General features: G+C 48.8%; 3 protein-coding genes across 5 annotated transcripts in view; 1 reads left to right on the top strand and 2 right to left on the bottom strand.

Annotated features, from left to right (window-relative positions):
* dcun1d3 (defective in cullin neddylation 1 domain containing 3) overlaps window positions 1-6,363 on the bottom strand; it is an 11,415-nt gene extending 5,052 nt beyond the window's left edge. Inside the window, exons 1-4 of one of the 3 annotated variants that reach the window (XM_079757025.1) lie at window positions 6,233-6,363; window positions 5,843-6,122; window positions 4,048-4,123; window positions 3,122-3,679 (exon numbers count right to left, since the gene is read on the bottom strand). In XM_079757025.1, coding sequence (XP_079613151.1) covers window positions 3,122-3,567 — 446 coding nt within the window. In that variant the 5' untranslated portion in view covers window positions 3,568-3,679; window positions 4,048-4,123; window positions 5,843-6,122; window positions 6,233-6,363. Of the gene's footprint in view, window positions 1-3,121; window positions 3,680-4,047; window positions 4,124-5,842 lie in introns of all 3 variants that reach the window. The other 2 variants (XM_079757026.1, XM_079757027.1) reach the window with 2 other exon arrangements.
* A 2,247-nt stretch (window positions 6,364-8,610) lies between these two features.
* On the top strand, window positions 8,611-9,832 carry lyrm1 (LYR motif containing 1). The gene is made up of 5 exons (XM_079757505.1): window positions 8,611-8,773; window positions 8,891-9,078; window positions 9,177-9,237; window positions 9,325-9,356; window positions 9,442-9,832. Exons 2-5 carry the CDS (start codon window positions 8,920-8,922, stop codon window positions 9,553-9,555), a joined length of 366 nt encoding a protein of 121 aa, XP_079613631.1. The 5' UTR covers window positions 8,611-8,773; window positions 8,891-8,919; the 3' UTR covers window positions 9,556-9,832.
* A 1,020-nt stretch (window positions 9,833-10,852) lies between these two features.
* Window positions 10,853-65,551, bottom strand: dnah3 (dynein axonemal heavy chain 3; the record flags this gene model as incomplete). Its single annotated transcript, XM_079756754.1, has 62 exons — window positions 10,853-11,206; window positions 11,302-11,439; window positions 11,568-11,772; window positions 12,015-12,157; window positions 12,246-12,413; window positions 12,528-12,685; window positions 13,469-13,585; window positions 14,269-14,513; window positions 15,223-15,448; window positions 15,691-17,318; window positions 17,574-18,087; window positions 18,167-18,365; window positions 18,596-18,778; window positions 18,914-19,130; window positions 19,571-19,736; window positions 20,842-21,508; window positions 21,611-21,754; window positions 21,879-22,035; window positions 22,120-22,243; window positions 22,353-22,532; window positions 22,703-22,997; window positions 23,530-23,633; window positions 23,765-24,001; window positions 24,186-24,315; window positions 24,465-24,570; window positions 25,843-25,943; window positions 26,517-26,758; window positions 26,938-27,049; window positions 28,221-28,355; window positions 28,698-28,917; window positions 29,585-29,676; window positions 31,513-31,689; window positions 32,012-32,125; window positions 32,209-32,317; window positions 32,679-32,877; window positions 34,803-34,917; window positions 35,791-35,901; window positions 36,095-36,187; window positions 37,249-37,450; window positions 37,767-37,903; window positions 38,056-38,235; window positions 38,537-38,653; window positions 39,189-39,303; window positions 39,965-40,056; window positions 41,352-41,563; window positions 41,898-42,042; window positions 42,355-42,508; window positions 43,920-44,043; window positions 44,266-44,450; window positions 45,715-45,893; window positions 46,000-46,105; window positions 47,014-47,144; window positions 49,702-49,923; window positions 50,663-50,897; window positions 51,369-51,494; window positions 51,602-51,797; window positions 52,188-52,377; window positions 53,096-53,231; window positions 54,038-54,219; window positions 63,978-64,568; window positions 64,908-64,932; window positions 65,346-65,551. 62 exons carry the CDS (start codon window positions 65,549-65,551, stop codon window positions 10,853-10,855), a joined length of 12,813 nt encoding a protein of 4,270 aa, XP_079612880.1.
* Between the last annotated feature and the right edge of the window lie 5,421 nt (window positions 65,552-70,972).

The raw sequence follows: 70,972 nt of genomic DNA, 5'->3' as shown, positions 1-70,972 counted from the left end.
AGGTGTTGTTGGGGCTGTGTTTTTAGACCTTCGTAAAGCTTTCGACACAGTCAACCATCAGGTCCTTATTGCTAAACCGTCTGCCTTTAACCTCTCACCCTTAACACTCAAATGGATTGAGTCATATTTGACTGGTAGAAGTCAACATGTTTTGTGAACAATCAACATTAATCAGCTCTTAACTTATGCACTAGGGTACCACAGGGATCGACTTGGCTCACTTTTGATTAGTCTGTATATTAATGATCTGGTGTTGGTTTGCCTTGATATCAAAACATTGTATGCAGACGACAGTGTAGTATATGTGCATGCCAAGACAAAACATCTTGCTGCTGCCAAACTCACCAAAGCTATAGATCAGATCACCAATTGGCTAAACCGTTCATGCCTCCAACTCAATGTGAATAAAACTGTAGGAATGTTTTTCACCAAAAGAAAATTCAACATTGTGTGATAACAGGTCATAACACATTGTATTGTGCCACAATTTAAGCATCTGGGCATTATTAATGATTCTCATCTTTCTTTTAAAGCACACATTAAGAAAGTGTGCAACAGGGTCAAGTTTAGCCTAGCCAATTTTAATAAATATCGCTTTTAATATATTAGAAATGCACTAACTTTTAATGCTGCCAAACATACATGAATGCCATGATTATGTCACATCTAACAAGCTGTGGACAAATTAACAGTTTTTCATTGAAGCCATTAGCAACTCTTTACAAGAAAACTGAAGGTTATTTTAACAGAATTTTACATTTGGTCGCGCATGTGCGACCAGTAAATTTCCCCTTTGTTATTTTTTTATTTGTACCAAATGGAAGGGGCGCGTCAATGAATCCGGAATCTGTAGCTGGCCACTGAGTGTGAGAAGGATAAGGAATGGCCACTGTTAGTGGCTGATGTGTGGAGGGGAAGGGTCCTAGGGATTATCGAGCGCGCGTAAACATCTGTGAGAAGGAGAAAGATTTAACAACCTGCAACGTGCGTTTGAATAATGAGCAATGACGTTTGAATAATGAATGACTCCTTCTTCCGACCTGCGGCTAGTGTGCCAGTGCCAGTCAGAGTCCTGCCCGGGTCTTATTTTGCAAACCCATACCCGCAATACTTAAAACCGCATCCGACCCGTGTTTCGATAGTAGCGCGAATTACATTCCGCACCTGACCAGACCCGCTATAAATTGATATCGACGCCCGACCCCCACCCAAAGGAAAATTAGACACATTAGATGGAACGTCGGTGAATTAAACTATCTGGTGTTTGGTGTGGTGCTTTAGATCGCTGTGCAAAAAAGCACATAATCCACCGTTCCACTGTTTTAGTTGGCTCCACCGCTCCTGAATAACATATCCAGCACCGGAGAGGTCTCGCTCACATTCGCAAAACCCGCGACCGACCTGCGCTGTTCAGGTGTCCGACCCGACCCGCACCCTTGTCCGACATAGTACATCATTTTTCACCCGTTTCATCCAAATTGTGCGGGTAACTGAACCCGTGCAGGGCTCTGCTTCAGGTGCCATAAAGGGCTTTTCACACGGGAGCCGTTTGTCGCGCCTGCTGCGTTCTCAACGGAGAGGCCAGCGGGCAGAGAGGAGGCGCAGAGTCCTGTCGAGCGGCGCGACAAGCGGGCGCACTCCCGTGAAACTGTCGCTTCCGTGCTCGTCGAACGCATGTGCGCACACATGGAAACCGTTGGTATAGATGAGAATCACAATAAAATGTGACACTGAATTTGAAACAGCACATTGTTTCTGCATCTATTATCAATATATGTATTAGTAATACAGTGAAAATTTGTAGAAATGTGAATATTTGGATGGCATGTTGATTAACGGTGTGCGCCCCTAAAGTTTTCAGTCAGGTGCCAAAGTGCTCCTAGTGAATAAAGTGACTCTGGAGCCCTGGTCAGAGGTGACGTATCTGCTTGATTTGACAGTCATTGTTGCCGCCGCTCCATCTCTGCTACCTGCACGCGTGGCGTCTTGTATGTGCTTTCAATGTGACCTCTGTGGCCTCTTTTCCCTCGTCTCCGGTGTATTGTTTCTTTTGCTTGAACTGCCTTGATGTCTGTCCCATCATCTGTGTTTGTTTGTTCTTGCTCCAACTGTGTGCAATATGTTTGTTGGTCCTTTTCCCCTTTTGCTTTGGCCTGCTGTAATTAGAAATGTAATGTATTTTATTCTAATGTATTTTAGGTTGCCTATTGACAACTGGCCGGGGACTAAAGCTGGAAATTAGCCTTTTACTGGACAGTTAATCAAAGGGGACTGTCCATAAAACTATACACAAATAAACCATAGCAACATTACTGGGCCTTCTCCAGCTCTTCAAAGCCGTTGGTCAGGGTTCCCTCTGAGTGGATGTTGGGTGACCTTCCTACTCCCTCAACACCATGTGCTGAGTCAGTACTATGGAGTTGGTGACCTTGATCCCCACTCAACCCCATCGTGGGCCTTGAAATGGGCCTTGGTACGATTCAGAATTGGAGTACATCATCGTGTCCAAGTGGAGAAGTGAAACCTTAGTGACTGATCTGGGATTATTATGTCATAACCTCTCAAGTCAGATTGAAACTCTTCACAGATTTTTGGCATTTCCTATTCTCCTGGCAATTTTGTCAGCTGAACCACGACAACACTGCAGGCTTGTCAGGTGCAAACAGCTTGAGTAAGCAAGCATCAAACAACAATGAAACATTTTTCTGACTGGGGGGACGGCTGTTGTTTCCAATTGCTGGATGGAAAAGTGCTGAGTTAAAGATCCCAGCCGAGAGGGAGGGAGAGGGAGGAGGGGACACGGGAGCAAGCCAACAGACAGCTCTATTCAGCGAGGCTCACTGCTGTTTCAGAGCCTACAGATCCATGTCCTATGGGCCGCCTAGTTGGAAAGAGTGGCTGAATGTGGAGGACTTCCCTCCTTCGCCATGGAGGCCGTTGCATCATTTGGCCAGAGGTGATTCATCAACCAGTGCAGCATTTACCCTCCGAGATCAATATCAGTAACAGAAGCCCCGCCCCCTCTGGGCCATTCTGGCGACTCGGACCACAGCACAGCCAGCGCAGAGGAGTCACAGAGTGACTCCACCACAGTGTCTGACTCGCTTACACCAAACCTCACCTTGTAAACTTGCACATGGTGGCCGCCTGGAACTTCCAGGCGATGACGAGGACGCGGAACTCGGCGGGGTCCACGTGCAGGTCGTTGCAGAAGCGCTCCATACCCTCCTCTAGGATGGCGTCGTCCTGCTGGTCCTTGTAGCAGCAGAAGAGCTGCTCAATGCGCGCCAGCGAGAGGCCGTCTCTGTCCGCCGCCGGCTCCTCCCGATGAGGGTCCCGGGTCACCGACGGGACCACGGCCGTCTCCAGGGACACGTCCGGGGCCTTTGTGCCATTGGACAGCTCGCCGGAGCCTTTCCTGCACAAGGCGCTGGACTCCTCCTTGTGCCCACCGCTGCAGGTGCTGCTGCTCTTCTTGTGGTGAGCCTTGGAGCCGCTCTCCTTGTCTCCGCTCTTGCTGCCCAGGGAGGAGGTTGGGTTCTTGCACTTGGTGACACACTGGCCCATGTCTCCCACTCTGCGTCAGGCGCCGTCTGCAACCCCTGGACGCCTCTGCTCTGGCCAGGCGAGATGTCTCCACATAGCCCTGTGGCCCTCGGGCAGAGCGGGGGGGTGATCCCTGGAGGGCAGCAAGAGGGCAGCTTTAATACTGGTGATGGGAGAAGTGGGGCCAGCCTTCTTGATTCAGTCGAGGGTCAGCAAGCCTAGTGTAAATAAACTAATAAAGTCAAGATGTCTGTAGGACCTCTTAATACACAACTTTATATTGTTAACATAACCATTGTCGACCAAGAGAATACATCTAAAAAGGGTAGTGTGACTAGGTCCCCAGATAGGATTTACAACACATTTTTCCTCTGCTCTGGGCTACCTATGTAAGCAAATAGGATAATTAGCTAATAATACCATATTTTTATTAATATCCAATATATAATTTACATATGATTGAATATTTTAGGGAAGATGATCATGTGGCTTGTGACTCACAGTCCTCAGACAAGGCAGGCCACTCTGAAGGGATGGGTCATCTTATCCTGATCCATTGTGGTGACCTTGACATCTGCTGAAAGTTGCACATTATCTTACCATCATAGGCACAACATGATAGCAGCTCTCTCCCAAATCTGCACACCGATTTCTTTCAACTAACTGCAATTTGAGATCCACAAGTGGTTTAGGCTTTTCAAATCACAGTTTACGCACACCTTAGAAAGTGTTTACAGGGGTTATCATGGAGGTGTATTCTGTACTAAGAACGTAAACATTATGAACCGTATAATCCATGTATAACAACAAAGTAAACCAACCAAACCGGTTGCCTTTCTCCCTTCAAAATGCATCAAAAACCGTCGGTTTTGAGTTATTTTTATCCAATATCAATTTTAATAACTATAAAGAGACAAGTACTTTAATAACTGTGAACCCTCCCCGTCATAAAATGTTCAGACACATTACCCTTGACTGCTGGATCAAAACTGTTTGGACACCTCTGTGTAACATACAAAAGTTAAATTATGCATCCATCTCCCACTAGAGATACAATACTGTTAACGAAAACAAACATTGCATAGAAATTTAAAAATACAAACATCTCCAAGGAGTATCAAATATACAACAATCCCAGAGGATAGCACTTAAAGGCATTACTTAAACCACTTATTTCCAAAGTGGTCCTCGATGGAATGAAGCTGATGTCGAACATGTAAGGCCCGTAGAAATAGGACTTTAACAGTCAGGGATCAACAACAAGGATGGAGTCAGCTAGCTTTGCAAGGAATAAACACAAAAAAACTCGAATTGATGAACACAAATGTCCTAAGAAGGTCCCTGGATCATCCATGATTTTAAATGACGTTTCAACAGATGTGATTCAATATAGCTCTCTATAGAGCTACCTATATAGACAGCTCTCTATAGAGCTACCTATATAGAGAGCTGTCTATAGAGCTACCTATATAGACAGCTCTCTATAGAGCTACCTATATAGACAGCTCTCTATAGAGCTACCTATATAGAGAGCTGTCTATAGAGCTACCTATATAGACAGCTCTCTATAGAGCTACCTATATAGACAGCTCTCTATAGAGCTACCTATATAGACAGCTCTCTAGAGCTACCTATATAGACAGCTCTCTAGAGCTACCTATATAGACAGCTCTCTAGAGCTACCTATATAGACAGCTCTCTATAGAGCTACCTATATAGAGCTGTCTATAGAGCTACCTATATAGACAGCTCTCTATAGCTACCTATATAGACAGCTCTCTATAGAGCTACCTATATAGACAGCTCTCTATAGAGCTAGCTATATAGAGAGCTCTCTATAGAGCTACCTATACAGAGAGCTCTATAGAGCTACCTATATAGACAGCTCTCTAGAGCTACCTATATAGACAGCTGTCTATATAGTTAGCTTTATAGACAGCTCTCTATATAGCTAGTTATATAACTATATAGTTATATAGATAAATAACCATCTAAATAGGTACCGAGCTATATATATATATATATATATATATATATATATATATATATATATATATATATATATATAGCTATATAGATAGCTTTACAGATATATTGATAGCTAATATAAGCTATACAGAGAGCTATATATAATATATAAAGACGCCATATATCATATATAAAGAAGCTATATAGAATCTATAAAGAAGCTACACAGAAGCTATAGAAAGGGACTGGCCCTGTGGCGTCGCCATAGCTAGCTCGGCTAGTTAGCTTCTTTGAGTAAGTAAAGAAACACCACGGAGACACCACTCACCTGGACGACGAGATGCTGGTTTACAGTCGCATCACAGAACCGCGATCCAACCCAGTGGTTTACAGGCCGACCGACCAGTGGAACCAGTCCGCTGGAACCAGCTCGTACTGGTCAGCTAGCTTGCAGCTAGCGCCCGGCTACCGACTTCATCACAATAAACACTTTGCTCCACTTTGGGGAACGCCTTCGTTCTTTGGTGACGGTTGATCAATCGTTCTTTGGTGACTGTTGATCCTTTTGGGTTCAGATCTTTTTCTGGACAAAGTTCGAAACGGGAGATCTAGTTCAGAGCAGAAGAGCTTCAGTTTCCTCTCAGTGAACATTAATGTGCATCACTTCCTCCTCCTCATCACATGGACGACCAGGGTCTGTTTATTCACACTAACTTACCCCAACTAACTAACCCTGACACACACTGACCAAATGTTGGGGATAATCGACAGGGCGCGATGTTAGGGGTTGGTTGTTCCCAAATATTAATTATTACAATTTAACTATAGCCTTTTTTTTTTTTACTGCGGTCAAGCCAGCCGACACTTCGAGAACGACAGTAAAGCCAGCCGACCCCGTTTTTTGCTGTACGTGTATATACTAGCCATTACGGTAATAGCGTCTCAGAACTGGTTTAAAAAAAACATTCGTCGGTAGATACCAAAAGACAGTCAAACAGTCAAAAGACAGTCAAAGCAAATACTATCAAAGGAAATGTACAGACTTTGTGACGTGTACTTCCAAATAAAAGCCTAATTGACAAATGTAATCTTAGGCAATATTTTTTGGGGGAATTTTGAACAATGCCCGGTTTTCCACACACTAATTTCACTGCAGGGTTTACACGACCCCATAGTGTGACCCAGTAAGTTTCACGACATTCTAATGTGTAGTTTCATATTAAAAGTGCTCCAAAAACTCAAATATGAGACATATCACTTTTGATTTTGGATTCAATTTTAAATTAAACGCCCTGTTATCAGAGACTAATTCCACCTCAGGGGACACAACCCCAGAGTGTGACCGAGTAAGTTTTAAGACATTAAGTTTCAAAAAAAAAAAAAAAAAATCCAATGTAAAGATTTCTGATGAACAACATTTCTATGTTTTACTAAAAATTCTAGTTGTGAAATCAAATTATAACTACTTCTGTTATGCATGACTTTTAAAGCAATTTCAGTTTTGTGGGCTTCATTGGAGTACTATAACTCTGATGTGGAATTAGTCTCAGATAACAGGGTGCTTCCTTTTAAATGTAATCCCAAATCATGTTTCATAAGTCTCATAATTAAATTTTTGTTCTGCTTTTTAGTTGAAACTACACATCATAATGTCTTGAAATGGACGGCGTCACACGAAGCGGTCGTGTACTATGACCCTGATGTGGAAGTAGTCTCTGATAACAGGTAGCAATGCATAAAATGGTGACCGGAATAAAGTAGCAATGTAATCAAGTGTGTAAGAGCATTTAAAATCGACATTAAAATGACCAACGTAGTACAAATACAAAGAAAATAAATCTCTTTAAGGGCGCAGCCATTTTTGTTGAGAGCGTCATCACTGAACTCGGTATACTCGCAAAATTCCGAGGAGGCCCGACCAAAAGGGGGCGTGTCTCCATGACATGTCGCAAGAAAGCTGGGAGATTTTCCCATTTGCAACTCGGAAGGCTGGTGTCCGACGCATCTGGATCACACCATAAGTATCAGGAAACGCCCCTCAGAAGTTCGTAGGCTATGACGTAAAAACCAGAAATACAGATTGTTCGTGAGACTAGACTACATAACAGCAAGTATCGATGCCCGCAGGGACCTCTTTGCTGAATCAGTTATTAGAACTGCTTAAAATGGTTGAACATGAGCGAGAATTTATCAGTTTATGTTTATAATTGTAAGCTATAATGTATCGTAATGCAAATGTTAGAATGGGTGTTAAGTTCGCCTCTTAGTGCTTGCTGCAGGTTCAGTTTAGTCTATCAATGAAATGGGCAGCCATTGTTGTGACGGGTTCTTGGAGGACTTGGATTGCTTTACTTCCGCACGAAACTCAGAGTGAAAACTCCGACCCAACAGAGTGTTTAAAGCACTTCCCTCTGAGCTTAGGGTCCGAACCTCCCGGTACTCGGAGAGGATTGAAGGCATGGACCTATAGATTGAAGGCGGCACACAATCTGGCCCAAGTTGCCGAAATGAAGTAGAATCATCAGAGCATCATGAGGTGTAGTTCACGAGAACTTTCCGACGTCGCCAAAATGTTTTCCCCATAATTCCCAGCGATATGAACACGCCATATTACCCTGAAGTGAAATTGGTGTGCGGAAAACAGGGCATTGTTCAAAATTCCAATAAAAAACATTTGCCAAAGCTTACATTTGTCTATAAGTTTGGCTTTTTTTTTGGAAGTACACATCACAAAGCCGGTATGCTTTCATTGACTTTCTTTTGGTATGTACCCGACGAATGTTTTTTTTTTAAACCAGTTCTGAGACGATATTACCGTAATGGCTAGTATATACACGTACAGCAAAAAACTGGGTCGGCTGGCTTCACCGTTGTTCTCGAGGTGTCGGCTGGCTTGACCGCAGTTCTTTTTCTATCATCCATTTTTTAACATTTCCTGCTGCAATAGCGTCCCATTGCCTGCATGGAAAATGACATTACGTTTTATTGATCTCCATCGAACTATGTCTTGAAGACGTTCACATGTAAAACAAAAAGTTATATCATACTGTGATGCGCTCAGCAGGGACACGTCATTATCAGGCGACAAACCCGTCCTGTAAAGTTGTTGTTCCAACACATTCATGGTCCTTCAAACTTAACAGGTAGATGAAGAGCTGGAACCCGAACTCTTTCCAAACTGGTGTTCAAATTATAAACACGAGCAGGATCTAAATAAATATTCTGATATGCTATCCGTAATATGACCTCAAGCTTAAAGGTGGGTAATGTAAAACCGTCGATGTAAGCTTTGTACCGGCTTGAACGAGACTAATGCTAGTTAGTTTGATGTTTGGTCAACAATTCAGGACTGTAATTCCTGTTATGTCAATTGCAGGTTGTATTCAAGGATCTATACTTGTTCCAATGACTGCTGCTACTAGGAACAAGGTGCTGTCTCTTTATTCAAGGTTATTTCGAATTGCCCGAAACTGGCATGCCCAGTCAGATGTTAAACAAGACACAGAGGCTGAGAGAAATTACATTGTCCTGGAAGCCCGCAGCTTATTCAGACAAAACCAAAAGGTATTCAAATTAGTGTTTTTGTGATGGTGAAAATGCCTTGCCACTTGTTATCCCCTTATGGGAAATCTTGGTGACATTATCCTTTTTTTTTTCTTAAGTTAACAGATCAAGAATCCGTCCAGAGGTGCATAGACGAGTGTGAAGCAAGGATAGAAATAGGTACGAAATCTAAGGTTTTGGTTACTAGTCCAAGTACTTTTATGTTTCAATATGTCATGTTACATAAAAATGTCCTTCTTTTGACAGGTCTACACTACAGGAATCCATTTCCAAGAGCAGTAAGTACAAACATGTTCTGTATTCACAAAGATCACATTTCTGTCAGCTGACAATGTACCCTTTTTAAATCCATTCTAATTGCAGTCATACCTCCCGCCGATGGGCCTGGCCACACAGAAAGGCAGGAGGCTGCTCGGACAGCAACGCCTGCGGAGACAGGCCAAGCCCGTCTACCTGCAGTCACAGGACGACACCTGACGCTCACCGTAGCCCGCCCGAGGTCGTGTTAGAGGTCACATGACATGGGTCAGGGGAATGACCACTTTTCCAGCCATTTAAAAATAAAATATAAGCTCTGCTGCAGAGAGCAAAGGTTACTTAAGTGTTACGGTTAAAGCACTGGCTACATTCAATTGAACTGCAAAATGTTTTCATTTGTGTTCTGTGATATTGTTTATCGTGTGTGTATATATATCTTATCACCTTATTTATAGTAAAGCTGTCTATATTGTAATGTGAAAAGCATCACATTGTATTTGGCCATTTATTTATTTGTTCATAATAAAGAGATAAGAAAATGCTAAATGTGCAATACTTAACTAAAAACCTAGCAGAGCTCCTAAAATAGTTTGGTGCATTTGACCAGTTTCCAATCTTTGGCCCACGAGACCCTAGAAGCTGTCCATTAAACATTCCATTCATTAAAATAGTCTAAAAGATGACAGCGATTCATCACCCTGACCTCCCAGTACGGTTAGGTTAGCCTCACTAATCACCCTGACCTCCCAGTAGGGTTAGGTTAGCCTCACTAATCACCCTGACCTCCCAGTACGGTTAGGTTAGCCTCACTAATCACCCTGACCTCCCAGTAGGGTTAGGTTAGCCTCACTAACCACCCTGACCTCCCAGTAGGGTTAGGTTATTCTCACTAATCACCCTGACCTCCCTGTAGGGTTAGGGTTAGGTTAGCCTCACTAATCACCCTGACCTCCCAGTAGGGTTAGGTTAGCCTCACTAATCACCCTGACCTCCCAGTAGGGTTAGGTTAGCCTCACTAATCACCCTGACCTCCCAGTAGGGTTAGGTTATTCTCACTAATCACCCTGACCTCCCAGTAGGGTTAGGTTAGCCTCACTAATCACCTTGACCTCCCAGTAGGGTTAGGTTAGCCTCACTAACCACCCTGACCTCCCAGTAGGGTTAGGTTAGCCTCACTAATCACCCTGACCTCCCAGTAGCATGGTCCAGTGGTGTTTGGCCCAATGACCCTGAGCCTCTTATCAGCCACACTAAACTATAAAGAATAACTTTTATATCCTAACTTTAATTTGTACAGAGAAAATACATGTTTGCTTTGGAATGTAGTGTAGTAAAATAAAGAATTACAAATGAAGTACAAGGAGCTAAGACTTGTACTTAAGGTCATTTTCGTTAAAAACATTTTCTTTTCCCGTATATGTAGAAATCGACTACTTCATCGATATTGTAAACATGGATACATTTCCTCTGTCCAATGGCTTTGAGAACTCTTCCGTCCAATCAGCGATGGTTTTGCTCAGTCGTCCAGCTGGCAGAGGCAGGCCACCCCCCGGTTCACCCAATGGTTCTGGGCCCGGTCCGACGGCAGCTCGATGGGCAGCACGTAGTTGGTGGAGTGGCCGGTGGTGGACAGGGTCCCGCGCCGTGCGCTGGTCTTGTACACGGGACACACATAGACGTTCTCATGCTTGAACCCGGACATCTCCCCGGGCCGGAGCCAGATGACGGGCAGAGGGTCGAACAGGTACTTCGGGAGGGACTCTCCAATCACCATCAGGTGCCGGTCCCAGCGAGCCCCCTCCATGTAGAGCCCGCGTACGTAGGCCCCGTCGTCCGGCTTCTGGTCTATGTGGGTCTCGTCTCGGGTCACCTGGAAACATTAAGCTTGTTGAACATCCCTTCTTTGAGAATGATTGCTGGGTTTACGTGTGAAAGGGTCGAGGGTTGTGGTTTTTCGCCACTTGCCTCAAATTCAAAGCCGACAAAGTCTATGGGGATGGCGTTCTTCCTGGCGTAGTTCTGCGCCACTCCGGTGAGGAAGGATTGGGTGAAGTAGAAGCCAGAGAGCCAGAAGACTGAAGGGGGGCCACTGGCTATCCAACCCTGCCAAACCCAAACGTACAGACTAAGATTAAGACCTCCGCCGTCACATGCCAAAAGGCGTAAGATGAACTCTTCCTATACAGACGAGGATCAGGCCCGTAGGCCTGCCTCTCTTTGAAACCCCTGACCTGTAGGAAGGCCAGCCTGGCCAGCAGGTCAGCCACATAGCTGCCCAGGGGCTTGAGGGACGGGTAGGACTTGGTGGCCCACGAGGCGGGTACCTTGCCCACCAGCATGCTGTTGAAGACCCCCTCCAGCTCCGCAGACATCACCACCTGCCCCTTCAGAGCCTTGCAGGTGTTGATCAGACTCAGACGCACCACCTGAGTCAGCCTGGAACCATCAGATGAGTCACAACGGTCTTTAAACGATGAGCGTATGGAATAGAAACCTAAGTTATGGACCACAGATGCAAATGAGCTATTCAGCTAACTCTGGTATAGAACCTGTTCTGTACATGGTCCCTGCCATCCCAAAAAGGTTCTGGGTTTGATCCCCAATCAGCACATTTGTACGTGGAGGCATCTCTGACCAAGGCGCCAAAAGAGCAAATGTGTTAATCCTGGTGAACGGACCTGTTGAAGCGGATGAGCTCCTGCCTCAGCACCGTGTTCATCGACTCCTCGTACCGCACCGGGTACTTCTCCACTACCATCTGCATGTCGAAGTCCGCCGGCAGTTTGGACAGGATGTCCTCCGCCAGATCGTCCACCAGCTCCTGGAGAATCAGAGACATCAGAGGTGAGGTGGCAGTGCGAGTCGAAAGGCTTAGTGAAGTCTGTGGTCCTCTACGTGAGCCTGCTCACCTGGGGGGACTTGGCCCCGCCCCCAGACTGTCTGGGCAGAGTCAGCAGCACTCCATCCAGCAGCTGATTGGTCTCTTGGTTGTCCTTTGTGATGTCAGCGTTGCTATGAAGTCCGAACACACACGGGTCTGCGCTAATCGGCAGATTGCGAATGTAGTCGACATAAGTCTGGAAGAAAAAACAATGTGTGTAAAATAAAGAATATCTCGATCGTGTATCTCAGCCGTGTCTGTCCATGCCGGGAATGATGTCAGAGCAGCCTATGGCGTCACCAGACAGTACCTGGTGCGGGCCGTGGGGCGGGACATAGTACAGCTCCCCCTCACACAGCCGGTGGTCTGGCTGTCTGACCACATCCCAGCTGTAGAAGATGGAGAGCAGGGACAGCAGCAGGCCCCGGTCCTTGTCATCCGTCACTCTGCCTCCGTAGTTACACTCCCCTGAGACGGGAAGAGGCAGGGCGCAGGGACGAGTGTTACGCTGACGGTTTGTACAATATACGGTTACACTAACGGTTTGTACTGTATAGCGCTAGGCTAACGGTTTGTACTGTATAGCGGGAGGCTAACGGTTTGTACTGTATAGCGCTAGGCTAACGGTTTGTACTGTATAGCGGGAGGCTAACGGTTTGTACTGTATAGCGCTAGGCTAACGGTTTGTACTGTATAGCGGGAGGCTAACGGTTTGTACTGTATAGCGCTAGGCTAACGGTTTGTACTGTATAGCGCTAGGCTAACGGTTTGTACTGTATAGCGGGAGGCTAACGGTTTGTACTGTATAGCGGTAGGCTAACGGTTTGTACTGTATAGCGGTAGGCTAACGGTTTGTACTGTATAGCGGTAGGCTAACGGTTTGTACTGTATAGCGGGAGGGGATATAGTGGAAGATACTAAAGTGATAAGAGTCAGGCATGGTTGTTGTATTTTGCAGGTCTAATGATGTGCTGACAAGATTAGTTTGTTCATTGACTTGATTGGTTGAGCGAGAGCAGATTTACTGATTGCAACTTTGATGGGTCATAATATTTTAGGTTTTATTGGTTGCTTTTCCGATAAAGCTAACAAATATAATATCACATTTCGATTTATTAACTTGTGCAGGACACTCATTCGCTTTCATCTATATCTCATAGGTAATTGATCCATTAATCACAGGATAAGGATCCAGGGTTGGATTGGTTAGATGGGTTGGTTAGTTGAGGAGCAGCGTCTACAGACTCTCACCCGTCATGTAGGTGAGGGCCTCCAGAGGCACCTCCTCGTACTCCTCCAGGAACACCTTGAGCTGCCTCATGCTGATCCTCAGGTCCGACTCGTTGAACTCGTAGGGGATGTTCCATCCTGAGGCCAAAACACGTCAACCATCAGTGCACACGGTAAGAGACAAACCTTACATTGGTTCATTTGGTCTTGGCTGGCTCAGCTGGCAGAGCAAGGCATTAACAACGCCAGGTTGAGGGTTTGACTTCCACTGGTGCTCATTAGACTAAGAACGCCTTTGATCAAGGTACTGCCAGACGCCTTTGATGAAAGCGTCTACGCCAGGGGTCAGCAACCTTTTCAACATGCTGTGCCAGTTTGACATTTTCTCGTTAATGAGTGTGCCTTAAGCAACAATATAATCAAAATTAAGCTAAATTATGACACAGCGACCAAAAACATTTCCAGAAGACCTGGAATTGTATTATTTCCATATAGTCCAGAATCATGCATCAACATTTTAAAGGTTTTTTTGGTTGTCATATTTGCAACATGGGCTTACAAATTATAATTACATCTGTCCCATCTTAAAACACCATTTTCAGAAACTCATTTAAAAACATATTTGCACTGTGAGAAATGTAAAAAAAAAAGAAAATATGAGAATGTTGGAACCATCCACATCAATATCTTTACGACATGTACAGCTTTTTTTAAGTGTGCCAATGATTATTTTGCCCCGTGCCAGTGGTGGCACGCGTGCCTAGGGTTGCCGACCCCTGGTCTACGCTATGGCTTTCATTTAACCCTAACCCTAACCTCACCCAGCGGTCCAAAGTTCCTCCTCTCCTGGACCAGAGCGTGGAAGAAGCTCAGACTGAAGAGCATCTTCTGCCAGACCTCCTGCTTCTGGGAGCCGCAGAAGAAGTCAGGGTCGCTGATGGGGTGGCTGGTATAGGACCGCAGCAGGTTGGCTCTGAGGCCCTTGGGGGGTTCGTTGGTCATCTTCACGCTGTTCTGCAGGATGCTGACCGGGAACTTGTCCGATGGATAACTGGTGAGCCACAACCTGAGAGGAGAGATCATCTTATTAATTTTGGATTCATAACCCCTCCTTTCTCTCCTCACGGCTGGGTCTTCCTTTAGACAGGGTTAGGGTTAGGGTTAGCTAACCCTAACCCTAACCCTAACCCAACCTGAGAGGAGAGATCATCTGATTCATTCCTTTCTCTCCTCACGGCTGGGTCTTCCTTCAGACATCATTAACACCTGGATACGAACCGCTGGGTTTGGATAAAAGTATAAAAAGACTAAACAACAAATAGTAGGACTATTACATGTTGCACAATAGACTCCGCTTCTGTGTGCTGCTGTGTGTTACTGTGTGTTGTGTTGCTGTGTGTTGTGTTGTTGTGTGTTGTGTTGCTGTGTGTTGTGTTACTGTGTTGTGTTGCTGTGTGTTGAGTTGCTTTGTGTTGCTGTGTGTTGAGTTGCTGTGTGTTGTGTTACTGTGTTGTGTTGCTGTGTGTTGTGTTGCTCAGACCTGAAGTCGGGGTGCGTATTCTCAGGGTTAGGGTTAGGGGCCCCTACCTGAAGTCGGGGTGTGTATTCTCAGGGTTAGGGTTAGGGGCCCCTACCTGAAGTCGGGGTGCGTATTCTCAGGGTTAGGGTTAGGGGCCCCTACCTGAAGTCGGGGTGCGTATTCTGAGGGTTAGGGTTAGGGGCCCCTACCTGAAGTCGGGGTGCGTATTCTCAGGGTTAGGGTTAGGGGCCCCTACCTGAAGTCGGGGTGCGTATTCTCGGGGGTGATGTTCTCCACACAGATCCTCTCCAGCGCATGCATCCAGCTGGTGGCCAGGTGACAGTTCTGCAACACCACCCAGACGCCCTCGGTGAGGGCCCGCTCTATCATCCGGGCGGCGATCGGCCCCTGGCCCTGGCCCAGGGAGATGGTCTGTGTCTTTCTACCCCCCATCCCAAGATCCTCCGCAAACTGCAGCAGACCTGAAGATATGAATGCAGAGTAAATTAAGTCTGAAGGCATCGTATAAAGCGGTGAGATCGACAAAGCATGACCCCAACCATAACCGGTCAAAATAAGAATGATGTTTCAGGGGAAGGAAATGGATGGATTTGATTTCAGTACTTATGTTTTAATAATAATACAACAGATATACAAATATCAATAAAAAAATACATTTTATCGCACAATTATAAGGAAAAATGCAAATAGTGATGCAAGTCACCTGCAGTGGGATCCGATCCTGGTGACAGCACGAAGATGAGAGGAGAGCAGCAGTTTGAGTCCCTGTAGCTCCCGGCCAGGTCGAAGGTGGGCGGCTCTGTGAAGGCCCGCCCCATGTTGTCAACGATGAACTGCTCCACGGCCGGCACCAGCTTGTCCGGCCTGAAGCAGCGCAGCACCAGCAGGCGGTCCATGCCCTCCAGCGCCCCCCAGTGGTCAGGCAGCACCTCTTCCTGGGGCCGCCCCGAGTCATACACGGCCTTCCAGCGGGGGAGGTGGTCTCGGACGTGCTCAAAGAACCCCCCCAGGTTAGGCAGCTCGGTTGCCCTGACGATCTCGGACCAGGATTTGTCTGAGAGCCACTCGGGGGCCGGGTTGGGGTGAGGGTTGTCCAGGGCGACGCCCCCGGTCAGGAGGAAGTGCCAGACCCCGTGGTCCACGAGCCCCTTGCTCTGCAGGAGCCCCACAGTGAGGAGCAGGGAGAAGAGCAGCTTGTCCTTCTCGAAGAGGGAGCGGCACACGTTGTTGTACATGCTGAGTGTGAAGTGGCGGACGATGTGGGCGATCCTCTCACCCAGGTCCTGGCTCTGGGCGCTCTGGGAGATGGACTGCAGGTAGAGGTTGATGAACCAGGCCAGGGAGTACTGGTACATGGGCTCGATGTTGGCCAGGTCCGAGATGCAGAAGAACAGAGTGGAGGAGTGCTCGGCTACGGGACGGTACCCCATGCGCGTCCGGTCGATCTCTGTCTCAGTGAAGCTGGCTATCTTCTGCTTCTCCGAGATCTCCTCCGACAGGACTTTCGAGGAGGACAGGATCTCAATGGCGCTCTCGTCCTCCAGGATGTTCCCCTCTGAGGAGGAGAGCACCTGCAGGATCTGGTCCTCGATCGCCTTCAGCTGCTTGTTGTTGGCTGCGCTCTCCAGGATCAGCTGGTTCTTCTTCTCCTCCAACTCAGGTTTCTCTCTGGCCGCCACGATCCCCAACAGCTGGTCCTCCAAGCCCTGAGGGGTGATCATGAAGTTGAGCAGGCAGACCTTGACGGCCACCTCGGGGAGGTAGTGAGGGTTCCTCAGCCCAGTGGTCATGTAGAACAAGAAGTTCTTTGAGTACTCCACGATGTTCTCCCCCAGCTTCATGTAGTCCACGCCCTGCTGTCTGAAGGTCTGCTTCATCAACAACGGCTCCAGCACCGCGTCCAGCTCCTCCCCCACGTTCTCCAGGAGCACCGGCGTCCCGAACTGGATAGAGTTCTCCAGAACCCTCATGAAGTTAGCGTCGGAGAGCTTGATGACGGCCAGCTGGTTGGCCTTCTCCATGTTCCTGATCCACTTGTTCGCCTGGCCCTGGGGGTCAATCATGAGGGGCCACCGGCGGGAGGTGGACACGATGATGCCGTTATCTATGGAGTAGGAGTCCACGGGGAGCCCGGCGATCTGCCACGCCCTGATGGCCACCTGGTTGCCCAGGGTGCTGCTGAGGGTGAAATCCTCAGAGCACGGGATCTTCTTCTCCTGGCACAGGACGTGCCACTTCTGCTGACACTCCACACGGTAGTCGACCGTGAAGGCCCCGAGGTACGCCACACTGCCGGAGGCCAGCAGGACATCGCCCGTCAGGTTGGTGTATCTGGAGAAGGACGCCACTTATTGCCCATAATGCTAAACTGCCTAATGTTCTAAAGGAAAGGAAATCAAGCGGCATCGCCATTTTCATTGCCATTAAACAATGCAAGGGTGTTACTGCTGTGTTGGTAAGCAAAGGATTTTAGAGACCCATCATTTATACATTCTTTATTTGGCTTAGGTGGGTTGTGAGTCTTTGGGCTGCTAATCAAACCCTCAGCCAATCCTTTCGCCTATCCGGCCCCAGCAAAACCAGTACCTGATTCCCAGCAGCCGGGCGGCCTCGGTCCAGCGGTGCTTCTCTCCTCCCAGTCCCCCTATCAGCTTCTCTGCCCGGATCAGCTTCTGGGAGCACAGCTGGATGTTGTCCTCCAGGTCCTTCTTCTTGCCGTTCATCTCAGCGAAGGTGTGGTTGAGGCCCTGCAGACGGTCCTCCACCTCCTTCAGCTCCGCCCTCTTCACGGCCAGCGTGGCCATCTGGACGGCCAGCTCGTCCTCCGCCGCTCTGAGCCGGGCCTTCTTGGGCGCCACCACCTTGGCCACGCGCTCGTACACCTCCATGGCCCTCACCCAGCTGCAGAGACCCTCGCAGGCGGACGACACGTTCTTGATAATGGACGGCTGAAACTCTGGGTTGTCGATGAACTTCTCTCTGATCTTCTTGATGGAGGCAACGGGAATGTTGTCTTTATCGTAGGCTTTGAGGTGGTCCAAAAACTTCATGTCTCCCAGGAGCTTCTTCGACGGACCCCAGAAGTCCTCAACCATCTTGCCTGATTCACACAAAGGGTCAAAGGATCAACAGCGCTATCTGGGTCTAATCAACAGCTGAGGATCGTCTGAAGGTCCTACCCGAGCCACCGGGATCCGGCTTCCTCTCGGCTTTGATGCCCTTCATGACGCAGATGGACTCCATCACCAGCTTGACCAGTCCGGGGGGGTTCTGCATGGACTTGACCACCGTGATGTCAGCGGGCTTCAGGGTGTTCAGGGCTGACAGGGCTGCCTCCAGGGCGGGCATGGCCTCGGCCAGGTCCCCCTCGCACTCGTCCTGAACCACAGTAGGGAGAGGAAATCCTCCATTTCTGATCATAGGCCGCTTACCCTAATCCCACTTGTTACGTTTTCTTCCTTATACTTAGAGGGAGTTCATCTGCCTTGGCAAACTTTGATGCCATAGCAATAATCGAATATTATCCAATACAATGACTAAGAAGTAAATGCTCTGAAAAACATGTACCATTAATTCCCGTCTTATCAATTAAAGAGAGTATAAAGTACCTTTATGGCTTTGGCTGCTGCGGCTGCGTCATTGGCCACCTTCTCATCCGCAGAAACCAGTTCCTTCTTCGCGTCCACCTCCACCGTTTCCTTCTCTATCTGCACCATCATCTTGTCCGTCTCCGCTGAGGTCTTGATCAGCTCTGGCTGCAAGGCGGTCAGGTCCTCCTGCATCAGGGCCACCTGGGGACCAAAACAGAGTTAGGTTTACCAAAGTGTTGATTGGTTCAAGGTGATTAGAGAGATCATCGCTCATGTTTGTCAAAATGTTGAATATTAAGCTTTTGAGAAAAGGAGGAGAACGTCCTGGAAGGTCACCTGAGAGGCAGCAAAGCCCAACTTCTGTAGACCGATGATGTAGCGGTTCTTCAGGGTGTCCACCTCATCCCTCTTGGAGTTCAGCAGAGCCTTGAAGGTCTGGATGAGCTGCAGGTAGGAAGTGGGAGTCACGTAGTTGTGTCTCCTCAGTCTGGTGAAGTACATCTCGGAGATGTCCCTAACACTTGTCTGGAAGGTCTTGCACATCTCCACCACTCTGAAACCCCACGAGAGACAATAAGCAATCAATGTCAGTGGTGGTCTCTAGGCTTAACCCTTACTCACAGACAGACAGTCACACATACAGACACAGACATATAGATAGAAAAAATGACTTTGTTGCAGCACAACCAGACAGGACAAGAAAAAACAATAAACTCACAGACAACAGAAACCGAGGGCACATAGTAAAAGTTAAAATAATCAAAATGTTCATAAAAACGTAATAGTTATTCTTGATTCTACAGGGCTAGCACATAAGATAGAATCAGATAATTGATTACAAGGCTGTGTTGATTAATCCATTCTGATTGATCAGTTCTGGTATTAAGTGGAGGGTTATTTCTGTGTAGCTACTGCTACTGCTACTGTGAACAACAGACCGTTACCATGGCACTGAGGGCCGGACGAACAGGATGTAGTGTTTTATAGCCTTACGCCAGTCTAACATCACCGTCCATCTCCACGTCCTCTAAGAACTTGTAGGCTACCATCTCCAGAGCGTCCGTGGGCCAGGCCTGGAACCAGTCGATGGTGCAGCAGTTGATCAGGGAAGGGAACATCCGTAGACGGTTCCTGAACGAGTCACCGATGGGACTCATGGCTGTTCAAATTGGAGCAAAGATTGCGTGTTACCAAAGGCACAATAATTCACCGTCCTGCACAGTAACCCTAACCGGTTAGCCCCAACCCTAACCGGTTAGCCCTAGCGCTTACCGGTTAGCCCTAACCCTTACCGGTTACCCCTAACCCTAACCATGGGTTAGCCCCAACCCTAACCATGGGTTAGCCCCAACCCTAACCGTTTAGCCCAAACCCTAACCGGTTAGCCCTACCCCTTACCGGTTAACCCTAACCTTAACCATGGGTTAGCCCTAACCCTTACTGGTTACCCCTTACCTTAACCATGGGTTAGCCCCAACCCTTACTGGTTACCCCTAACCTTAACTATGAGTTAACCCTAACCCTTACCGGTTACCCCTAACCTTAACCATTGGTTAGCCCTAAGCCTAACTGGTTACCCCTAACCCTAACCATGGGTTAGCCCTAACCCTTACCGGTTAGCCCTAACCCTTACCAGTTACCCCTAACCTTAACCATGGGTTAGCCCTAACCCTTACCAGTTACCCCTAACCTTAACCATGGGTTAGCCCTAACCCTTACCGGTTAGCCCTAACCCATACCGGTAACCGCTAACCTTAACCATGGGTTAGCCCTAACCCTTAACCATGGGTTAGCCCTAACCCTTACCAGTTACCCCTAACCTTAACCATGGGTTAGCCCTAACCCTTACCGGTTAGCCCTAACCCTTACCGGTTACCGCTAACCTTAACCATGGGTTAGCCCTAACCCTTACCGGTTAGCCCCAACCCTAACCGGTTACCCCTAGCCTTAACCATGGGTCAGCCCCAACCCTAACCATGGGTTAGCCCCAACCCTAACCATGGGTTAGCCCTAACCTTAACCATGGGTTAGCCCTAACCCTTACCGGTTAGCCCTAACCCTTACCAGTTACCCCTAACCTTAACCATGGGTTAGCCCTAACCCTTACCGGTTACCGCTAACCTTAACCACGGGTAAGGCCTAACCCTTACCGGTTACTGCTAACCTTAACCATTGCTTAGTTCTAACCTTAACCACGGGTTAGCCCTAACCCTTACCAGTTACCGCTAACCTTAACCACGGGTAAGCCTTGAGCGTGACCCTACCGAGCACAATGTGCAGGTTGGCCCTGACGCGGTCGATGAAGAAGTTGTACATGGAGAGAGGGGTGGTGTCGATCTTCTTGCCCTCTGTCCGTGCGATGCCCTGCGCCTTGTCGATGATGTCAGCGCGCTCGTCGGCGGGGAACATGTTGGGCACGTCGCCAGTGTTCAGCAGCATGTTCATGTCCTCCACCATGGCCTCGTCCTTCATCTGGCTGTCGCCGAACAGGAACACCAGGCGGCGGCCCTCCACGCCCGTCTTCAGCATCACCTTCTTCAGGCTGTCGCGCCAGTCCGCCAGGCCGTAGCCCTTGGTCAGCTCGATCTGGAACAGCTCGTAGTCGTTGATGAAGGCGGCCAGCTTGGTGGCGCTGTGCCGGCCGGAGCCCCCGATGCCCACCAGCAGGGCGTGGCCGTTGTCCTGCTTCAGCACGCGGCAGAGCCGCGACACATGCTCTATGGCGAACCTGAACATGACCAGGGCCATGGGCGCCTTGCTGCAGCTGTTGAACTCGTCCAGGTAGAACTCCATCGCCCCCTGAAGGGCTCGCAGGTCACCCAGCTCGTCGTAGATCTTGGGGTCCGCGTCAGGTTTGCCGTAGTCGCCGAAGAACAGACTGCGGATGTCTTCGTCTGCCACTTTACCGTTCAGGCTTAGGTGACCCAAGAGCTGAATATTGGGCATGGAAAAGGTTTATGATCAAACCTTATTGTTCTGTTATGTGTGTGCACTCGCGTCATGCGTGTGCAGAGATGCAGGATAATCGATCACCTTGTCGATGGTCTGCTTAAAGAAACTTGAAGTTCTGTCTTGGACGATGTTGAAGAACATCTCCCTGTCTTGGTGGTCGATGAGCCGGTCGTAGAACACACGGTACACCTCATGTATCCAAAGACGGATCAGCTTGTCTCCTTCCTGTGAGAACAAATCAAATCAAAACCACCTTCAATTAAAGGTGAATTTGCCAAAGATGTGAATCGTTTAAACAAATGATGCACCCAGTATAGCAACACTTATCCGTTCAGTTTGCTCTCCTGACCTGCATGTGTGTGTGCGGTGCCAGCAGAACACCGCGGATTACTCTGGCAAAGTCCCTCAGGTTGAAGATGTAGTGAGACTTGGACGGGGTGGGGAGGAAGCTGTCCATAGTGTCCTTATAAACTGCCATAGTGGCCTGCACCATGATCTTCCCTAGCCTACACACACACACACACACACATCAGCTTATTGATGGCCTTATTTCCAGGCCAATCCCCTGAAGAAGATGGTCTTGATGTTACCTGGAGAAGGAAGCTTCAAAGCCTCTGCTGAAGTGCCAGTCAGTGATGGAGCCAAAGATCTTGCTCATTGTTTCGTCATCAAACGAGTCGATGGAGATGATGTTCAGGTGCTGGGTGAAGCGACCTGGTGTTCCAGAGGACATTTTAGCTCACTCACATCTATCCACTTTAAGGTTTATTTGCAGTGGTTGATGATACAACAATCCTAAATGGGATAATTCAACAGTCATCACCTGTAATGTCGTTCCTCCCTCCACCAGGGGGCCCCATAGCAGACACAAAAAGAACATCCACGATGTCCAGTCTGGAGGTGTCCTTCTTGTCGTACCAGTGGTGGTGGTCAATCCACTGTCTTAGCAGCTCGATGGGGGGCTGGGCCCCGTAAACTTCTTTAGCCGGCATGTTGAGGTCATCTAGAGACACAGATCAAAGGTCAAAGAGAGGGAAGGGCTTGGTGATCTTTCAGGAATTTAATACGATAAACTGTGCCTGCTGTTCCAGGTGCACCCAGCACTACCAGGTAACACTGATCATTCTACAAGGTATCCCAAACAAACAGTAGTCCGGTTCCTGTGTTCCTTACCCACGTAGACGACACACTTCTTCCCCACGGGGGGCCCGAACACGCCCTTCCTGCGGCGGTCCAGCTTGGCCATGACGATGTCGTGGGTCTGGTTGGCCGAGGTGCGCGCAGAGAAGTTGATGCAGTTGGGCACAAAGCGCTCCTTGGGTAGCCGCAACAGGAAGCTGTTGTTGATCAGAGACTTGCCCGTGCCCGTGGGCCCCAGGAACAGCGCGGGCACCTCGTGGGCCAGGTAGGCGCTCAGGAAGAAGAGCTGGCAGGCCGTCTCCATGGTGGGGACGATGAGGTCAGACACCTGCACACAGGGACCACCAGGAGTCCAGGAGTCGAACATCCTAAAGATGACTTAAAGCTGAAATAAGATGTAATGTGTTCATCTTTATTTTGGTCAGCCAGCGGATGTGAAAACTAGTTAGGGTTAGGGTTAGGGTTAACTAACCCTAACCCTAACCCTAAACTAGATAGAGGAGCTGATATCAGGGTCTGCTCCAGTAGGAGTGTGGGCGGGGGTTAGTGTTGGCAGAATAAAGTGTGTATAAGAGTAAGGGTCAGGGTAAGGGTTGGCAGAGTTAAGTGTGTATAAGAGTAAGGGTGAGGGTAAGGGTTGGCAGAGTTAAGTGTGTATAAGAGTAAGGGTGAGGGTAGAGTTAGGGTGAGGTTAGCAGAGTAAAGTGTGTCTAAGATGAGTTTTTATATTTGAAGAGGAAAGATTTAGAATATTAAAATCGATTTTTGGAAGCTGTGAATGGGTTCGGAATGGGGGATGATAATAATAAAAGTCCCATGCCCCTCTCCTGCCCCCAGCCCAGTGAAGGACCAGACCTTACATTGGCGCCAGCGGGGATGACGCTGTCCTCCCCGCTCACTGAGTCTGTCCACAGGCTCCACCGGCCCGGGCCCTGCTTGTGGAAGTAGTAGTCGTAGACGCTGCCTAGAAGGGTTAGGGTTAGGGTTAGGGTTAGGGTAGTTCTAACCCTAGAAGCCATCGGGACACGTCATGTGTTACAAACAGCTCTAATGTCACCGCTCATGTCTGAGGATAGGGTCTGAATAAAAGAGCACCTCTCTCGGGGAAAAGGTTGCTCTTGCTGAGTTGGATGTTCTTGGGTGGCGGGTGCTCGCTCTCCGCGCCAGTGATCAGAAGACGGTAGTAGGTGTCAAACCTCTTCCTGCTGTCCCCGTTGATGGTCCCGCCCACACTCCATACCACAGCAAATAGGAAGAGGCCCTGCAGCCACATGGTCGTCTGTTGGCTGGACATGCCCTCGGAGCCATCAGCACCCGATGCAGCGACCTCATCTAGAGTCAGGAGAGCAAGCACGCACACACACACACACACGCACACACACACACACACACACACACAGACACACACACACACACAAACACACACATTTACACATAAACGCACACACACACACACACACACACACACACACACACACACACACAGCGATGAATTCAGACAGACGCAAAGACTGACCCAGCAGGCAGCTGTAGAGCCTCATCAGGCTTCGGGCCAGGTGGATTGGGGAGGTCTGGACCAGGAAGCGACAATCTCGGGCCACAAAGTCCAGACACGGCTGAAGCAGCCAATCAAACAGTTCCATTATCTACAGAAAAGAACGCACACACAGTCACAACTCAAACTCTGACCGCCATGACTATATACCGGATCCCTAAAGATGGGCTGCAGACACTAGGCATGGAACCGGGTAAGCTTTAAGCCTCCCACCACCCCCCACTGTGGGAACACTCTCACCAGCTGCCTGTGTTGGGCAGCCAGGCTGCCCGGCAGGCTGTCCATGTAGCAGTCTCTGAGCGGGGTCCATCCCAGCTGGTGGGGCTCCATGTAGATCATACCACACCTGGGGCAAAGACCGGCCACCTGTCACTCACAATACCAACTAAGGGAGAACTGGATAATGCTGTTTCTGCTGCTCTATAATGATGCTGCCATCATTGCATTATACGGAACATATTGATTAATGGAAACCAAACCGCTGGACCTTAGCTCAGCGTATAACGTCTGTAAAATCAACATCACTTTAATTTATAAGCTAAATTTGAGATGCGAATTTAAAGCGGGCTACCATATTAAGAATGGACTCACTAGTCCGATGTGTTCAATAGCCCGATGTGTTCACTAGTCCGATGTGTTCACTAGTCCGATGTGTTCAATAGCCCGATGTGTTCACTAGTCCGATGTGTTCACTAGTCCGATGTGTTCAATAGTCCGATGTGTTCACTAGTCCGATGTGTTCACTAGTCCGATGTGTTCAATAGTCCGATGTGTTCACTAGTCCGATGTGTTCAATAGTCCGATGTGTTCACTAGTCCGATGTGTTCACTAGTCCGATGTGTTCAATAGTCCGATGTGTTCACTAGTCCGATGTGTTCAATAGTCTGATGTGTTCACTAGTCCGATGTGTTCACTAGTCCGATGTGTTCAATAGTCCGATGTGTTCACTAGTCCGATGTGTTCAATAGTCCGATGTGTTCACTAGTCCGATGTGTTCAATAGTCCGATGTGTTCACTAGTCCGATGTGTTCAATAGTCCGATGTGTTCAATAGTCTGATGTGTTCACTAGTCCGATGTGTTCACTAGTCCGATGTGTTCAATAGTCCGATGTGTTCAATAGTCCGATGTGTTCACTAGTCCGATGTGTTCACTAGTCCGATGTGTTCAATAGTCCGATGTGTTCACTAGTCTGATGTGTAAACTAGTCCGATGTGTTCAATAGTCTGATGTGATCACTAGTTCTGTACATTAAGAATGGATTCATTATCAGTCCGATGTGTTCAATAGTCCGATGTGTTCAATAGTCTGACGGGTTCAATAGTCTGATGCGTTCACTAGTCCGATGTGTTCAATAGTCCGATGTGTTCACTAGTCCGATGTGATCACTAGTCCTGTACATTAAGAATGGATTCATTATCAGTCCGATGTGTTCAATAGTCCAATGTGTTCAATAGTCTGACGGGTTCAATAGTCTGATGCGTTCACTAGTCCGATGTGTTCAATAGTCCGATGTGTTCACTAGTCCGATGTGTTCACTAGTCCTGAACATTAAGAATGGATTCATTATCAGTCCGATGTGTTCAATAGTTAGTTAGGTAGTTAGGTAGTAAACTGTACCTGCTGACAGTAGCTGGTGAAGCCTGCTCCAGGTCAGCCGTCTCAAAGATCAGACTCATCTTGGAGCTCATCTGAATGATTTCGCCACTCATCAGACATAACTGAACCAGGAGCATCAGGAAGAACATGGAGAGAGAGAGAGCGAGAGCGAGAGAGAGAGAGAGAGAGAGAGAGAGAGACAGAGAGAGAGAGCAATCACACATAGGATACTGTGCACCAGGAAACCATCAGGGATGGAGTAAAGGGTGATTAATGAGAGAATTGGGATTCTTTCCTTCCACAATTCTTATTAGGTTGACCAAAAGATCGCAACAAAACGTAAGTGGAAGCAAAATAATATTATCCTACAGTGGTAATCGCACAAAAGTATCGCAATACTTACAGATTGTCAATACATATCGTAGCCGCCCTCCATGGTGGTTGGTCATATTGTATTGAAGGACCAGGCTAACAGCCCCGGGGCTACGGTGGGTTAGCCTGAACCCCAGAGGGACCAGGCTAACAGCCCCGGGGCTACGGTGGGTTAGCCTGAACCCCAGAGGGACCAGGCTAACAGCCCCGGGGCTACGGTGGGTTAGCCTGAACCCCAGAGGGACCAGGCTAACAGCCCCGGGGCTACGGTGGGTTAGCCTGAACCCCAGAGGGACCAGGCTTGCTGCGCCCCGTCCTCCTACCTTCTTGTTGTCGTCCAGCACAGTGTTCATGTTCTCGATCCACACGGCGTCGATGGGCCCGTCGAACACGATCCACTGGCGGTTGTCGGAGAGGGAGGTGGCCTGCCCCCTGAAGGAGGTGGCCAGCACGCCGTCCGACCACTCGTGGCTCACGCTGTGAAAGCAGCCGTACAGCTGGCCCATGGGGACGGCTTTGGGGTTGATGAGGCAGTAGTCCACCGCACACTCCTCCATCAGCCCGGCTGGATGGGAGGTGGGGAACACGAGATGACAAACATTGAAAGGTGGATGAACTGATACTTCCGCGCCATGTTAAGGTGGCCGTATAACTTGGAGCTGTGAAGCCGTTTGAGACACTAAAGGGCGTCGTCTCCATGGTGGACGATGAGGACCGTAGGAGGGAATGTGATGAGCAGCGTACCCTCGTAGAGGTCTCCCAGAGCCCCCGCCAGCACCTTGTACGCTGAGGTCTTCCCCCCCAGGGGGTCCCCCACTATCATGAAGCCATGGCGCACCAGCATCATCTCATACACCTGCAGAAGGAACACAAGAACAGGTGACCACTAGCACCCCTTTAGCCCCTCGCCAGGTGACCAGTAGCCCCCCTTAAGCCCCTCGCCAGGTGACCACTAGCCCCCCTTAAGCCCCTCGCCAGGTGACCACTAGCCCCCCTTAAGCCCTAGGCCAGGTGACCACTAGCCCCCCTTAAGCCCCTCGCCAGGTGACCACTAGCACCCCTTAAGCCCCTCGCCAGGTGACCACTAGCCCCCCTTAGCCCTAGGCCAGGTGACCACTAGCCCCCCTTAAGCCCCTCGCCAGGTGACCACTAGCCCCCCTTAAGCCCTAGGCCAGGTGACCACTAGCACCCCTTAAGCCCCTCGCCAGGTGACCACTAGCCCCCCTTAAGCCCTAGGCCAGGTGACCACTAGCCCCACTTAAGCCTCTCACCAGGTGAACGCTAGCACCCCTTAAGCCCCTCGCCAGGTGACCACTAGCCCCCTTAAGCCCTAGGCCAGGTGACCACTAGCACCCCTTAAGCCTCTCACCAGGTGACCACTAGTACCCCTTAAGCCCTAGGGCAGGTGACCACTAGCACCCCTTTAGCCCCTCGCCAGGTGACCACTAGTACCCCTTAAGCCCTAGGGCAGGTGACCACTAGCACCCCTTTAGCCCCTCGCCAGGTGACCACTAGCACCCCTTTAGCCCCTCGCCAGGTGACCAGTAGCCCCCCTTAAGCCCTAGGGCAGGTGACCACTAGCACCCCTTAAGCCTCTCGCCAGGTGACCACTAGCCCCCCTTTAGCCCCTCGCCAGGTGACCAGTAGCCCCCCTTAAGCCCTAGGCCAATGAAACAATGAAACAATGACAGATCATAATTTAAACGAAAATGTAAAATAAAGTAGAAGAAGGTAGAAGAGTAAACATGGTACCTGTATACCAGGTGAGTCCTGGTACCTGTATACCAGGTGAGTCCTGGTACCTGTATACCAGGTGTGTCCTGGTACCTGTATACCAGGTGTATCCTGGTACCTGTACACCAGGTGTGTCCTGGTACCTGTATACCAGGTGTGTCCTGGTACCTGTATACCAGGTGTATCTTGGTACCTCTATACCAGGTGTGTCCTGGTACCTGTATACCAGGTGGGTCCTGGTACCTGTATACCAGGTGGGTCCTGGTACCTGTATACCAGGTGAGTCCTTGTACCTGTATGATTTTGCAGATGAACCAGGGGACTGGCTGGAGCTTGAGTTTGGAGATGTTGTCGTTGAGAGCCTTGAAGAGCAGATCGTAGTCCGGTGTGGGGAGGACCACCCCAGGGAACAGGTCCCAGATTATACCCTTAAGGGCAACCACAGCATCAGCAACACTCCCTTCATGTCAAATTGACCATGAACATTTTCAACAATTCAAAAATGTTCAGTTTAAAGTATCTCTCACATATAATAAAGAAAAAAACACATTATAATAAAGACATTCTTTCAAATAGAAAAAATATATATATTGTTGATCTTATCAGTTACCCTTGTCTTATCAGTTGTGTGTATTGTATTTGTTGTAACTTATTCTCACCAATAACAGATCTCAAAAGGCGAACATGCCATTTGCCATATTGTCCCCCTAATCAAACCTTATCATAAAATGTAATGTACACCATCAAAGAACAGGCCCTGCTGGGAGCACCTGGAACAGTGGAACGTCCTGGGACAGGAACTTGGCCATGTTGACGTCCATCAGAGCCCTCAGCAGCAGCACGCTCTCGTCCTCCGCAGGGTACTTGAGCTTCAGGTTGCCGGCGGCCGTCAGCACCGACTTGACGGCCCGCATGCCGTAGTCATAGTGGTGCTGGGAGGACAGCTGCTCTGAGCACAGCCGGTACGTGGCCACGATCTTACCAGCCAGGCTGAGGAGGGTCACTCTGGTTACATGGTGGTGGAACAGACCCAGCGGGCTAGCTGACTAACGGCTGCTTTATCTAATGCTACAGGGAGAAATACCTCATGATCAAATGCTACATTGCTAAATACTACGTTGTTAAATGCTATATGGAAAAATGGGGAGCGTACCTATGTTCCCCGGGTCCTATGTTCCCCGCTTTGTATGTGACCAGGGAACATAGGATCTGGCGAGCGAATTATTTTTTTGTAGGATGGTAGGGGCAAGTACCGCCTTTTTCACCTCTGATTCGCCTGTGATTGGTTAGAATGGCTCTCCTCCGATTGGTTATGATTAGGGTTAGGGTTAGGTTTAGGGTTAACCCTCACCCTAACCCTAACCATAACCATAACCATAAACCTGACCCTAACCCTTTGCACCCGGGGAACATAGGACCTGGGGAACATAGGGATGACCCCGAAAAATGCTACATGGTCCAATACTACGCTGCTGAATGTTACGTGTTAAATGCTATGTTGCTAAATGCTACATGGCCGAATGCTTCGCATGTTATCATGTGCTTCTTGGAGAAGTGTTGAAGCACCTTCAGAGGACAGCATTACGCACTAGCCATGTGGCTAGGAGCACTGAGCCACGTAGCCACGTAGCATTGGCAGGAAGAGGAAGAGACGCACCTGCGGGACTCGGTGAAGCCCATGGAGTAGAGAGAGATCTCCCCGATGAGGGCGTAGTCTGGCACCATCATGGCCACAGTGCGGAACAGAGCCTATCACACACACACAGTGACCAGGTGTACCGCACACACACACATACACACAATGTGACCAGGTGTACCGCACACACACACACACACACACTGTGACCAGGTGTACCGCACACACACACACTGTGACCAGGTGTACCGCACACACACACACTGTGACCAGGTGTACCGCACACACACACACACACACTGTGACCAGGTGTACCGCACACACACACACTGTGACCAGGTGTACCGCACACACACACACACACACACACACACACACACACACTGTGACCAGGTGTGCCCCACACACACACACAATGTGACCAGGTGTACCGCACACACACACACACACACTGTGACCAGGTGTACCGCACACACACACACACACACACACACTGTGACCAGGTGTACCGCACACACACACACACACACTGTGACCAGGTGTACTGCACACACACACACACACTCTGTGACCAGGTGTACCACGCACACACACACACACACACACACACACACACACACCGACACACCGACACACACTGTGACCAGGTGTGCCCCACACACACACACTGCGTGACTAGATTTCCAGCAGAACCTCTCTCTTGTTTCAGGCCCAGGCTGAACCATAAAGTTATAATCTATTCTATCTATCAATTATCTTGCATTCTATTCTAAATCATCTGCCACTATGAATTAAACATCAAATACATCAAGACATTTCTTGTTTCAATCAAACACTTATTTAAACTTACATTTTCTATTTCATTCTGTAGTATTCTTATCTGTACCATCCATCCTATTCTGTAATATTATATTCTGATCTGTATTATTCTATAATATTCTGTAATATTATATTGTAGCTGCAATATAATATTCTGATCTGTAGTATACTAAATATTTTGTGGTATTATATTCTATACCATAAAATTGTATTCTGTACTATTCTAGTCTTTACTTTCCTATTCTGTACGGTTAGCGGTACCTTGAGGTCGGGTCAGCGGTACCTTGAGGTCGGGGTTAGCGGTACCTTGAGGTCGGGGTTAGCGGTACCTTGAGGTCGGGGTTAGCGGTACCTTGAGGTCAGGGTTAGCGGTACCTTGAGGTCAGGGTTAGCGGTACCTTGAGGTCAGGGTTAGCCGTACCTTGAGGTCGTGGTTAGCCGTACCTTGAGGTCGGGGTCAGCCGTACCTTGAGGTCGGGGTCAGCCGTACCTTGAGGTCGGGGTCAGCCGTACCTTGAGGTCGGGGTCAGCGGTACCTTGAGGTCGGGGTTAGCGGTACCTTGAGGTCGGGTCAGCGGTACCTTGAGGTCGGGGTCAGCGGTACCTTGAGGTCGGGGTCAGCGGTACCTTGAGGTCGGGGTCAGCGGTACCTTGAGGTCGGGGTTAGCCGTACCTTGAGGTCGTGGTTAGCGTTACCTTGAGGTCGTGGTTAGCGGTACCGTGAGGTCGTGGTTAGCGGTACCTTGAGGTCGGGGTTAGCGGTACCTTGAGGTCGGGGTTAGCGGTACCTTGAAGTCGGGGTTAGCGGTACCTTGAGGTCGGGTCAGCGGTACCTTGAGGTCGGGTCAGCGGTACCTTGAGGTCGGGGTCAGCGGTACCTTGAGGTCGGGGTCAGCGGTACCTTGAGGTCGGGGTTAGCCGTACCTTGAGGTCGTGGTTAGCGGTACCTTGAGGTCGTGGTTAGCGGTACCTTGAGGTCGGGGTCAGCCGTACCTTGAGGTCGGGGTTAGCGGTACCTTGAGGTCGGGGTTAGCGGTACCTTGAGGTCGGGGTTAGCGGTACCTTGAGGTCGGGGTTAGCGGTACCTTGAGGTCAGGGTTAGCCGTACCTTGAGGCGGGGTTAGCCGTACCTTGAGGTTGTCAGGGAGCTCCGCGCGGCCTGCGTAGCCCGGGTTCATGGTGATGAACACGGAGCAGGTGGGGTTGAGGGCCAGCTCTGTGCCCTCAAACAGGAACTTCTTCAGGTCCTTGGCCACGGCCTGCTGGATGCACAGCACCTGCTGGGCCACCACCGACAAAACCTCCACCTGGTACTCACACACACACACACACACACACACACACACACACACACAGCAAAGAATCATCAGATTTACCATAATCTGCTAATTTTATCCCTTAATCTGCTAACCCTAATCTTAATCTGCACCCCTTAGTCTATCTGCTAACCCTAACCCTTACCCTTACCCTTCCCTAACCTCCCCTGGTCTGTGCTGCCAGGGGGCGGGCTCACTGGTCTGTGCTGCCAGGGGGCGGGCTCAGTGGTCTGTGCTGCCAGGGGGCGGGCTCACTGGTCTGTGCTGCCAGGGGGCGGGCTCAGTGGTCTGTGCTGCCAGGGGGCGGGCTCACCTCAATGCGGTTGAACTCGTCGAAGCAGGCCCACGCCCCGGACTGCGCCAGCCCCTTGAAGAACTTGCTCATGGCTTTGTAGTCCAGACCGTCGGAGCAGTTAAACACCACACACTGGGGGGCACAGCACACGGTCACAAAGACAACCCCAGCGGCCATGCTGCCATACAGCTGCCCCCTGAGTTCTGAGGTCTGACCTGTTTGGCCAGGGCTTTAGCCAGGTCCTTGGTGGTCTCCGTCTTGCCGGTTCCTGCAGGACCCTCAGGGGCCCCTCCCAGGTTGAGCTTCAGCGCTCCCATCAGCGTCCTGGAGGCAAACATGGTGTGTGTGTGTGTGTGTGAACAACTAACCGCATTACCACAGCCTGAAGAAGAGACATTTGGTCTGAACTAGATCAAATATAAATCTAGCTGAACCAACTTAAAATTACATCCTCCTTTTTCCATTTTTAAATCTGAAAATCTATTTTCCAAAAAGACATAAAGGGGATTTGAACCCCTGATTTCTAACTCCTCTATGGTTAGGGTTAGGGTAACCCTTAGGGTTAGGGTAACCCTTAGGGTTACCCTAAGGTCGTGGTTAGGGTTAGGGTAACCCTAAGGGTTACCCTAACCCTAACCCTAACCGTAGAAGGAGATGTGTGACCCAAGCCCCCAGCTCCACGGACCTGTAGCAGCGGTCTGTGAGTGGTGTGATGACCAGCCGCGAGGAGTTCCCCAGGTACTCGTATCCGTACTTCAGGCAGGTGGTGATCATGCGCAGCATCACATCGCCGTCCTCCCAGAAGTAGCGCAGCTGGGAGATCCACGCAAAGTCGTTGAGCGACCACACGCCATCCGCAGCCAGCTGGACCACCACGTCCCGGGCTGTGGGGGGGCAGGACGGAATCATGGTACCGTTTAGACTCACCGTACCGTTTAGACTCACCGTACCACTTAGACTCACCGTACCGTTTAGACTCACCGTACCACGTAGACTCACCGTACCGTTTAGACTCACTGTAGCGTTTAGACTCACCGTACCGTTTAGACTCACCGTACCACGTAGACTCACCGTACCGTTTAGACTCACTGTAGCGTTTAGACTCACCGTACCGTTTAGACTCACCGTACCACTTAGACTCACCGTACCGTTTAGACTCACTGTAGCGTTTAGACTCACCGTACCACTTAGACTCACCGTACCGTTTAGACTCACCGTACCACTTAGACTCACCGTACCGTTTAGACTCACTGTACCGTTTAGACTCACCGTACCACTTAGACTCACCGTACCGTTTAGACTCACCGTACCGTTTAGACTCACCGTACCACTTAGACTCACGTACCACTTAGACTCACCGTACCGTTTAGACTCACCGTACCGTTTAGACTCACTGTAGCGTTTAGACTCACCGTACCGTTTAGACTCACCGTACCGTTTAGACTCACCGTACCGTTTAGACTCACCGTACCGTTTAGACTCACCGTACCGTTTAGACTCACCGTACCGTTTAGACTCACCGTACCACTTAGACTCACCGTACCGTTTAGACTCACCGTACCACTTAGACTCACCGTACCGTTTAGACTCACCGTACCGTTTAGACTCACCGTACCGTTTAGACTCACCGTACCGTTTAGACTCACCGTACCGTTTAGACTCACCGTACCGTTTAGACTCACCGTACCACTTAGACTCACCGTACCGTTTAGACTCACCGTACCGTTTAGACTCACCGTACCACTTAGACTCACCGTACCGTTTAGACTCACCGTACCGTTTAGACTCACGTACCACTTAGACTCACCGTACCGTTTAGACTCACCGTACCGTTTAGACTCACCGTACCGTTTAGACTCACCGTACCGTTTAGACTCACCGTACCGTTTAGACTCACCGTACCACTTAGACTCACCGTACCACTTAGACTCACGTACCACTTAGACTCACCGTACCGTTTAGACTCACCGTACCACTTAGACTCACCGTACCGTTTAGACTCACCGTACCACTTAGACTCACCGTACCGTTTAGACTCACCGTACCGTTTAGACTCACCGTACCGTTTAGACTCACTGTAGCATTTAGACTCACCGTACCGTTTAGACTCACCGTACCGTTTAGACTCACCGTACCGTTTAGACTCACCGTACCGTTTAGACTCACCGTACCGTTTAGACTCACCGTACCACGTAGACTCACGTACCACTTAGACTCACCGTACCGTTTAGACTCACCGTACCACTTAGACTCACCGTACCGTTTAGACTAACGTAACACTTAGACTCACCGTACCGTTTAGACTCACCGTACCACTTAGACTCACCGTACTGCTTAGACTCATAGACTCATGGTACCGCTGAGATTCAATGTACTGCTTAAACTCATGGTACTGCTTAGACTCACTGTAGCGTTTAGAGTAACGTGTGCTACATTAACGTGCTCCCTTAAAACAATATGCTTCCATTTATTTTTTGGGTCTTTCTAAAATATGATCCGGAATTCTTTTCCGGAGTGCTTTGCTTTAGGCCTTTGCTTCTGTAAGGCCGGCGTGAGCGATCATCACCATGTGCTCTGTGAGGCCGACGTGAGCGATCATCACCATGTGCTCTGTGAGGCCGGCGTGAGCGATCATCACCATGTGCTCTGTGAGGCCGGCGTGAGCGATCATCACCATGTGCACATTGGGGTTTGAACCCCTTCCTTTGGGTTGTTAGTTGTACTCCACTACCCTAACCGGCCCCTACACTGGATCTCAACATGAACGAGTCCTAGGCTCAGTGGCACAGTTCTTGGAGGGGGTATTCACCGTGGACGTCGATCACCGTCAGGGCTCCCAGAGTCACCCGAGCGCCTCCAGATAGTTTTCCGCGCACCAGTTCGACGATATCACCAATCTGGGCATTGCACTTGTCAACGTAGGCCTACGGGTGAGAGGAGAAGAATCAGAATATCATCACCTCCACCAGCTCCAACACAGACAGGAGATGAAACGTTAACAGTGGGCTACGAAGCCGAGCCAATGGGCTTCAGGGTTAGGGTTAGGGTTAGCTAACCCCAACCCTACCGTTAACAGTGGGCTACGAAGCTGAGCCAATGGGATTCAGGGTTAGGGTTAGGGTTAGGGTCAGCTAACTGAGCCTAGGTCTCGTTCATAACACCAGGGGCGTAGGAATGAGTTTAACATTGGGGGGGACACATATCGGAAACCTGACAGATCCGTTAATGGTTTGAACAGAAATATTTCATAAATTAACTACACTGAAAAAATTCACAAATATATTCTATGCTACTAAGAAGATACATTTGTAAATGTAAAGGAAAACACATTTTGAATGGCAGTAATGAACTGATAAATATCAAATCAATTCTTTAATTGCACGTTCAATAATCCAGTTTTCTAAAATAAGAAGCGGTGACAAGACGCTGTGTTGCGCTTTCAAAATAAAATAAAATATTTTTCTTCCCCGGTATGATTTTTAGGTGGGACAGATGCGCCTGTCTCCAATATTGGAGGGGACACGTCCCCTCCGTCCCCCCCGGTTCCTACGCCCTTGCCTAACACTAACGTTAACAGTGGGCTACGAAGCCGAGACAATGGGCTTCAGGGTTAGGGTTAGGGTTAGGGTTAGCTAACCCTAACCCTAACGTTAACAGCGGGCTACGAAGCCGAGCCAATGGGCTTCAGGGTTAGGGTTAGGGTTAGGGTTAGCTAACCCTTAGGGTTAGGGTTAGCTAACCCTAACACTAACGTTAACAGCGGGCTACGAAGCCGAGCCAATGGGCTTCAGGCAGACCTGGAGGCTGTTGTTCTGAAGGGCCTCCGACACCTCGCTGGTCCAGAAGATGGAGGAGGCACAGATCACCACCTGGCCCGGCCAGCGCAGAACCCAATCCTTCCTCGGTACCTAAGGAGGAGGGGGGGATGTTAATCTGGGCTCTGTCCCTGAGGGAGGCTGAGAGGGTTAGGAACAGTGGCGTCATTGTGGTTTACCACTGCAAACCTAACCACTAACCCTAACACAAGTTATAACCGGTGCGAGGAGATAACAAGAAGGACCACAACTAAGACTGAAACATGGAGCCGGGGGCTTGGCTCACCTGGGCGTACTGGAGCAGGCCCTGGTGGGACACGTCCCTCAGGCTCCTCAGCATCATGTTCTCCACCTGCAGCAGCCACTTCTCCACCATGCCCTGGAGGTCCACCAGGAGGCAGCACGCCGTGAGGACCAGACCTTATGGAGCTATACTATGTAGCCTAGCCTGCTACCATCAGACCTTATGGTGCTATACTAGCGTAGCCTAGCCTGCTACCATCAGACCTTATGGTGCTATACTATGTAGCCTAGCCTGCTACCATCAGACCTTATGGTGCTATACTAGTGTAGCCTAGCCTGCTACTATCAGACCTTATGGTGCTATACTATGTAGCCTAGCCTGCTACCATCAGACCTTATGGTGCTATACTAGCGTAGCCTAGCCTGCTACCATCAGACCTTATGGTGCTATACTAGCGTAGCCTAGCCTGCTACCATCAGACCTTATGGTGCTATACTAGCGTAGCCTAGCCTGCTACCATCAGACCTTATGGTGCTATACTAGCATAGCCTAGCCTGCTACCATCAGACCTTATGGTGCTATACTAGTGTAGCCTAGCCTGCTACTATCAGACCTTATGGTGCTATACTATGTAGCCTAGCCTGCTACCATCAGACCTTATGGTGCTATACTAGCGTAGCCTAGCCTGCTACCATCAGACCTTATGGTGCTATACTAGCATAGCCTAGCCTGCTACCATCAGACCTTATGGTGCTATACTATCGTAGCCTAGCCTGCTACTATCAGACCTTATGGTGCTATACTATGTAGCCTAGCCTGTTACAATCAGACCTTATGATGCTGTTCTATGTTAGCCTAGCCTGCTACAAACCTTTCTACAGTTACATAATGTATGGCAGTAAAAATATACAAACCTTGATTACAGCAATGCATAGAGTAGATCAATGTATTTTACAAGGACAGTGTTACCTCAGCGTGGGACGGCTGGATGTGAGCGGAGAAGCCCACGGTCTCTCTCTGGGCTGACCACCTTAGTGGGGTCTACCTTAATGGGGTCCACCTTAGTGGGGTCTACCTTAGTGGGGTCCACCTTAGTGGGGTCTATCTTAGTGGGGTCTACCTTAGTGGGGTCCTACCTTAGTGGGGTCTACCTTAGTGGGTCCTACCTTAGTGGGGTCTACCTTAGTGGGTCCTACCTTAGCGTGGGACGGCTGGATGCGTGCGGAGAAGGATACGGTCTCCCTCTCGGCGCTGACCATGCCAGTGATCTCCAGGGTCGGGCTGAATTCTAGCCGGGCAATACCCTCAAAGCACTTCTTAAGGTGGGGCTGGACTCGCAGCGGGTCTTTGGTCTCAGACAGGATCTCCAGGAGCTCGTCATTGGACAGAAAGAAGAACCTGGGAGCCAATCAAAAGGAAGGACCTATATTAGCTCGAGTTTTTGCTTAAATTATTCAAGATACTTACTGTTGATTTTGTAAAGCTTTAGTTGTGAAGCTTGAGTATGGCAAACATTAATATTATCAACAGCACACACCAGGAATATCTAACAGCTGATTGGTCAAGAGAGACATCCAATCAGTTGTACTTCCCTAATGATGAGTCTTCTGTTTTCCATGCTCCAGTTCCCCCCTCCAAACATGGACTGTAGAGAGACTATAGGAAGACTATACTATAGTAGTAGTCTATGGATGAGGAGCATGAGGTGGGTCACCTGGGGAAGTAGAGCCTCTTCATCTCCAGGTAGGTGTTCAGGCCCTTCTGGATGTCCTCCAGGAACAGGTTGGCCTCCGTCAGCCTGCCCAGCATGTTGTTCTGCGCTGTGGCCGCCAGCACCCGCGGGTCCTTCACCTGAGACACAACGGCCGCTTGTAGTCCCCTTCTGTCAAGGGCTGGTCATGGCTATGTGAGTGGGTGAGTGCGTGCGTGAGGGCGTGCGTGCGTGAGAGAGTGATAGAGTGAGTGATAGAGTGAGTGAGTGAGTTTGCGTGCGTGTTCCTCACAGCCTCAGCCATGATGTCCTTCCAGTAGCCGTCCACGATGGTGAACTTGCGTCCCTCCTCGGGCATCTGGGCGCTGATGTCCTCGGAGCTGAAGATGGGCTCCAGGTAGAGCCAGGTGGCCTGGCATTGCAACATGCTGTCCAGGATGTCCTGCATGCTGGACAGCTTTTCCTCCCATTGCTGTCCCAGACAGAGAGCAGACCAGAGGGTTAGGGTTAGGGTTAGGGAGGTTAGACAGAGAGCAGACCAGTGGGTTAGGGTTAGGTTTAGGTTAGGGTTAGGGAGGTTAGACAGAGAGCAGACCAGTGGGTAGGGTTAGGGTTAGCCCTACCCTGCACTCTGCCTCTACAGCCTTGATGAAGGGGTTAGGGTTAGCCCTACCCTGCACTCTGCCTCTACAGCCTTGATGAAGGGGTTAGGGTTAGCCCTACCCTGCACTCTGCCTCTACAGCCTTGATGAAGGGGTTAGGGTTAGCCCTACCCTGCACTCTGCCTCTACAGCCTTGATGAAGGGGGAGCCCTGCATGGTCTGGGCCTTGATGCGGTGGTCGTCCAGCAGCACCTGGATATCGTCCACCGCCGCCACGATGCTGGTGCCCTGGGGGGCGGGGGTATAAGGTTAGGGTTAGCACTAACTATATTTACATTTGAGTGATACTTGATGCGTTTTTCATTTCACACATAAAGGGTCAGGTTTACGTCACAGAGGTACATGCACTCCTCTGTTACCCAACAGGCAGACTTCCCTGCAGTGTCATGAAAGATTCAGTGTGGCTCAGTAATAAATGATGAGGCCGCTGTCACCATAGAAACTGGATCAGAAAGCATCCAGGACGCTCCTGTCTTCTAACCTTTCAACAATTCACCCTGAAATACCAGATCAATGCATTAACATGTTCATTTTTAGGATTTGTTTTGACAAATTGTATTTCTTTGAACAGAAAGAGCTTTAAAAAGTGAAGAAAGTGGTTTGTAAATGATTATTTAGTCAAGACACATGAAGTTGACCTGCCTGTACTTCAAGTCTCCTGGGTCGTGAGTGAGTGAGTGAGTGAGTGAGTGAGTGAGTGAGTGAGTGAGTGAGTGAGTGAGTGAGTGAGTGAGTGAGTGAGTGAGTGAGTGAGTGAACCTACTGTATCTCTGTATGGTGTGAAGGAGAAGCAGAGCTCTTCCCATTCGCTCTTCATCTTCTCCATGACCTTCTCCAACGAATACTCCTTACTGGCAGAAGCTCCAATCTCTTCCAACCTAAGACAGGATGATGAGTTCTCCCCGTGTATCACAGGAGACCTGCCTCATGTTGATCACAGGAGACCTGCCTCATGTTGATCACAGGAGACCTGCCTCATGTTGATCACAGGAGACCTGCCTCATGTTGATCACAGGAGACCTGCCTCATGTTGATCACAGGAGACCTGCCTCATGTTGATCACAGGAGACCTGCCTCATGTTTATCACAGGAGACCTGCTTCATGTTGATCACAGGAGACCTGCTTCATGTTGATCACAGGAGACCTGCTTCATGTTGATCACAGGAGACCTGCTTCATGTTTATCACAGGTCCTGCTTCATGTTGACCACAGAAGACCTGCTTCATGTTGATCACAGGTCCTGCTTCATGTTTATCAGACTGTACGACTGTATGATTCATTTTTATCAGACTGTACGACTGTATGATTCATGTTTATCGTGTTGCCTTGGTGCACAGGTTTAGTTTTTTTTTTTCAGTATCATGTCCTCACGAAGCGCCTGATGGTATAAAATAAAAGTATTATATTATTTATATAATATAATACTTTTATTTATTATTATACAATAAACTTTATCGATCGTAAGTTTAAATGTATAAAGCCCCCTCTCCCCCCACCAAGGCCTCCTTATGGCCACGACAGCGCCCCCCACCCCTTACCTGTCTGAGTACTGGGACAGGCCCTGCTCCAGCATTGCCGCCAGAGAGGCTTCCCCATCGGGTCGGACCTCGAAGCCCACGAGGCTGCTGATCTGAGTAAGAGAGCGCAGAGCGAGCGGAGAGCAGTCAGACTTTAGCGGTTATTCACGTGTAGTGAATAGAAACAGGAATGGCAGCGGAGGAAACTTTGCATTAATTAAGATACAAAGTTTAACATCTGTAGACAGTTTATACAAGGACTTTTTGTCTTTTGAGGTTGAAACTTTGACTTTGTCATTTTCCATCTCTAAATCATCATGGTATGCAGACATTGGACCAGGTCATTAGAGGTCATTGGAGGAGGTCATGTGATGAGGTTGTTGGACCAGGTCGTTAGAGGTCATTTGACCAGGTTATTGGCGAGGGCATTGGTTAAGGTCCTTAGAGGTCGTTGGATCAGATCATCAGACCACGTCTTGGACCAGGTCGTTAGAGGTCCTTGGTACAGGTTATTGGACCAGGTCATTGGACCAGGTCGTTAGAGGTCATTGGAACCGGTCCTTAGAGGTCATTGGACCAGTTCCTTAGAGGTCCTTGGTACAGGTTATTGGACCAGGTCATTGGACCAGATCATTGGACCAGGTCATTGGACCAGGTCCTTAGAGGTCCTTGCACCAGGTCATTGGACCAGGTTGTTAGAGGTCATTGGACCAGGTCCTTAAAGGTCCTTGGACCAGGTCATTGGACCAGGTCGTTCGAGGTCATTGGAACAGGTCCTTAGAGGTCATTGGACCAGGTCCTTAAAGGTCCTTAGACCAGGTCATTGGACCAGGTCGTTCGAGGTCATTGGAACAGGTCCTTAGAGGTCATTGGACAAGGTCCTTAGAGGTCATTGGTACAGGTTATTGGACCAGGTCATTGGACCAGTTCGTTAGAGGTCCTTGGACCAGATCATTGGACCAGGTCATTGGACCAGGTCGGTAGAGGTCATTGGACCAGGTCGTTAGAGGTCATTGGACCAGGTCCTTAGAGGTCATTGGACCAGGTCATTGGACCAGGTCCTTAGAGGTCATTGGACCAGTTTGTTAGAGGTCCTTGGACCAGGTCATTGGACCAGGTCGATAGAGGTCATTGGACCAGTTCGTTAGAGGTCCTTGGACCAGGTCATTGGACCAGGTCCTTAGAGGACCTTGGACCCGTTTGTTAGAGGACCTTGGACCAGGTCCTTAGAGGTCATTGGACCAGGTCCTTAGAGGTCCTTGGACCAGGTCCTTAGAGGTCATTGGACCAGGTCCTTAGAGGTCCTTGGACCAGGTCCTTAGAGGTCATTGGACCAGGTCTTTAGAGGTCCTTGGACCAGGTCCTTGGACCAGTTCGTTAGAGGTCCTTGGACCTGGAGGAGGCTGACCTGCTCCCAGTGGCGCTCCTTGAGGCCGGGGTTACAGATGGTAGAGAGGACCGGCAGGTGTTGTTTGAACTGGTCCATCTTCCTGCGGAAGGTCTCTGCCACGCGACGGGGGCCCGGCAGAGAGGAGAACTGCTTGGTCAGCTTGTACACGGCCCTCCACATGAGGTCCAGCTGCTCACAGACCTTCTCTGCATCCAGGTTCTGGAATGGGCCTGGGATCAGACGGAGAGAACATGGATCTCCAAGCTCAATGTTTCTTTCTGGATTAGCAGAACATCATGGTGCTGGTGAGCTTTATTATGGAATAAAAATGGTTTAGGATTAGGAATCATAAAAAAGACTTTGGTATTTAGTATTTAATATTCATCCACCTGAAAACATACGATTCTCAATAATGATTTTTGTTTGTAATATTACGCCAAAACAAGCGAAAACACAACTAAGAAACAGCAACCAATAATAAAACAGATACAACATTAAACCGATATCGGAACCCAACAAGTAGAAGTAAAGCGCACACAAAGCGTGCGGTGTGAAGGAACCCACCGTTCATCCAGACCTCTGCCTGCTGGTAGAAGCTGAGGGCGGTGCTCCACAGTAGGTCATACGGCTGCTTCATGCCCACCAGCGTCTGCAGAACAGGGAACTCGCTGGGTGGCTGCTCCAGCAGGCTCTGCTCCTTGTGGATGTCCTAGCACAGCAACGAGGACATGTTCAGTCCTCTCAACGCTCAATATAATCAGTGGAAGGCCTTGTATTGATTAATTACTTTGTCAGAAATAGGGTAATAGAAGGAGCAGATAAAGAGGATCTAAAATCAAAGCTACAACTCTGTTGCGATGCACTAACTAAACAAATCTATATGAACCGCACGTCCTTTAATATAATCATAGTAGTTGCTGCGATATCGATATCTTGGTCTGTTCTGAGTCTCCTATGAGAAGGATCGCATTGTATGCATCAGAAGCCAAATGACAAGGTCAGCGCTGAGATGTAGTCTTACTTCTAGCTCGATGAAGGCAGTGTCCAGGATGGCCGTGAGCTTCTCCAGGTGCTCTGTGTTGTTCTTCATCTCCGTGACACTCATCATCTCCTTCTCCTTGAACGTCTCTATCTCCTGCTCCACACATTCCAACATCTGCTCCAGCTGTGTTATCCTGCCATGTGACAGAGACCAGAAGCATGGAGCTTCTCAGCTTGTATTTCTGTATGGTGTGAAGGAGAAGCAGAGCTCTTCCCATTCGCTCTTCATCTTCTCCATGACCTTCTCCAACGAATACTCCAGAACTGGCAGAAGCTCCAATCTCTTCCAACCTAAGACAGGATGATGAGTTCTCCCCGGACAGTGTATCACAGGAGACCTGCCTCATGTTGATCACAGGAGACCTGCCTCATGTTGATCACAGGAGACCTGCCTCATGTTGATCACAGGAGACCTGCCTCATGTTGATCACAGGTCCTGCTTCATGTTTATCACAGGTCCTGCTTCATGTTTATCACAGGAGACCTGCCTCATTTTTATCACAGGTCCTGCTTCATGTTGATCACAGGAGACCTGCCTCATGTTGATCACAGGAGACCTGCCTCATGTTGATCACAGGAGACCTGCCTCATGTTTATCACAGGAGACCTGCCTCATGTTTATCACAGGAGACCTGCTTCATGTTGATCACAGGAGACCTGCCTCATGTTTATCACAGGAGACCTGCCTCATGTTGATCACAGGAGACCTGCCTCATGTTGATCACAGGAGACCTGTTTCATGTTTATCACAGGAGACCTGCCTCATGTTTATCACAGGAGACCTGCCTCATGTTTATCACAGGAGACCTGCCTCATGTTGATCACAGGAGACCTGCCTCATGTTGATCACAGGAGACCTGCTTCATGTTTATCACAGGAGACCTGCCTCATGTTGACCACAGGAGACCTGCCTCATGTTTATCACAGGAGACCTGCCTCATGTTTATCACAGGAGACCTGCCTCATGTTGATCATAGGAGACCTGCTTCATGTTTATCACAGGAGACCTGCCTCATGTTGATCACAGGAGACCTGCCTCATGTTTATCACAGGAGACCTGCTTCATGTTTATCACAGGTCCTGCTTCATGTTGATCACAGGAGACCTGCTTCATGTTGATCACAGGAGACCTGCTTCATGTTGATCACAGGAGACCTGCCTCATGTTGATCACAGGAGACCTGCTTCATGTTGATCACAGGAGACCGTCTCAGCTTGTCCTTTGCGATTGTGGTCCTCAGCTGGTCGGTGTGAGACCTACCTTCTCAACCAACTGAAATGCACAACACCTACTAAGAAAGCTCCTCCCTGTTCTTGTTTGTAAGGTGACATCATTGTCTAGGACTGGGGCCGGTTAGTGAACTGCAGCCTGTTTAAGCTGCTTGTGAGCACTGGCGTGCCAGCGCTCCAATAAGAGAGACAATTTAAATCTGAAGCTTATGCAAGTAGTAAACATAAAGCAATGTAAAAATCCTACACATAGTCAACCAACACCACAGGAGGGCCTACAGGAAACCCCATCCTCATGTGAACGTGGCACTGTCACCTCTTTGAGACGTGGTCCTCAGCCTGTGTGCTGCAGGAGGCCAGGCGCATCTTGCTCTGGTCCATCACAGCCAGGAGGCTGTCGGGCCACTTGAACACCGTGGCGTTCAGCCTCAGGTCATCCGCTAGAGGAACGAGGAGCGGACAACAAAGACTGACCTCAATCTTCTTACAAAGAAGAAGAAACAACAACAGCTGGAGACTGTTCGTGTTGAGCCGCAGCCATGTTTTGAACAATGCACTCCCAGTGGGGAACCCCTGGGAGTGCATATATATATGTACCAATATGCAAAGTCATACGTGAAAATGACTTTCCAAGTAGTCTCAGTAATAACGATCTCACCCACCAGGCAGCACGGCGCAGTCCAGGAGGAAGCTCAGTCGATGGGCCGCCTCCCGGATCTCCTCCCTCAGCTGGTGGACAGTGACCTCACTGGCGTTCTTCAGGTACTGGGCAAGAGACACCAGCTCTTCGGTGGAACCAGGGCTCCTCAAAAGGGTCTGGACTATCTCTTCGTAGCGCTGACAGATGCTGGGCATGGAGACGCCAAACACAGCATCGCTTTCTGAGTTGACATTGATTTAAGATCTTGTTGAGATTTAAGATCAAGATGAGATCACAAAGACAACAAGTCATTGACAGGGACTCAGAAGGTTTTCTTTATCCCTTCCTGGTAGCATGTCCCTGCCTTTACTGATTAAGTATTTCATGTAATTGAGGTTGTGATACAATTGTATGTAATCACAACCTTCATGAAGGTTCTAAACAGGTAAAGTTTAGCAGTAGGATGAGTAGAATATCAAGCAAACAATATTTACAGGTTAAATCACTAAGCACAAAGTTACATCACTGCACAGTGCACAGTGACCAGACGCACTATGGGGGTACGCTCAGGAACCAGAGACACTCAGAGTACGCTCAGGGACCAGAGACACTGAGGGTACGCTCAGGGACCAGAGACACTGGGGGTACGCTCAGGGACCAGAGACACTGGGGGTACGCTCAGGGACCAGAGACACTGAGGGTACGCTCAGGAACCAGAGACACTGGGGGTACACTGAGGGACCAGAGACACTGGGGGTACACTGAGGGACCAGAGACACTGGGGGTACGCTCAGGGACCAGAGACACTGGGGGTACGCTCAGGGACCAGAGACACTGGGGGTACGCTCAGGGACCAGACACTGGGGGTACACTGAGGGACCAGAATCACTGGGGGTACACTGAGGGACCAGAGACACTGGGGGTACGCTGAGGGACCAGACACTGGGGGTACAATTACAATTAGGGCATTTAGCAGACGCATTTATCCAAAGCGACTTACATCGGTTAATACACACATTGACGGCAGAGCAACCATGCAAGGGGACAGCCAGCTGGTCAGAAGCAGTTAGGGTTTAGTGTCTTGCTCAGGGACACGTTAACACTCAGCTAGGAGGAGCTGGGGATCGAACTAGCAACCTTTTGGTTACAAACTGCTCTACCTCCTGAGCTAAGCAGACCCACGCTGAGGGACGCTCAGGGACCAGAGACACTGGGGGTACGCTCAGGGACCAGAGACACTGGGGGTACGCTCAGGGACCAGACGCACTATGGGGGTACGCTCAGGGACCAGAGACACTGGGGGTACGCTCAGGGACCAGACACACTATGGGGGTACGCTCAGGGACCAGAGACACTGGGGGTACGCTCAGGGACCAGACACACTATGGGGGTAGGCTCAGGGACCAGAGACACTGGGGGTACGCTCAGGGACCAGAGACACTGGGGGTACGCTCAGGGACCAGAAGCCTACCTCTTGTTGCGCCTCCTGTTGTCGTCCACCAGGTGCGTGGCGATCCTCTGCTTCAGTCTGTCAGCGCGCTCACACAGGTCTTCGTTCAGGCCGCCAGCGTACAGGCAGAACAGCGCCAGAGGCACGGTCACGCGGAGAGAGGTAATCTCACGCCGCAGGTCGTTGATTGCCTCCATTTTCTAAACAAACCACAAGAATGAACAAAAGACCGGCTGAGATTGTTGAAGTTTTTCCTCCAGAGTCTCTGAGGAGAGTGGAGCTAAGTCATGGTGTAAAGGTGTTTACCCTGGCGAAGCCCTCCAGAGAGTGCTCCGCGCTCAGGAAGGAGGTCACGTCCCGGTCAGCCTGGCCCTCCAGCAGGAGGCTGTACTTCTCATACACCTTCACATACCTACGAAGGTCAGAGTCTCTTAAGTTCATCTTCTATTGGTCTTATCTTTTAACATGCTGTCCTGTGATCGTTCTTCAATGAAAACCTATAGTTATCGAATGTTAGGATATTAAGACAATGTAATTAATATCATCTAAAGCTGCGTTCACACCAAAAGCGACGGGGCGACAAGACTCCATACAAAGTCAACGTAGAGACGCATATCAACAAACTTTTTTCGCTAGAAAAACCTGAGGCACGACTTGGTGAATGGCGCGGCATGTACGCCCTGGTATGGGCGAGCGTGTCATGCAGATTTAGTTACGGGACACGTCACTCGAGTTGAAATATTTGAAATTTGCTGCGACAGTTGCGTGATGACAGCCAATAGACGTAACGTAACAACCAATCAGCGTTCAACCTGCCAACCGTTCCCTGCAGTCCGGAGTGAACCGCAGCATGGAGGAGAAAGTGATTGTTGCCGTTTGCGACTCCCGGAGCTTATATATAAGCGGATGATATTATGAATAGACTGCATCGTGTTCTCCGACGTCTCTGGTACTTCCAGAACAACTGAACTTTCTGATACACGCGCGGCTAAATTTGTGTGATAAAACATTCACAAATCACTACCGCAACCGAATTTGTGACTGGTCGCGCACCCAAACTCAGGCGGAAATGTGACCAGGCGACCAAATTTGCGTTTGGTGTGAAGGCAGAGTAATATGTATTATAACATTAAGTCTTACTGCCTGGGCCCCACTGTGGTGTGAAGGCAGAGTAATATGTATTATAACATTAAGTCTTACTGCCTGGGCCCCATCGTGGTGTGAAGGCAGAGTAATATGTATTATAACATTAAGTCTTACTGCCTGGGCCCCACTGTGGTGTGAAGGCAGAGTAATATGTATTATAACATTAAGTCTTACTGCGTGGGCCCCACCGTGTTGCGGTGGAAGATATCCTGGGCCTGCTGGATGATGCTGGTGACCAGCGCCTCATTGGGCTGAACCCCGTGCAGCCACAGGCTACCTCTCTGTGGGGATAGGTCGCACTCCACCTGGGTAAGGGTTAGGGTGTGAGATGTACAGGGTCAAGCTATAGGGTTAGGGTTACGATATACAGGGTTAGGGTTAAGTCAAGATATACAGGGTTAGGGTTCAGTAAAGATATACAGGGTTAGGGTTAGGGTCAAGATATACAGGGTTAGGGTTCAGTCAAGATATACAGGGTTAGGGTTAGGGTCAAGATATACAGGGTTAGGGTTAGGGTTAAGATATACAGGGCTCGGGTTAGGGTTAAGTCAAGATATACAGGGTTAGGGTCAAGATATACAGGGTTAGGGTTAAGTCAAGATATACACGGTTAGGGTTAAGTCAAGATATACAGGGTTAGGGTTAAGTCAAGATATACAGGGCCAGGGTTAGGGTCAAGATATACAGGGTTAGGGTTAAGTCAAGATATACATGGTTAGGGTTAAGTCAAGATATACAGGGTTAGGGTTAAGTCAAGATATACGGTGTTAGGGTTAAGTCAAGATATACAGGGTAAGGGTTAAGTCAAGATATACAGGGTAAGGGTTAAGTGAAGATATACTGGGTTAGGGTTAAGTCAAGATATACAGGGTTAGGGTTAAGTCAAGATATACAGGGTTAGGGTTAAGTCAAGATATACTGGGTTAGGGTTAAGTCAAGATAAACAGGGTTAGGGTTAAGATATACAGGGTTAGGGTTAAGTCAAGATATACAGGGTTAGGGTTAAGTCAAGATATACAGGGTTAGGGTTAAGTCAAGATATACAGGGTTAGGGTTAAGTCAAGATATACAGGGTTAGGGTTAAGTCAAGATATACAGGGCTAGGGTTAAGTCAAGATATACAGGGCTAGGGTTAGGGTTAAGTCAAGATAGTAGCTGTTATCGTTGCTTTACACGGGGAATGGGTTAGCCTAGCGATTGTAATACTTGCACTTGGTTCTATGAACATCTTTACTGTACCGACAGCGATATATTGTTTCACTTCTTATGACAAATGCACTTATTGTAACAAATGCACTTCTTGTAAGTCGCTTTGGATAAAAGCATCTGCTAAATGACCTAAATGTAAATGTAAATGTAAGATATACAAGGTTAGGGTTAAGTCAAGATATACAGGGTTAGGGTTAAGTCAAAATATACAGGGTTGGGTGTGAGATGTACAGGGTGAAGATATACTGGGCTAGGGTTAGGGTTAAGATATACAGGGTTAGGGCTAAGTCAAGATATACAGGGTTAGGGTTAGGGTTGAGTCAAGATATACAGGGTTAGGGTGTGAGATGTACAGGGTCAAGATATACAGGGCTAGGGTTAGGTTAAGTCAAGATATACAGGGCTAGGGTTATGGTTAAGTCAAGATATACAGGGTAAGGGTTAGGGTTATGGTAAGATATACAGGGCTAGGGTTAGGGTTAAGGTAAGATATACAGGGCTAGGGTTAGGGTTAAGTCAAGATATACAGGGCTAGGGTTAGGGTTAAGATATACAGGGTGAGGGTTAGGGTTAAGTTAAGATATGCAGGGCTAGGGTTAGGGTTAAGTTAAGATATGCAGGGTTAGGTTTAGGGTTAAGGTAAGATATAAAGGGCTAGGGTTAGGGTTAAGGTAAGATATACAGGGCTAGGGTTAGACGGGGAGAAGCAGAGAGGACAAGGGACTCACATCCTGGTTAGATGAAGCCTAACCCTAACCCTGTTCATCTAACCCAAACCCTAACCCTGTATATTTGAACTTAACCCTGTATATCTCACACTAACCCTGTTCATCTAACCAAACCCTAACCCTGTATATTTGAACTTAACCCTGTATATCTCACACTAACCCTGTTCATCTAACCCTAACCCTGTATATTTGAACTTAACCCTGTATATCTCACACTAACCCTGTTCATCTAACCCAAACCCTAACCCTGTATATTTGAACTTAACCCTGTATATCTCACACTAACCCTGTTCATCTAACCCTAACCCTAACCCTGTATATTTGAACTTAACCCTGTATATCTCACACTAACCCTGTTCATCTAACCCAAACCCTAACCCTGTATATTTGAACTTAACCCTGTATATCTCACACTAACCCTGTTCATCTAACCCAAACCCTAACCCTGTATATTTGAACTTAACCCTGTATATCTCACACTAACCCTGTTCATCTAACCCAAACCCTAACCCTGTATATTTGAACTTAACCCTGTATATCTCACACTAACCCTGTTCATCTAACCCTAACCCTAACCCTGTATATTTGAACTTAACCCTGTATATCTCACACTAACCCTGTTCATCTAACCCACGAAGAAGAATTGTTCTTGGAGGGCTTCAGTATACCGAGGGCCCCTACGGATTAGGGTTAGGGTGTATAGGGTGAGGGTGTATAGGGTTAGGGTGTAGATTGGGGTTAGGGTGTATAGGGTTAGGGCGTATAGGGTTAGGGTGTAGATTGGGGTTAGGGTGTATAGCGGGGTTAGGGTGTAGATTGGGGTTAGGGTGTATAGCGGGGTCAGGGTGTATAGGGGTCAGGGTGTATAGCGGGGTCAGGGTGTATAGGGGTCAGGGTTATAGGGGTTTACAGCGGGGGTTCCTACCCGGGGAAGCTTCCCTGCGCTGAGGAGGATGTTGCTGAAGGCTCTGTGGATGAGGTCCCAGCACTCCTGCAGACTGGGCCTGAAGACCAGCCGCGGGCCGTCCGCCAGCAGCCTGACCAGCAGCGGCTGCGGCTGCACGAAGCGCAGCTCGTTAAAGCCCTGGCCCAGGTCGTTACCGCCCTGGCCCAGGTCATTACTGCCCTGGCCCAGGTCATTACCGCCCTGGAGCAGAGAAAGGAAATGAGAACTCACCTCAACCAAACTAAACCAAAGTACACTAAACTGAACTAGGCTAAACCCAACCAAATGACACTACCCAAAGCCAAGCTAATATAGCCCAAACTAGACTAATCCAAACCAAAGTACATTAGCTGGAAAAACAGCTAAGCTCAGCTCAGCTAAACTAAACTTAACTCAGCTCAGCTCAGATAATCTAAATCAGCTAAACTAAACTAAACTAAGCTATGACCTGGTCTAGGACCTGGTGTAGGACCTGGTCTAGGACCTGGTGTAGGACCTGGTGTAGGACCTGGAGATGGACCTGGAGATGGACCTGGTGTAGGACCTGGTGTAGGACCTGGTGTAGGACCTGGTGTAGGACCTGGTGTAGGACCTGGTGTAGGACCTGGTCTAGGACCTGGTGTAGGACCTGGTCTAGGACCTGGTGTAGGACCTGGTGTAGGACCTGGTCTAGGACCTGGTATAGGACCTGGTATAGGACCTGGTGTAGGACCTGGTCTAGGACCTGGTGTAGGACCTGGTGTAGGACCTGGTCTACGACCTGGTCTAGGACCTGGTGTAGGACCTGGTGTAGGACCTGGTCTACGACCTGGTCTAGGACCTGGTGTAGGACCTGGTCTAGGACCTGGTCTAGGACCTGGTGTAGGACCTGGTGTAGGACCTGGTCTGGGACCTGGTGTAGGACCTGGTGTAGGACCTGGTCTAGGACCTGGTCTAGGACCTGGTCCAGGACCTGGTCTAGGACCTGGAGATGGACCTGGTGTAGGCTGAAGAAGTGGAGGAGGTCCTGCAGCGAGGCGATGACCAGGCTGCGGAGCTGCAGGGACATGAGGGCCCCCACGCAGGAGAACAACTCGCTGTGGGCCCTCAGGGGGGCCGCCTCCTGGCTCTGCGGACCCAGAGGGCCCCCGAGCCCCTTGAAGGCCCCGAGCAGGGAGCAGCAATGTGGAAGCCACCTGGAAGAGTACCCCAATGAGGGCTAGGGTTAGGGTTTGGCTAACCTTAGCCTAAGCCTAACCCTAGCCTAGGCTAACCCTAACCCAATGAGGGTTATTTCAACGGGTTAAATGTGTCAAGATTGCACCGGGAACCAGGATTTTTCTGTCCACATCATGATCTTGCAAGCAGTGCTTTATTGGGAATATGGATCACACATTATTTTTATTACATTTTATTTGTAAGGACTCCAACTGTAACTGCTTTCACAATTTGTTCGCCTGCCAGTATAAAGTATTGGTTTGTCATTATTTCCCTACACATTTCTGCCGAGGGTTGGAACAAAGCTGCATGGGAACACTTTGCGCTGTCTGGAACGCAGTTGGCAACAACAACAGAACAATGGTATCCAGGCGGGCGCTACCCTTGAAAATATCAACAAATGGTAGAAAAAGAAACCCTTTAAATGGCTTCTGGCCGACCAAGCTCACCTGCTGACAAGTTCGTTCCTAGCGTCCTGGCAATGCGTCTCCACGAGCTTTCCAAACTCAGACGGAAGCAGCGGGAGACTGGAGGAGAGAAGGTCCTTCAGCCTCACAAACCTCAGGGAGGAGAAGCTTAGAGGGCCGGGACGTGGAAAAGTGGGAAGAAAAAAGATGAGCTGTGATACATGCCCCCGTTTAGGACCTGGCTCACGTTAAGAGACAGAGGTCAGAGGTCCAACCTGGTCACCCAGACCTCCTGCAGGAGCAGCATGATGGGGTTGGTTGTGAAGAGGTGCTGGCTCTGCCACCCATGGGCCTCCTGGTACCGGCTGCTCCAGGGCACCGGGCTCCGGATCAACCTCCGGGGGTAAGGCCGGGGCCGGCTGGAGATCAGCAGGCGCTCGCGCTCCGCCCTGTCCCTCAGGATGTAGTCCACTGGGGTTAGAGTTAGGGTTAGGTTAAGGGTTAGGGTTAGGACGGGAGAACATCATGTAGAGGGTGGTCTCGTTCACAGCCTTAAAGGTTAGCTGATAGAGCACACTTCAACACGAGGGCTTTAAGGGACGAAAATAAAATAAAACAGAAGAGGCGTAAGTAAACAAGCTCGATCAATGGCTGATGGAGTTTTCTATATGACTTTCATGATGCCCTCACAAGTCCTCTTCAGTGAAAGGCCAGACACAGTGTACATCAAGTAGCTGCTTTACCATGAGCTTTGTGTCTGAACCCTCCATAAGTGAAATGTGTAGGCTGTTGACGTCTCGAAAAGTGCAACATAATAAGTGCAACAGAAGGGAACCATGAGCCAGTGGACCTGCTCCATACCGATGCTCTTCCTCAGACTGAAGTCGTAGTCGGCCTTCACTTCCTCCAGCAGAGTGTCCTGTAGGCTCTGGTTGCTGCTACTGTCCCCGGCCATAGGGGGCAGCAGCCCCATGATGTTGTGTATCTGTTGGAGCGGCAGGGTAGCCAGCATGCAGGCAGGGATGCCGTTGGTCACGTAGTGGGAGTATCTCTGTGGGCATGAGTGCAGAAGGAGGGCCAATATCGTCACCCGAATGTCTGGAACACAGCATCCATTAACTCTGCATCAGGACCTACCCACTAATCAGGTAGAGTGCCTTGATTGACAGGCAAGTCCGACCAATCACGGACCGTACTTAGGGACCGTACTTACGAACCGAGCCGTGGGGAACCCAGGACATCGAGTGGGTCTGATGCTGAACCAGACAGAGGGCGCTTCACACTCAACCCTAACCTAACCCTTCACACTCACCTCCTGGTCTAGGTTAGGGTTAACCCTAACCCTAACCTAACCAACCTCCAGGTCTAGGTTAGGGTTAACCCTAACCCTAACCCACTTCCAGGTCTAGGTTAGGGTTAACCCTAACCCTAACCTAACCCTTCACACTCACCTCCCGGTCTATGGTTAGGGTTAACCCTAACCTAGACCTGGAGGTGGGTTAGGGTTAGGGTTAACCCCCCTTAGGGTTAAGGTTAACCCTTACCCTAACCTAACCCTTCACACTTACCTCCAGGTCTAGGTTAGGGTTAACCCTAACCCTAACCTAACCTAGGTTAGGGTTGACCCTAACCCTAACCTAACCCACCTCCAGGTCCAGGTTAGGGTTAACCCTAACCCTAACCTAACCTAGGTTAGGGTTAACCCTAACCCTAACCTAACCCACCTCCAGGTCCAGGTTAGGGTTAACCCTAACTCTAACCTAACCCACCTCCAGGTCTCTCTCGCTGGGGCCCGTCCCGGGAGCCCCCCTTCTCCGCTCCTCACTGCTCATGAGGTCCAGCTGCTCTCCAGGGCTGAGGGGCCGCCTGCAGGCCCCCGGGGGGCCCCTGGGGGCCGACCTGAACCTACACACGGCCAGGAGGGGACATCATCATCCTCACTGCGAGGTCTGGGTGTATAGTATAGAGTCGTATAGTAGTACAGTATACTGTACTACTATATATATATCCTCACAGAGTGGTAATACTATTAAATACTATACTACACACTATACATATGATACTTATAATACAATACTACTATATACTAAACATTCTAGTATATAGTATAATAGTTTGGAGTATAGTATGTAGCAGTATAGTATATAGTAGTATAGTATGTATATGAAGTAGTAAAGTATGTATGGTATAGTATGTATAGTATAGTATATAGTAGTATTGTATTAAGAAGTATGGTATGTATAGTATAGTATGTATTGTATATAGTAGTAGTTTGTATAGTATAGTTTATAGTAGTATAGTATCTAACGTATAGTACGTAGTAGTATAGTATGTATAGGTAGTATTATAATATGTATAGTTTATTATGTATAATCAAGTATATAGTAGTACAGTATGTAAAGTATGCACATTATATTTTCTCAAGTTAATTGTGTATTTCTTGTGCATAATCACCTTCCTCTGAATGTCGACTTCTTTCTCCTTCCCTCCACTAAAGAGGCTGAGGTTAAGATCAACTTAGAGGTAGAGGTTAACATTAAGGGTAAAATGACCACCTTGAGGTTGTGGTTGTTTTTAGTATTCTCTTGAGGTGGAAGGGTTAGGGTTAGGGTTGGGGCTATGTAAAGATACAGGAGGTGGGGGGGTTAGGGCTGGGTTAGGGTTAAGGTAACTGAAGGATACAGGAGGTGGGGGGGTTAGGGGGGTCGTGCCTCGCCCTGTGGCGGCGCTGTGGCAGGCCTTGCACCCTCAGATCACAGGCACAGGGGCTGTAGTTGTTGGCGATGGACTCGCTAGGGGTGCGGTGGTGGCGCTGCTCTTTGTAAGGGACCCCCAGGGTCCGGCAGGACGGGTTCTGGATGATGGGGGGATACTCACTCTGCCTTAGGAAACTCTAGAATCATGGAAGGAGAGAACCCAAGTCAAGTGCTGAGATCCTGTGAGGGCCATCATATACCACTCAGTCGTTTTACAGACGCTTTTATCCAAAGCTGCCAAAGCTAATTATAATAATAACCTAAACACCATTAACATTACCATGCTTAACACTCCCAAAATGGAGGCTTCAGTGCGATCTGACGTCCCAATGTTCACGGTATAGGTCTATAGGTGTGTGCCTGTAGGAGTGGAGTGATGGAAATGTCTTACTTGGTAGAGGTCTGACGGTACCTCGCTGGCAGCCATAGGAAGGGTATCTATGAATGGGCCGTTATCATCTCCATCCTTCAGATAGAAACACAAAGTGGTGCAACTAAATCCTCAGTAGCTGCTGGGATAATAGTTTTTCAAGCTTGAACCTTGAAAAGCAAATTCATGTCAATATTCAGGAATAGTATGAGGTTACCAATAAGCCCAGGATTTTGAAACACAACAGGGTAAGATAAACAGAGCCAAACCTTTGTCTTGATTTGAAATGTTAAAAGTGCTTTTGGGCTAGGTTGACGTCATGCGACCTGGAGAAAAGGTGCGTTCATGTCATGGTCCTGATAATAACGAGAGGCCTCGTCAGTGATGACGCTCACGCTTATGCTTCGGAATCTAAAAGTTCTTCACAGTAGGGTTTTTTTATCCGATAAAAAACAGTCAGAACTAAACAGAACTTAGTAGGATCAGTTTCAAGTTTGCGAGCCTTTATTTCCTTGTAGCAACTACTATCCTTTTGCTTCTATTTATGAGAAGCACATTGTATTGCCACTGTACGGAAGGCAACACTAGCCCTTATCTAGTGCTGGTTTACCAGTACACAACACCAACTGGGCAACTTTCTTATCAAAATCAGCCCCAGTTGCCGAACGGAAGTAGAATCATCAGAGCGTCTTGAGATGTCGTTCACTAGAACTTTTGACGTTGCGAAAATGTTTTTCCCATTATTCTGAGCGATGTGAATGCACCAAAAGCTTTTCAACTTCCTATCTGTATGATGACGGTTATGATGACGACTTATGCTGACGTCTTATGATGACGTTGTACTTCAGAAACTTCTCCTGGTTTATGCCGCCTTCAAAACAGCTCGGAGGCTCAAAAGCTCTTATGTGTCTTTACTTGAACCTTCCCTTTTTCCGAAATAAGATTGTTCAGGAAGTCTCCCACAGAAGTTTGTAGGCTATGACATAAAACCGGAAAAACAGATTGTTTGTGAGACTAGACTTCATAACAACTACAGGTATGGATGCCTGCAGGGACCTCTTTGCGCTTCTTTGCTGAATCAGATGAATCAGTTATTAGAACTGCTAACGATGGTTGAACATGAGCGAGAATTTATCAGGTGATGATTATAATTGTAATCTATAATGTATCGTAATGCAAATGTTAGAATGGGTGTTAAGTTCGCCTCTTAGTGCTTGCTGAAGGTTCACTTTAGTCTTTCAATGAAATGGGCAGCCATTGTTGTGACGTCATCTCGGAGGACTCGGGTTGCTTTACTTCCGCACGACCCTCCGAGTTTAAGGTCCGAACCTCCGAAACTCCCGGAAACTCCGAGCGTTTTGAAGGCGGCATTAGCCGTTTCATCTTGACATATGAAACAAGTATATAATAACCAACGTCGCTTTAGTATATTCACCACAATCCAATATTGGAATGGTCCACTCAAACGTGTACAGGGAAAATGCACCAAATCATTTTTAAACTTAAGAAAAACGGTTATCAGTTATTTGTTTCATAATCAACAAAACTTTTTTTGCGTCAGAAACCACGAATGAAGCCGATCCGCTGTTGGTCAATGGTCTTCTTTCCTTAATCATTTTTCATTAATGTATTGAAGAACAAAATAAACGTTGTTCACGGTTTGTTTAATTAAATTCAGAATTACCTTCTGTGGTTCACTGCTACGACGGAGATTCTCCATTGAGACAAGTTAAATGGACTCTATTGGCTTTTTAAATGATGCATCCATTGCGTTCTTATCATGATAAACTTAGCTTTCATTTCTGCTTCCCATCCACTTGTTTAGTGTTGGTCTTCAAGTGCACCTTGACTACACTGCTGACCTGAGCCTGCTCACTGCTTCAGAAGGGTAGGGGACTACTTTATGGGCTCACTGCGCTGTGTCAGAAGGGTAGGGGACTGCTACGTCCTCTGGGGCAACAGGAGCAACCACCGCTTCCATGTTGCTAAGCAACGTCATGCAAGGCAACCATTTCTAGATCACACGCCCCCCCCCATCAAAGTAATCATACTATAAAATAAAAGTAATACAAACAATAAAGTAAAGATTTTAGCGATACAGTCTCTCATATGCCCCCTTCAAACCAAAAACCTATATTTAGATCGTTAAATAAATATATCTTGAATAACGTCGAGCTGCTAGAGCAAAGGATGGCCGCCAGAGGTCAGAGTTTACCAAGTGACCAGTAAGTAAAGGAAGGACTCTACTGGTAACACTTTGCAATTATGAAAGGAACACATCACTTTAAGTGGGACACAGGTGACGGCAAAATGCGGATGAAATTGCAGTTATCCTGCTTAAAATGTGATTACTCAGATTTCACAGTGAGGCTGAATTAATGTGAGGCATAATTACGTAAGCTATTATTTAATGCTCTGCAACTAGATAATCATTAAATCGTCAGACTATTTTGAAAAGTCCTACTATGGGATGTCCATTGTTACAACTCTTGGCCAGAGTGAGTGAGATTACTTTCCTTCTTTATTTAAGGGGCTTGCGATGAGGTAATTAGACGCTGGTAAATAAGATGCATCATCTCGTCTTACCTGGTCAGGTCGCGTGCTGAAGGGCGCACGTCACATGCTAGAAAAACCTGAACTGGGAGAGATTATGGACTGGAGGCAGGTAAGGGTTGGACCGGAGCCCAGGTATAGCTGGAGAGGAGCCCAGGTAAAGGATGGACCTTCCCCTAGCCATAACCTTAACCTCTCCCTTCCACTAACCTTAACCTCATCCTTCCCCTAACCCTAAGTTTAACCTCTCCCTTACTGTTACGTCCCCCGCAAGGGAAAGGGGTGGCAACATAAAACCAGATGTCTTTGGTTAACTTAAAGTTGTTTATTCAACCCGGATCTTGGGGTATTCAATTAAACACAAACAAAGGAGGCAAAACGACAAAAGAAAAAGGGCCATTGGGTGCTGTCCAATGGTCATAAACATCACCTGACAACTTTCCTTCGCCCAGTTTCCAGGTAGGTAACAAGAGTCTCAATCAAGTAAAAAAATAAGCATTTCAGGACCTAAATGGTAAGCTGCAAATCCGAGACAAGCTGCCGCGAATGTTGAGCTCGCCCGTGTTTTGTCTTCCTCGGATCCCCGATGCAGCAACCAATCATGTCAGGGGAAAGGCACATCAAAATTAACATAATGGTAAACAAATCACATGCGGGGAAAAACACATGGTCATCTGCATGGCCATCGACAAACGGAGGACTTTACCCATGAGGGCGGGGCGTCGGTCCCCAACCGTAACACCCCTCCCCTTTAAACACAAACTATTTGGTTTTTGTAACCTAATTAATTACAGCAGTTATTTGGCTATAACCTAGACAGAGCATCTGCCAACACATTCTCTGACCCCTTCTTGTGACATATTACCAAGTTGTACTCTTGCACGATCAACGCCCACCGCATGAGTCGCTGGTTGTGATTGTACATGCGAGATAGAAAAACAAGAGGGTTATGGTCTGCGAATATTACAACTGGCAATGGACTGGACCCGACATATACCTCAAAATGTTGGAGTGCCAACAGCAAGGCATGGGTTTCTTTTTCAATAGTCGAGTATCTGACCTGGTGCTTGTTAAACTTACGCGAAAAAGAACAAACCGGGTGATCGACCCCATCAGCATCCTCCTGCAAAAGTACCGCACCAGCTCCAACGGCGCTAGCATCCACCTCTAGTTTAAAGGGTCTGGTGAGATCCTAACCCTAAATTTAACCTCTCCCTTCCTCTAGCCCTAATCTTAACATCTCCCTTCCTCTAACCCTACCCCTAACCCTATGAAGTGCAGGAGGTGCAGATGGAATCTCAGAGGTGAAGGGAGGGAGGGGGAAGGAGATATCAGAGAGGGAGGGAGGGAGGGGGAAGGAGATATCAGAGAGGAAGGGAGTGAGGGAGAAGGAGTGAAGAGCTCCCCTCTTCAACTCCCACTAGCAGATTTAGCAAATCTTGTCGATCTAGTGGCGGTGACATAGGAAGAGAGTTGAGAAGGAAGAGAACAAAGAAGGTTCAGTACATCCACAGAATGGGCAGGACATCCCCCCCCCCCCCCCCCCCCCTTCCCCTTCCAACACAAACACACGCACCCAGATACACACACTTATTGGCGATAATAATAGCCTAACTAAGTAATTGGCCAATACATTCACCATATCCTCGCGTTTTGTGGGCAAGAGGTGTGGGTAAGTAAGACAAATAAACCAACTTTTGAGTGGGTTGGCGGGGAGGCAATTAGCTCAGGTGGAAGCGTGGTCGACTGGCAGCCGCAAGGCGACCAGTTCAATCCCCGCTCAGAACCAAGCGCTTTATCAAGGGTTTAGCAAGACACCTAACCCTGTGCGCTCCCGACGCGTGCGCTGTCGCCCTGTTTGGACGGGACCGCCGGCCAGAATATTGTAGTAATGCTTCATTATGATGTTGAAAATGTGCTAAACGAAGTTGTTTGAATAGGCTATTTCATAATAGATGTTAATTAGTTGAAGAGGTAACTAAGAAATGCAGCCTTGATGCAAACTTGAGAATTGTGCTGCTCAGTTATTAAAACATTGCAAAGCGGAGGAGCAACTCATAAGAATAATGAAAGGTGTTGAAAAGATGACAACGTATGCAGGCTCGTCTTGTTCATTAGAAGCCAGCATAACACCTGCATAAGCATCCCATAAGTTACCCTAACCTCATTTGCTGCGCACTTTAACATACAACATACTACAGCAGGAACATTTCAGTAGCGTAATTGACAGGTGTGATTGGATATATTGATTGAGGCCCCGTCTACACGGAGACATGATTTTTCGGTGAAACCGCATAAGTCTTGTGCGTTTCGGCCGGACGGTGCCAGCGAATCCGGTGCCCGAAACCGCACATTTCTGAAACCATGTACGAGGGTGGTTTTAAACTTTGAAATCTATCCGTATGGAAATAAACCTGTGCCATCGGATTTTGAAAATAAAAAGCCATTGAATTCCAAACACTGAATATTTATGCATTGAAATAACATATCTGGATTTTTTGCCTCTGAATTTAACTCAATAAATCATATTCAGCTTTATTTTTCAATGTTAAAAATTAAAAATTAAATATTCAACGTTCAAAAATTAAAAGTAAATCCCCAAATTCAACATGCCAAATTCAGCTGCAAAATTCAATGTCTGAAAGTGCTAACATCCGGGGACCCAAGGAAGAGCAATCGATCCTAGATGCTAGATCGTGGTCAAGCAAGGAGCGCGGGAATAAGAGCGTCACTCGCTGGTTCTTTCTTTCTTGATACAAACGTTAATTCTAAACAGCATTTTACATAGTAGCTATTTTGGGGGAGAGAAGCCACCAAACAATTGGTAAAACTGAAGCGGCAGCAGCCTGAAGTTCCAGTGGAAGCACGGCGTGCCTCGGGAAGAAGCGCCTGACTGCAACCTGCTTTTAATTTGTCATCCTCATATCTGTATCATGTCACTCGGTGCGGAATAGTGTTGGCTCTGCGCGCTTGTTGCACTCTTGTTATGCCACCACTGAGGCATATCAACCGTTTTGCTCCAGCCACTTAACGTGCATTCGGTGTCATAAAAAGAATACCCCCAATCCGAGTGATCGATGATGATACAAACGTTAAGTTTTAAGCTTGGGCATGTTTCCGCACGTGAACGACTTCATGCCTGTCTACGCTTCAAACTCGTGCATGTTGCAGAAAATGTGCAACAGCGCCCCCTAGGGTCACACTGTTCGGTGGCCTCTCTCCACATAAAAAGCTACAGTCAGTGTTTAATGATGTTCATTTACCTTTGAGCATTTCCTATTGTAGGCTACTGTTTAAAATGCTGTTTAGAATTAACGTTTGTATCAAGAAAGAAAGAACCAGCGAGTGAAGCTCTTATTCCCGCTCTCCTTGCTTTTTGTGTGTGTGGGTGCCCACATATGGTCCACGATCTAGCATCTAGGATCGATTGCTCTTCCTTGGGTCCCAGGATGTTAGCACTGAACTTTCAGACATTGAATTTTGCAGCTGAATTTGGCATGTTGATTTTGGGGACATTCAAAATATTTATGTTTAATTTTTTAATGTTGAATATTTGATTTTAATTTTTGAACATTGAGAAATAAAGCTGAATATGATTTATTGAGTTAAATTGAGATGCAAAAAATCCAGATGCGTTATTTTAATGCATAAATATTCAGTGCTTAGAATTCAATGGCTTTTTATTTTCAAAATCCGATGGCACAGATTTATGGGGTCAGAACAGTCTCATTAATAATGAATGCACAGAGAAGGATTCAGAAATGTATTTTGTGATTTATATATAAATTAGTCTCTTCTCACAAATACATTTCAATGCACACACAAATGGATATTGGTATGTGTGAATGTAAAATAAATCCATAAACAAAAATAAGTTTCACAAACGTGTCTTGTGTCTTGTTTTAAATAAATGTAATATAAATCCATAAATATATTAATTTAAAAAATATTTGCAATTTTCCTCAAAATGTATTTGGATGTAGTTTATATTTATTATTACATTTATATACAAACTGTTAAACTTGAATTTACAAGACGCTTTTCATTTGTAAACTTGTTTGCATTTCTGTGTGAACTGGTCTGTATTTATATGTGGATTTTTGAGACTCTCCTGACGAGGCTGAATTCACAAATGCATTTTTTTCAACATGGAACTATCTGTAGCCAATCAGATGCCTCCCTCGTTTTCAGCCAACCACATGACTGCAGTGACTGGGTTTTTAGATTGTCACAATTCCAAACTTGTGGATTGTGACAATCCCAAACCCAGGAAAAAGTGTGTAGTTCAGAACGTGACGCAGCTTTGACTTCTTCGCCACCTAGAGATTGTTGTGGTTGTGGTTATGTACGATCATTCAAAATCCCCGTTATTTCCAATAGACATTTGACCGAGGGAACCGGGAGGCTCGGAGGCTGGACTTATTCTTCAGAGGTCGGGACTGCAAATAGTAGTGCACAAATGACGGTAAGATATACTTTGTCGCTCGCATCACACAAAAAGTAAACAGGTAGGCCCCGAAGAGGATTATTTTTGTCTGTCATTTGGACTCGGTGTCGACTTGGAATTGGACACGGACTCGACAAGCCCTCGTCTTGGACTTGTCTTTACTGCAGTTCTGCAAGAAGGTAAGAGCCATGCTGCCACTACAGAGGTAAATGAAGCGCTTTGCTTTGGCGACTCAATGGGCTATCGCCTGGTGTAACCAAACGATGTAACCATCCCGATACAGCGTTAATTCGTAGTGAACTCAGTCTACGTGCATGTTTGTTTTAGAACGACTTCATGGCCGTCTACGCTTTACGCTCGTGCATGTTACAGCGCCCAGTGTCCCATTCTATGGTGGGTAACAGGAAACGTTTAAAATAAGATATTTTGCGTGATCAGTAAGGGGGGCCTCAAATCAATAGTAGCCTAAGGGCCAATGAGCCTAACCCTAGGTGAGCCTAACTCTAGGGGCCATTGACCGCCTTAATCCGTACTACTAGTACTACTACTACTGCTACTACTTCAGTAATAATAATACTTATATTTAACATAACAAGGTCTTTATTAAATGGTGGACATAAAACAAAGCCTATATACAAATATATATTTATTTAGCCTAATGTATTTATTTATTGTATTATTATTATTTAGGCCCGACTTTGTTTTGAAGCAGTTGGTTTTAAAGCAACTTAATATACAATAAGTTAAAACTAAATAGGTTGGGTTAGCTATCAACTATAAAAAGCCTGCATGATTTACCTCGATTTGACATTTCTATGGAACGACTACATCTCTTTGAAGAACTGCATTGGGTGAGTACAGACGGCATCTTTTAATAATTTTCTCGAAATGTTTGAACTCATATTTGAGTTCAAACAACAATTAAACCAATTAGCCTCATGCTTATTGCGTTAGGGTAAAATATGCAATATTGTATTTTTTATTTAATAAACGTTATTTTTGTCTTCAATGTCAACTTTTAAACACTTTGTTCAGTATTGTATTTCTGTGTGGTTGTATAATGTCTTTTGTCAGACTGCCGGTCAGGTATAAAAGTCAAATGGCGTCATCTAGTTTAAAGACAAAGAGTAGATCAATTCGATTTTTTTTAAATAATCCAAATAATTATATGCAAAACGAACAATTAGGGGGAGGAGCATCTTTAAAATAAGGAAAAAACTTGACTTTCTATAAAAAAAAAAGATAGTGAAATGTTGTACATTTGTTTGTAAATCGATAGAGCACGATGTATTGTATGGGTGTATATAGGATTAAAAACATTAAATGGAGAATAAAAAGTAATTTATATTATTATATGAATGACATCACAATAAATAATCGCAATTAGTTAAGCAATAGTATACAATACAATAATATGTAAGATAAATAAACCAATGTCGCCATAAACTGGCGGCAGAGGAAGAGCACACCTCTCTTCAATTAATCAGGAAAAGGGTTAGGGATAAGTGATCCACTGCCACCATCTAGTGGATGGTTAGGGTTAGTGTTTTTTTTTTAATACTGCTGCCGCCATCTAGTGGAGAGTTTGGGTTATTGCTTTTTTCAAATGTGCGGCCGCCATCTAGTGGCGCGTTAGGGTTATTGCTTTATTCAAATCGGCTAGTGGCGGGTTTGGGTTATTGTATTTTCCAATATGCTGCCACCGCCGTCTAGTGGCGAGTTAGGGTTATTGCATGTTGAAATCTGTTGCCGCCATCTAGTGGTGAATCTGTGCCATTGCTGGTTCAAATGTGCTGCCACCATTTAGGGTTAGGGTTAGGGGTTAGGGGTTAGGGTTAGGGTTAGGGGTTAGGGGTTAGGGGTTGGGGTTAGGTTTGAGGGTTAGGGTACCACCGCTAAGCGGCGGCACCAAGTAGCACGGGCCTAGAACTGTAGGGAAACAAGGAAGCCCCCACCCCCCGGAAACAACACACAATGAAAAGGCCCACTGGCCATAAGGAACATCTGTAATTCATGTGAGATCAAGACAGTGCTTTTAATATCACAAGACACAGAGCAGAGGGGGTTTGGTGAAAAACCGTGGGACCAGAGCAAGAGGTTCCGGACTGGGGCAAGGGGGGCTAGGCTAAGGTTAGGGAAGGAAGGGCCAAGGTTGGGGTAGGGGGAGGAGGGTTGGAGTTAGGGCGGAAGGGGGAGGGGGTTAGGGTTAGGGTAAGGGGAGGAGGGGTTAGGGTAAGGGTAAGAGGGGTAAGGGTTAGGGTGGGGGAAGGAGGGTTAGGGTTAGGGCAGAAGGGGGAGGGGTTAGGGTTAGGGTAAGGAGAGGAGGGGTTAGGGTTAGGGTAGGGGGAGGAGGGGTTAGGGTTAGGGTAAGGGGAGGAGGGGTTAGGGTAAGGGAAGGAGGGGTTAGGGTTAGGGTAAGGGGAGGAGGGGTTTAGCCACTCTGACCGCCTTCTTTGTTTGATGGTGGTCTCCTGGACCTTCTGCGCCCTGTTGTTCATCCCAAAGGACAAGACAACCTTACGCACCGTCGAGGACAAGGTGGTCTTGGCCAGGATGGCCTCTGCATGACGGAAGGTGGCGCCAGGGAAGGAGTCTACCTGAAGGTCCGCCTCCTGAAAGGGTGGCATCCTGGCCAGGTTGGAATCACCCAGGACGACCCACTTGTGGCGCGTGGTCAGGGACCAATCCTTCAGCTTCTGGTTGGTGTTGATGTGGCGGGTGGGCCTACGGGTAGGAGTGGAGGCAGAGGTTTCCAACGCAGGCCTGGCAAAGGTGAGTTGGCTCTGGGACGTGGGACGAGCTGCGCTGGAGGGCGCTGGGATCAGAGGCGCCTGGAGGAGCTGCAGGGAGTTCGCCCGTGGACCGTCTGCTTCCGCCTCGGTGGGGTCAAGGACAGGTGACCCGTGGATCTCCTCGGTCGAGAGGTCGAGCAGCAGCGGGGAAGCAGCAGCGACGACAGCAGGGGCCGAGGGGGTCGGAACCGGAGCCGAAGACCCGGAAGGGAGGAGAGGCGGTCGTGCGGCACTCATCCTTCTCTTGGGGGCCCTCTTAAGACGAGGGGCCCGCGGCGATAGGCCACCAGGCGGCAGAGCAGGTCCCACCAAGGGGGTCGAGGCCTGGAACGAGGAAAGATGCAGAGAAGGAGGGGAAGAAGGGGGACAAAAAAGAGGGGAGAAAGAAGGGGAAGGGGGAGAGAGAGAGAGAGAGGCCTGGGGTCCCAACACCGGGGATCGGAGCGGGTCAGCTGCAGGGCCACGTGTACGGTCGGCCGAGTCCGAGGAGCCCGTGGGCATAGCGAGGAGCTGGTGTCTGGGCGGTGGGTGCACCTGGACCTCAACTGCGACAGAGCGGCCCCCAGGGCGTGGATCAGCAGGGCGTGGATCAGCGGTGCGCGCAGGCGTGTGAGACGAAGGTGGCTGCGCCATCACGGAAGGAGGAGGAGAGGCAGCACCGACCTGCAGGTTGCTCAGAGGAGACAGTCTACGGGACAACATGGCGTGTACGTCCTGCAACGTGCTGGGGCCAAGCCTGCGACCAAAATGGCGCCTGGCCCAGGAGGACGCCACTTCAAAGGGCTGTTGCCAGTCGCCCAACGGGAGTTGAAGTAGGATCTGAACGTCATTATCCAATGTGTCCCTGTAGTGGTCTCGAAGAATAAGCATAGTAGTATATTCCCAATGTCTCGCATTGCCCTCTAAGAGGGACAACGTGGCGGGAAGAGGCGCTGCAGGTTTAATGGCCGCCGAAAGGTTGGCCGTTAATTTCAAAATGGAGACCGGGGTGCGTTCCGCGGTAACATTAAGTAAGTGATGGTATACTTTGATTATCCTCAGTAAAACACGAACCTTATTCGGAAAGTCAGTGTCCGGATCAGAGGTAGAAGCAGGAGGTACCTTATACCGGGCATGGGAAGAGGGTCCTCGAGCGGGGGGGCCACGGCGACGCGCCCTCCGCGGCGCGCGGCGCCCGTCCTCGACGCGAGGAACGTCTCGGTGCGGTACCGTGGGCCGAAAGGTCTCACGATGGTCCGGGCGGCGGTATCCATCAGGGGACGGAGCATATGTGCGAGGCCCATGGTCGGAGCGGAGCACATCCGCATAGCTACGGCCATCCCTCAGCGGAGGGTAATCGCGAGGAGCATAGCTCGGGTCCCTAGCAGGACAATAGCCACGGGGGCTCCGGAAACGGTCCCGCTGATGGAACGACGGATCCGACCTCGGTCCCCTGGGGTCCGGGTTATGGTTATAATTATTCTGATACTGGTTCCTACCTATGTAGCGCCCACGGGTAGGCGCGAAGCGCTGCTCGTCCATCTCGCGGCGGTACGCAGCAATCTTGGTTAATACGAGTTCGGGTAATAGTCCATTGAACAAACGAATTTAAAACTGAAAAACTATATACAAAAAAGAGTGATGAGGAGTCGTGAAGTTGATCCTTGAACTGGTTTATTTCGAAAAAATAGCAGTACATTTCGGTCAAACAAGACCTTCTTCAGCTGCTCGAACTCGTATTCACAAACGACCTGGCACCATGCGGCTTACACGAAGTGGCAGAACCCGGAAGTGAGGCAATCACTACCGTAGGCAGTGGGAGCCCGCCCAACCATGAACTTGCCATCTACTACCGGTTCCGGGTGAACCCACGGAGTGAAACATCGGATGTAAACAAACACGAAATGAAAAGAAAAACGATAAACAATACCTAACGGACTGAAAATAAAAATATAATAATAATAACAACAATTAATATATATAAATAATAAATAAATACATAAATGAAAAAGAAATAATATAACAAAAACACACATAAAAAAACATACCCGCATATAAATACCACCTACTCCTATCCATATGTGGGCACCCACACACACAAAAAAACCACACAAAAAAAGATAAACCTAAACAGAATCCGATCTCACCAGGGGACACACAACTCGCCATGAACACCACCACACGAAGGTCGTCTAGAAACAAGACAACATCACGCTCCAATGGAAATATAAATAACTATAAACATATATGCAACACGTAACCCAATACAGCCAGGGAGTCCATCACAACAGTACGCCAAATGAAAACGGATGTACAGTGGAGGCCCTACGGCCGGTAAACCTGAATGGGAATATATCTGCCATTTCAGGTTACAGAAGGGTGAGGGCGACCAAGATCCAAACAGAAATGGCACTGGCGGGTTAGGTTTGAGGGTTAGGGTACCACCGCTAAGCGGCGGCACCAAGTAGCACGGGCCTAGAACTGTAGGGAAACAAGGAAGCCCCCACCCCCCGGAAACAACACACAATGAAAAGGCCCACTGGCCATAACAAACATCTGTAATTCATGTGAGATCAAGACAGTGCTTTTAATATCACAAGACACAGAGCAGAGGGGGTTTGGTGAAAAACCGTGGGACCAGAGCAAGAGGTTCTGGACTGGGGCAAAGGGGGCTAGGCTAAGGTTAGGGAAGGAAGGGCCAAGGTTGGGGTAGGGGGAGGAGGGTTGGAGTTAGGGCGGAAGGGGGAGGGGGTTAGGGTTAGGGTAAGGGGAGGAGGGGTTAGGGTAAGGGTAAGAGGGGTAAGGGTTAGGGTGGGGGAAGGAGGGTTAGGGTTAGGGCAGAAGGGGGAGGGGTTAGGGTAAGGGGAGGAGGGGTTAGGGTTAGGGTAGGGGGAGGAGGGGTTAGGATTAGGGTAAGGGGAGGAGGGGTTAGGGTAAGGGGAGGAGGGGTTAGGGTAAGGGTAAGGGGAGGAGGGGTTAGGGTTAGGGTAGGGGGAGGAGGGGTTAGGGTTAGGGTAAGGGGAGGAGGGGTTAGGGTTAGGGGTTAGGGTTAGGGGTTAGGGTTAGGGTTAGAGGTTAGGGTTAGGGTTAGGGGTTAGAGGTTAGGGTTAGGGTTAGGGTTAGGGGTTAGGGTTAGGTGAGATGGTTAGTGGTTGGGGGGGACTGTGTGGTCGCTGTTGCTCTGGCCTATTGTACCGAGTGTGTGAGAGGTGTAGGTGAGGGTGTGATGTGTGATGGATGTAAGTGAGTGAAAGATGAAGGTGTTGTGTGTCGTGAGTAGGAAATGGGTGAATAGGTGTGGTGGATGTGTATGCATAATGGGTATATGCTTACTGTGGTGAATGTATGCTAGGATTTGTCATTTAGGCCTGTGGGTGTGAGTGTATGTAGGCGGGTGATCCAGAGGTGTTCAATGTGTCTGCGTTGAGGGGTGGACCAACTGGGGTTAGGGTTAGGGTTAGTAGGGTTAGGGTTAGGGTTAGGGTTAGGAATTGAAAAAAAAGGCAGACGCCGCCGCCGAAGTCGGCGACGTCAAGTGCACAGTCCGTCAACTGCTAACTACCCCGGGCCCCCAAGCCCACCCCCACGTTCAAACCCATGGGCTGTATGGTGTCCAAACGGCGCATCCAAAGGCGCTCCGCCCTGCGTCTCATCGAGACGGACCACCTGGGGTTGGACTCCAACACCGTGGTCGTCAAGGCAGACCAACCGTGCTCGATAAAGTGTTTTACCAGGGGGAGGTGCGTGTTCTTCAGCCTACAAATGTTAAAACGGTGTTGTGTAAACCTGGTCAGGAGATTGTTTTGTGTTTCCCCCACATATTGGGCGTCGCAGGTCTTACACCGGATGAGATAGACACAGTTTTTAGTGAGAGAGTCACACTGTCTCTGCGTGGGGAACACGTCACCGTTGTGTCGGTTACGCACCCAGGGCTGGTATTTATAGAAATCCCCGCGTCTATTGGATCTGGGGCGGGACAGTGGGCGGAGCTTGGCCCTAACCAGGATGTCCTGCAGGTTCTTGTTTTTGCGGTAGGCCGCGATAATGCCATAGTCCCGCAAGAGCCGAGTGCCGTCCAACAGACGGGAGAAATGAACTTTAATGGCCCTGACTAAGCGTACAGACGACGGAGAGTAGGTTGTGACGAAGGGAAGTCGCGAGCCTACGACGACCGGTTTAGTGTCCCCAAAGGTCCTGAAGGCCTTCCGTAGGAAGGACCTAGAGTACCCCCTGGTGGACAACGCGGCGAAAAGCACTTTGGTGGCTTTAATAAAGTCCTCTCGGTTAGTGCATATTCTGTGGAATCTAAGCAATTGCGATTTCAACAGGCCGGCGTACGTGTGCTTCGGATGGAAGCTGGATCGGTGTAGTAGAGCGTGGGTGTCGGTGGTCTTAAAGAAAACTTTAACGTCCAACTTATGTTGGGAGGAGAACGTGGGGCCCTTGAACGTCGTCGTGTCGAGGAAGTCGACCGAAGAAGCGTCGAGACAAGATTTGAGCGTGATGGACGGATTGTGGGCGTTCAACGTGATAAGGAACTGATTAAAATCTCCCTCCGAGTGGGGCCACACCCCCCAGATGTCATCCAAATATCTAAGGTAGTAGAGGGGCTTTTTGGAACAGGAGGCCAGGGCCGCGACCTCCCACTCTGCCATGAAAATGTTTGCGTAGGCCGGCGCGAATTTCTTACCCATGGCCGTGCCCTTGATTTGAAGGAAGAATTGCCCGTCGAATTCAAAATCGTTACGGGTAAGATTAATTTCTAAGAGCTGCAGAAGTTCCTTATCGGGCCTAGTGGCGTCCGGGAACGCGCGAAAAATATTTTTAACCGCCTGTAAGCCCTCGGAGATGTCAATGTTCGTGTAGAGGCTGTCGACGTCCATGGTGAACAAGAGGGAGTCGGCGGGAACGTGCATGTGATTAATTTTATTAACAAAATCGTAGGTGTCCTTAACATAACTGGCGTGTCTGGTCGAGAGCGGATTAAGGTGAAAGTCGATGAACTCTGCCGTGTAGTAGGTTTCGCTGCTGCAGTCCGACACGATCGGCCTACCGGGAGGGATCTCGTGAGGCCTGCTCCAAGACGCGGGGTCCTTATGGATTTTGGGCAGCATATAGAAGAGCCTGGGCCTGGGCGCAGCATCCCCCACGAGATAGTTGCGTTGCTTATGGTCGATAAATTTCTTACCCCACAGCGCCCACACGATATTAACGACGAGGGGGACAGTGTCCGGGTAGATGGGACGTGTTAATTTCTTATAGTAGGTGGGATTATTCAACTGTCTATGTCCCTCCCACAGATATTGTTCTCTGTCCATAAGAACTACAGCGCTGCCCTTATCCGCGGGTTTGATGACGACGGCGTCATTGTTTTTTAACGATAAGAGCGCGGCAAACTCCTCCGCATCGAGGTTATCCCTGACCCGGCCTATGCGGAACTCATCCTGAAAAAACCTAACGTCAGAGTCGACCAAAGTGGAAACCTCCGCAGGGAGACTGCCCTTGGGGGGAACCCACTGCGATCTAGGTGTGAAGGGGGGTCGCGACGAGTCCGGCTGGCCCTCGAAGTAAACCGCCAGTTTGACCCTGCGATGGTATTGCTGTATGTCGGATCGTATTTGATGTCGCATGTTATCAGCGCCGCCTCCCTTGGTGGGAATAAAGGCAAGGCCCCTCTCGAGGACGGAAAATTGCGCCGCAGACAGTGTGAAATTTTTACAGAGGTTAATGACGGATTTGCTCCCCTTTTGCGTATCGTCGTGCGCGGGGGTCACTAATTTAACGACTGTATCCAGTGCTCTAGGAAGAGCTTGGCGGTAGGATGGGACCAGTGGATACCGTCTCTATCGGTGCTAAAACATTTCCTAGAAAGCGCCGGGATAAAGTGGCAATGGGCGGTGATGTAATCATTAAGACGGCGCAGATTATCCTGCTCTCTATGGGGCAAGGACCTGGAGAAGTTAATTTCAGGGACCATGACCCTGGCTAGGGGAAAGCAGAGCTTAGCCATCCTAATGGCGTTCCGGAGCTGCCTAATAGTGCCCTGGTCCGACACGCAAGCCCTGTCGTTGAGGCCGAAGGCGAGAATTACCTTGCGGACATCGGGGGAGACGGCAGTCTTGGCCAAGATGGCCACGGCGTGTCGAAACGTGGCCCCCGGGAAACTGTCGACCTGAAGGCCAGGCCGCTGGAAGGGAGGGAACCTGGCCAGGTTGGAGTCCCCCAAGATGAGGCACTCCTCCCTAGCACGGAGGCCCCACTCACTCAGCTTCTTTGTGGTGCTGACGTGCCTGGTGGTGCGGCGGGTGGGCGTGTCCGGAATGACGACCCCCGAAGAGCGAAGGCGCAGACAGCGCTGGACAGGGCCCAGGGGTGTGGAGAGAGGAGCGCCGCCCCGGTCGGCGGACGTGGAGGGTTCTCCGGCTGAGGGCGTCGTACCCAAGGGCGCGGGCGCGGGGGGAAGAGGAGTGGCTGCCTTCAGGCCCGTAGTGCGCGTGGAAGGGCACGATCCCCGCTGCTTTCTGGGCGGGTCCGGAGAGGGCCGCGAGCCTGGAGGAGGGAGAGGAAGGACAGGGGAGAGGAGAGAGGAGCCGGAGGGGAGGGGGAGGGGGGGAGGGCTGGAGAGGGGGGAGGAAGGAGGAGGAGGACAGGGAGAAAAAAGAGAGGCAGGAGGGGGAAGCACAGGAGAGAGGCCAGCGTCCGCGTCCCAGCGTGGATCCTCGAGGACCTCAGCAACACGATGAGCGCTG

Source organism: Pollachius pollachius, assembly GCF_949987615.1.
Source record: "Pollachius pollachius genome assembly, chromosome: 19".
NCBI classification, from domain to species: domain Eukaryota; kingdom Metazoa; phylum Chordata; class Actinopteri; order Gadiformes; family Gadidae; genus Pollachius; species Pollachius pollachius.
The sequence above is the reverse complement of the archived record's forward strand: the minus strand, read 5'-3'. Positions and strand labels throughout refer to the sequence as shown.

Excerpts from the sequence above, each read along its gene's own strand:
- lyrm1 (XM_079757505.1), top strand. The coding sequence starts at position 8,920 with ATGACTGCTGCTACTAGGAACAAGGTGCTGTCTCTTTATTCAAGGTTA. Across the intron at positions 9,238-9,324 it reads TGAAGCAAGGATAGAAATAG|GTCTACACTACAGGAATCCA; the intron begins GTACGAAATCTA and ends TTCTTTTGACAG. Across the intron at positions 9,357-9,441 it reads GGAATCCATTTCCAAGAGCA|TCATACCTCCCGCCGATGGG; the intron begins GTAAGTACAAAC and ends TTCTAATTGCAG.